This window comes from Tursiops truncatus, chromosome 3 (assembly GCF_011762595.2).
Source record: "Tursiops truncatus isolate mTurTru1 chromosome 3, mTurTru1.mat.Y, whole genome shotgun sequence".
NCBI lineage: Eukaryota > Metazoa > Chordata > Mammalia > Artiodactyla > Delphinidae > Tursiops > Tursiops truncatus.
Window position 1 is genome coordinate 42,938,276 of NC_047036.1, and position 70,316 is coordinate 43,008,591.

Consider the following 70,316-nt stretch of genomic DNA (forward strand, 5'->3'; position numbering starts at 1 on the left):
TTTCTTGTATCTTCATGGTCTGTGCCTCCATTCTTTTTCTGAGATCTTGGATCATCTTTACTATCATTACTCTGAATTTTCTTTCTGGTAGATTGCCTATCACCCCTTCATTTATTTGTTCTTCTGGGGTTTTACCTTGTTTCTTCATCTGGATCATATTTCTCTGCTGTCTCATTTTGTCTATCTTTCTGTGTTTGTGGTCTCTATTCTGCAGGCTGCAGGATCATAGTTCCTCTTGCTTCTGGTGTCTGCCCCCCTGGTGAGTGAGGTTGGTCCTGGAGCTTGTTCAGCTTCTTGGTGGGAGGGACTGGTGCCCATCCACTGGTGGATGGAGCTGGGTCTTGTCCCTCTGGTGTGTTTGGAGTTGTCTGTGCGCTCAGGATCACTTTAGGCAGCCTGTCTTTTGATGGGCGTGGCTGTGTTCCCACCCTGTTGGTTGTTTGGCCTGAAGTGTCCCTGCACTGGAGCCTGCAGGCTGTTGGGTGGGGCCAGGTCTCTGTTCCAAAGTGGTGACCTCTGGTAGAGCTCACGTCAATGACTATTCCCTAGGACCTCCATCACCACTGTCCTTGTTCCCGCAGTGAACCACAGCTGACCCCCACCTCCCCAGGAGACCCTCCAAGATCCGTGGGTAGGTCTGGCCCAGGCTTCTATGGAGTCATTGCTTTGCTCTGGGTCCCAGTGCATAGAACAACTTGTGTGTCCTCCAAGAGCGGAGTCTCTGTTTCCCCCAGTCCTGCACTCAAGCCCCATTGGCCTTCAAAACCAAATGCTCTGGGGGCTCCTCCTTCTGATGCCAGGCCTTCAGGCTGGGGAGTTGGATGTGGGGCTCAGAACTCTCACTCCTGTGAGAGAACCTCTGCAATGTAATTATTTTCCAGTTTGTGGATTGCCCATCTGGTGGGTATGAGATTCGATTATATTGCAAAAGCTCCTCTCCTTCCATCTCATCATGCCTTCTTTGTCTTTGGATGTAGAATATCTTTTTTGGTAGGTTCCAGTCTTTTTGTCGATGGTTGTTCAGCAGTTAGTGGTGATTTTGGTGTTTTTGTGAGAGGAGGGCAAATGTTAACTGTTTTGATACATTATACTAATATACTACTGCTAAGGCTGCCTAGGAGGGTCCAAGTCTGGGTTCTTGTCCTTGCTCCTCTCTTTACCTTGAACTTTTATTCAAATTTAACTCTCTTCTATTTTATTTCATTAAATATATGTTTTAAAAAATTGGGGGGAGATCTGGGTTGGAAATTTTCTCTTTCTGATTAGTTGTGTGTGACCTTGGGCAGGCTGCTCACTCTCTTCTGGTATTTTTTTTCCCCATCTTTTTCTTCTTTTCCTTCATGCTTCGTCTAGTTTCAGTTGCTCACAGGGGACTGCATGCAGAGGCCTTGCACTAGCCCTTCAGACCAGAGTTCCTAGTGCCAAAAGGCTGCCCTGACACTGCAGCTGGGGAACCATGTTCTAGGTTTTTTATTCTTTTTGATGTAATTCTAAATGAAATTGTGTTCTTAATTTCTCTTTCTGATAGTGTTATTACTGCATAGAAACACATCTGATTTTTTGTATATTGATTTTGCATCCTGCAACGTTACAGAATTTGTTGATTAGTTCTAACAGTTTTTCTGTGTGTGGAGTCTTTAGGGCTTTCTCCATATAATACCATGTCATCTGCAAATAGTGACAGTTTTACTTCTTTTCCAACTTGGATGCCTTTTTTTTCTTTTTCTTGCCTAATTGCTCTGGCTAATACTTCCAATATTATGTTGAATAAAAGCTTCAAGAGTGGGCATCCTTGTCTTTTTCCTGATCTTGTAGAAAAAGTTTCAGCTTTCCACTGTTGGATATAATGTTAGCAGTGGACTCGTGATGTATGGCATTTATTATGTTGAGGTACCTTCCCTCTATACCTACTTTGTTGAGAGTTTTTAATCATAAATGGATGTTGAATTTTGTCAAATGCTTTTTCTGCATCTATTGAAATAATCATATGATTTTTTATCCTTCATTTCATTAATGTGGTGTATCACATTGATTTATGTATGTTGAACTATCCTTGCATCCTGTAATGAATCCAACTTGATCATGGTGTATGATCCTTTTTATGTGTTATTGGATTTGGTTTGCTAATATTTTGTTGAGGATTTTTGCATCTATGTTTATCAGGGATATTGGCCTGTAATATTATTTTCTTGTGTCCTTGTCTTATTTTGGTATCAGGCCTTGCAAAATGAGTTTGGAAATATTCCCTTCTCTTCTATTTTTTTGGAAGAGTTTCAGAAGAATTGGTATTAATTCTTCTTTGAATGTTTAATAAAATTCACCAGTGCAGGGCTTCCCTGGTGGCGCAGTGGTTGATAATCCACCTGCCAATGCAGGGGACATGGGTTTGTGCCCTGGTCCAGGAAGTTCCCACATGCTGCAGAGCGGCTGGGCCCGTAAGCCATGGCCGCTGAGCCTGCACGTCTAGAGCCTGTGCTCAACAACGGGAGAGGCCACAACAGTGAGAGGCCCTTGTATGGCAAAAAAAAAAAAAAAAAAAAAAAAATTCACCAGTGCAGCCATCTTGTCCTGGGCTTTTGTTTGTTGGGTGGCTTTTGTTTACTGAGCCAGTAACCTTACTAGTAATCAGTTTGTTCAGATTTTCTGTTTCTTCATGATTTAGCCTTGGTAGGTTGTATGTTTCCAGAAATTTATCAGTTTCTTGTAGGTTGTCCAATTTGTTGGTGTTATGCTTATTGTTATTGTTACAGATGAGGTAAATAACGGTCACAGAAATTGTGCCAGTTTTGTCCGCCCTCAAAGCCCACGCTTTTTCTAATGGGTAACCTTGCATTGTTTGTTCATTTCTCTGTGGGTCTATCTGTGTAATTGGGAAGAGTTGAACTTGGATGGGGTATAAACCTGGCTTTACTGAGAACCTGGAGAGGGTCTGGGGCAGAAGTCTCACATTTTCCTACCCCCTATCAGTGCCATCGTGCTCGATGCTCTTCACAGACAGAACCTCAGATGAGGCCTGAAGTCACAGGGCAGTGTCCTGGGGAGTTTAGGTAGTTGGCACTGGAATATAGGAAGGAGGGATAAAGGCTTCCTTTATTGATTGGGCAGTGGTATTGACTACAATTGTCTTGAAAGTGGAAATGAGGTATTTCTCAGCTCTTTGCCATTAGCAGTTGCCTGGAGACACCCCTGTGACGTTCCCTGTCTAGTCATACCCTGGAAGTCCTCCCTTGCTGTTGGACCCACCCTCCCCAGCTCATAGGTACAGCCAGAGACATGGCGTGAACATGGGCCCCTGAAACCAACAAATTGGCCTCCCCAGGACAGAAATCTGCCAGTCCTAAAGAGGGAGGATGGAACCTGGTGTCTTATGACAAGCACCTAGGACCTCAGGCTTCCCTAAGCGTCTGCAGGATGTCTCTCTTTGGAGACAGCGTCAAAAGTAGGGTAGCTTTTCCTTTGCCTCCTTGGCTCATTTATCCAGATATATCTCCTTTCTCTCTTTCCTGACTGGCTATGTGGCATCTTAAATGTCTTGTGAGCTACTTTTGTCTTCCTGTTTTCCTCCAAGTCTAAGCCCCCTTCAGTTTTCACCAGCATCAGAGAAACTCTTCTTAACAGTTTCTCATTCCAGGCTTTACCCTCTCTTGTCCATTCCTCACTCAAGTGCTAGAATAATCTTCTCAGTCATCCCACTTGCCCAGTTGGAGAACCTGGACAACTTGCAACCTCATATGATGACAGGAAACCTGGCTCCCAGCTGGCTACATGGTCACCAAGCAGGGTGGAGTTCACCCCCAGAGTTGAGCATGTGCACTGAATGTCTTCTTTGGCTCTGTGCCCTGGGCACCTCGCTGGCCTCATCTGAGCATCAGCCCTGTCACCAAGCTCCTGTCTGTCCCACTCACTTTATTTCTTACTATCCGCTCTGTGCTATGGGAGGCCCTGGGGAGGTCTCTGACATCATGGAGTCATGACACTTCATTTTTCATGGGATCAGGAGAGAATCTGACACCTGCAGGACTGTTTGCACAAGCCCTCCTTGTTTGGAAATGGGAATGGCTTGCTTTCCATGATTCTATTGGAGAAGAGAGAAATCTGCTCCATGCTGCCTCAAATTCAGTAAAAATGTGATGATTGGATGTTTCTATTGAACTTTCCTTAATTTAGGTCAGAAATTTTTTTTTAATTAATTATTTACTTTTGGCTGTGTTGGGTCTTCGTTGCTGGGCGCTGGCTTTCTCTAGTTGTGGAGAGTGGGGGCTACTCTTCGTTGTGGTGCGCGGGCTTCTCATTGCAGTGGCTTCTCTTGTTGCAGAGCACGGGCTCTAGGCACATGGGCTTCAGTAGTTGTGGCTCGCGGGCTCTAGAGCACAGGCTCAGTAGTTGTGGCACATGGGCTTAGTTGTTCCACGGCATGTGGGAATCTTCCTGGACCACGGCTCGAACCCATGTCCCCTGCATTGGCAGGTGGATTCTTAACCACTGCGCCACCAGGGAAGCCCCGAGGTCAGAGATTTTTGATTAGATGTCATCTTGGGCATTTCTGTATCTGTCTTGGGATTCCCTCCCCCTAGTACTTGACTGCGGGTTGTAGATCAACCTGACTGTGGCCATGCTGAGAAAAATGGAGATGTGACAACTGGGATCCTTGATTACTTTCGGCCAAGGGCTGGAAGCAGGGCAGGTAATATCTGGATGTTGCTCAGAGAGGTTAACAAAAATTATTTTGCCCAATTCTGCAATTTAAATCATACATCACAAAAAGAATTATAGTTCAATCTGACCCCCAAAACCAAGGCAACATTAATATGAGAACAGTTTGCACACACTAGTCCCTCTCCTTTTCACCAGTTCATGCCCATTACTTGTTCAAAATTCCACAGAAAATTATTTTCTTCCAGGAAGGCATGCCTGATGAATACAGCTTTTTGCCTGAATAGAAAATGAGTGTTTCCCGTAAAATCATTTCCTAGGAAAGGAAGAATCCCCCAGTAGTAAATTTCTTATCAGGTTTCTCATTTTACAGGTTCTCTCTCAATTACTTTGAAAATAAGTTCTGTTTAGGAAAAACCCATTCATCAAAATTCACACTAGTTTGGAAAGCATGTGGAGATCACCAGGAGAATTTCCATAAAAGGAACCAAAGGCAAACGCCAAAGATTTAGCAATAAGTAACTCCTGCAGTAAGATCTCAATTTTTAATGTGTTAGATTTCATTGTAAACAAACTTTTAAAAGACTCCTTTAAAAAACAAAATGATAAGAGGTTACATTAGAGATGATACGTAGGCATTTCTAAGATAATTGGGGGAAACTGTGTTAATATTACACAAGTGGTACTTAGGGCTTGGAATGCTGTTTCCATTGGCAGCTTCATCATGCTGTGTCTCAAACTAGATGGGCTGAGCTCTGGAAAGATGCTGATGATTCAAAAAGGGGAGCTTGTGATGACAAGGAAAGGTCTTGCTGTCCAAGAGCATACAAAGATTTGGATAGAATTATTTCGTAAGGTATGAGTGAAAAAAACAATTGTCTATATTCATATATTCTATATAGTCTGACTTAAAATATGGACTGTAGTTAGACATCTGACTATTTAATCAACATCTCTGAAATTTAAACATTCAAGGTGTCCACATTTTTTTCTTTAGGATCTTCTCATTAGAAATTGGGGTATAACTCTACATTTGGGGCCGTCTCATCGTTTAGTCTGGAGATAACTCAGAGCCTGGTGCATGGCTTGGATTTATTTGACTTTTCTGATGTGTTCTTTTTTTTTTTTTTTTATGGTTCGCGGGCGTCTCACTGTTGTGGCCTCTCCCATTGCGGAGCACAGGCTCCGGACGCGCAGGCTCAGCGGCCATGGCTCACGGGCCTAGCCGCTCTGTGGCATGTGGGATCTTCCCGGACCAGGGCACGAACCCGTGTCCGCTGCATCGGCAGGCAGACTCTCAACCACTGTGCCACCAGGGAAGCCCTGATGTGTTCTTTTTTAAGGATACGCCTGATCCTAAGCCTGTTTATTTCATCTTTTTTTCCAGACAATGACTTCTGAGGGCAGGGCTGTCCTCTTTTTCTATTAGAACCCTCCTGATCGAGTTTTTTCCTCTTGAGGTGTTGGAAAGTTCACTCATTCATCATTTTCCTTGTCTGCAGGATGATAAGATTGAATAAGCTAGTTTGTAAGGATCCATACTGGCTTTAATTTTTTCTTGAAATTAAAAAAAAATAATAATTATTTATTTATTTTTCACTGCGTTGGGTCTTCTTTGCTGCACACAGGCTTTCTCCAGCTGCTGTGAGCAGGAGGGCTACTCTTCGTTGTGGTGCACGCGCTTCTCACTGCAGTGGCTTCTCTTGTTGTGGAGCACGGGCTCTAGGCATGCGGGCTTAAGTAGTTGCATCACACGGGCCCAGTAGTTGTGGCTTGTGGGCTCTAGAGCACAGGCTCAGTAGTTGCAGCACACGGGATTAGTTGCTCTGCGGCATGTGGGATCTTCCCGAACCAGGGCTCAAACCCGTGTCCCCTGCACTGGCAGGAAGATTCTTAACCACTGCGCCACCAGGGAAGTCCTTGAATTTTTGTTTTTTGACTCACCAAGTATATGTGTTGCTTTAAAAAAGTTTTGCCCTTGGTGGGGGTGGAAGTGTGCTGGGGATGGCAATCAGGAGATGCTTTCATGTTGGAGGTGAAGAGAGGGCGGATTCCTAACTTGCCATGGCACTATGCAACTCTGGGTAAAATGAAATCTGAGACACATGCTAAAAATTAAAAAAAGAAAAGTTTCAATAACAAATTAAAAAGTCTGTTCTGTCTCTTCATCCATCCAGCTCTTTCTATAAACAAGATTTATGAAGCACCTGTAAATACCAAACACTGTGCTAGGTGCCAGGGACTCAGAGTTGAATAAGACAGGGACCCTGCCTCCAGGGGGTTCGGCTCCTAAGTCAGAGATAGACAAACACTGGCCATTAGCCTGGTCTCAGGACACAGAAGGCCCTTAACTCTGCAGGGAAGGAAAGAGGAGGAGAATGGAAGGTCTCACCCAGGAGGATCTGTTTGAGGCTACTACTGGTGAGTAGGTAAGAATTTTTCAGCTGAGCTACAGACTGGGGGCAGGAGAACATTTTAGGAGAGGAAATCATATGCATGGGCTGGGAGGTAGGAAGAAACACAGTATATTCCGGAAACGAGGGAGTGTGTACCTGGAGAGGGGGCTATATGAGGCTGGAAAGAGAGGCCCAGCAGGACCAGGAAAGAAGATGGAGCCTGAAAAGCAAATGCTGGCAGTTTGGTCAGAGTAGCAGGACCTCCGCAGGCCCTTCATGCTGCCAATGCTACCCCCTAGTGGAGCAGCAGGAGATGGGCAGGAGCTGCTGGAAACCATGTTAAAGGGAAGGCCCCAGAGGTGGACAGGCTGGAAGTGGGTCCCTGCGGTCGGCAGCAGACCCGGGAAGTCTGTGGCAGAACCACCTGGGACAGGTGATCTGAGCACTCAGGAAAGATGCCCTGCCCCCAGATCCTTTGGTCACCGGCTGCAGTCGCCAGATCCCACCGTTAGAGGTTCCCCCCCATCCCTGCCCCCAAATAATGAGACTGTAGGAGTTGTGTCAGCATGCATTCTGCTCAGGAAAGTGTGACATCTTTACCTCTCTTTTAGGTGTTCCTATAAATGCATGTGCTGTGGGGAGGGAAGGCAGGCTTCAGAGCTAACTCAGATGAGGGCATAAGGGGAGAGATCCTGATTAAGGAACTGTACTCTGGGCTCAAGGCCCAGTTAGGATGCTTTGAAGTGGTCCGTCGGGGAGGGGGTGACCGTGAGGTCCTGGGGTAGGGAGGAAAGGACGAGGAGGGGGACAGAAACTCAGAAAGAAGTTAGCAACGTCTGGGAAACAGAAGTGCATTCCTGTACGAGCTGGCCTTCCAGCATGCCCACCATCCAGGGTTTTGCTAAGAGTGGTTGGGTACAGTTGGTATACATGGCAGAGAATATAGGCTTTGCAGTCAGGCTGGAGTTGGAGCCCCTTCTCCCCTCTGTCAACCATAAGACCCTGAGTGAGTTGTTCAACTTTTCTGAGCCTACGAGTCTAAATGGTTCTGGTATCTACCTCTTAAGAGTTTTTCAAGGATTTAATGACCCCAAGTGAACATTCCATAGATGGTGTCCATTTGTTAACCTGTATACACCCTGCACCAGCATGGCCCCCAGTAGGTGATCAGAAATGTCTTGGGCAAGGAAGGGCCCCTCGCCGCAGCAACGTGAGCAGCCAACAATTTCTAGTCACAGTTCTGAACGTGGAACTTAGATGTTCTCAGAGGTCCTTTCCTGGGCTCTGATGCCTGCTGGTAACTCAGGTGTTTCTAAGTCTAGATTGAACATTGGGCAAAATCCACACTGACTTTGACCTATAGTGAAGAGTGGCTGCCTTTTCATTCCTGTTTTTGGGGCGTTTCTTTCATTTTAATTATTTGGTTGCACCAGGTCTTAGTTGCGGCAAGCGGGCTCCTTAGTTGCAGCACGTGGGCCTTTGTTGTGGCAGGCGGGATCCTTAGTTGCGGGTCCCAGGCTCCTTAGTTGCAGCACTTGGGCTCCTTAGTTGTGGCACGCAAACTCTTAGTTGCGGCATGCATGTGGGATCTGCTTCCCTGACCAGGGAGTGTGGAGTCTTATCCACTGAGCCACCAGGGGAGTCCCTGCTATTTCATTCTTTAAATGTTCCTGCAGAGTTCTTTCTGTGGTCAGAATCTCAGTGCCTTAGAGTACCTTTTTACTTAAATATTCTCTCTCAGGCCATTCATTTAAAACCATGATCCCCTTTCTGGAAGCGTACAGAACCAGTTCCAGAGAAGTTGACATTAATTCATTTAAAAGCTACCACTAGTCAACAGGCTTTTTCTGACTTCAGCCAAAACTGTAGGGAAAACAATTTCCTATAAGGACAGGATCCAGGTGTGTACTTATGAGTTTTATCTTTAACCGTTAAGATTCTTCTAGCAGAGAGAGTGGCACTGACATATATACACTACCAAATGTAAAATAGATAGCTAGTGGGAAGCAGCCGCATAGCACAGGGAGATCAGCTCGGTGCTTTGTGACCACCTAGAGGGGTGGGATAGGGAGGGTGGGAGGGAGACGCAAGGGGGAGGGGATATGGGGATATCTGTATACGTATAGCTGATTTCACTGTTAGGAAGCAGAAACTAACGCAACAATGTAAAGCAATTATACTCCAATAAAGATGCTAAAAAAAAAGATTCTTCTAGCAAAGGAAGCCTGGACTGAGTCAAGGGGTGGGATCTCATTCAGTGTTTGAAGCAGTGCTCTGGGGAATAAATCACTTTTGACCGCTTGGTTAATCTGGCCACTCTATCAAAAGGACCATCCACAGCCCTAGCTGATGAGGTAGCCGGAGCGAGAAATGCTTGATCTGAGTTGTCTTCTTTTTCCCCTTTTATTTTTGTGTGTGAGGATTCCCACTATGTATCTCACCACATTATCCTGGAAGGATTCTAATTTCAACAAATGCATAAATGTATAAATAAAAGCCATTTAATGTTTTTTAAAAAATGTTCAAGAATGAGAAAAGACAATTCTAGTTATACTTTTCTGACATGTAAAACGACAAAACCAGAGTCACAAGGGATAAATGTAAAAGAATTGGGTTTTGAATGTCCAGAGATTTCTAAAACTAAGCTATGCCTTCCCATGTTTGAAACCTTTAGCAATTGGGAAAAAATAACTATAATCTAAAAAATTTTGAACTTTGAATTTAAAGGTAGGTTTTTCTCCCTCAGAGTAGATAGAACTGTTTTAAGCTGTTGAGGAACCAAGTAGCCTTTTGAAGGTCTTTCTAGGTTGGCCAGCAGCCAACCTAAAGGAGCAGCAATGGGGGCATGGGCTGTTGACCTGGGGTCACTCACTACCTGCTTCCCTCTGCTTCTCCACACTTCCTTCTCTTTCCACCTCAGGTCTCTTTTTCTCCTTCTCTTCTGTACTCTATTAAGTAACCAGAGCATGTTTAACTAGACTTAAACATCTATGTAAGAGCACAGTTTGTTGTCCTCTTGTTTATATTTTGAAAGCATGGAAGGAATGTTTTATATTAATTTAAAAAGAAAAAAGTTTAAACCAGAAGTTAAAATTGTTTCTGTGTCTCTGGGCTAGGGAAACTGAATGCCGAGGGAACTCTGTTATCTTTTTGCAGTAGGATGGATTGGATGCATAATATAAATTAGCGTAAGACAAGAGGTACCACAAAGAAGTCAGGCTGAGCCTCTAAGAGCCACAGCCAAAGACTTTAAACAAACACATAGCCCAAAGCCAAGACGCTATTTCTACAACCTTTAGTATATATGTGAAGGGATGAAGTTAACTTGTGTGTTTGTGGATTTTTCATTTACTGCATATTTAAGATAAAAGCACAGTGTGAAGACACAAATCTAGTAGTTCGGATTTCCTTCCAGGTGGAGCTGTTACTTTCATACACTACTACTCAGCAACCTCAGGGGGCAGCAGTGGGATGCTATGGGTCAACCCGCTTCGCGCCTCACTGTGACAAGACTCTAGTAAGCACCTCTGTACTTGGTTGGTCCCCTGGCAACCCAGTTAAAAAATATCCATTGGGAGGTAAGATGCTGGGATTCCAGAAATCATCTCAGTAAATCCAGAAAAATGGTAAATGAATTTGCCACCTCCAAGTCTGTATTTATTAAGGCCGAGACAGGGTATTGATTTTCTTCTAAACCCTATCCATTATGCTAAATGAGCATTTAAAAAGCCACAGAACCCTCAAAAAGCACCTAGTTTACACAAAGGCCCAACACCAGTAATGATAAATCCTGTTACCTTAAACATTATGTTTAATGACATCTGGTAGTGACCACACCCAGAAAAAAACTGAGTTAAGAATTTATTAAATTTACTTAAAGGATGCGAGCTGATATATAAGAGAACATTTAGAGTTATGTCAACATAAAAACAATAGCTGTGGTTACAAGTTGCACATGCAATTCACTGTGCAAAAGTGAAAATACATACAATAGTCTTTCTAGACAAGCCTTCTATATGAAGTTAGATTAGGTCGGGGTAGAAGAGCAAGTGAACTTAAAAGGATTGCACTTACAATTAAATGGGACATAGGGTATAAATAGGAGACATACCTAATGCTACTCACTGTACTGTAGTACTAGCAAATTGCACACTTATTTTTAGAGTATACTATTCAATATATATATATATAGAGAGAGAGAGACTAAGACTAAAGAATTTTCAAATATCCACCTTTAAACTATCCCTTTATTTCTGACACATCACATTTTGATATTCATGTAACAGCATCTGAAGCATGTAGTTATCATTCTCAAAGCTTATGTTTAAGGGATAAAAGGTCTGTAACATCTATCACCGTTGGCCTTAAATTCATTTTCATCATGATCTATCAACTTTAAAGAACTGTGTAATGAAGTTTAACCCGTTTTAAGGAACTGACTACAAAAAGCCTTATTAAAAAATTTAGAAATAGGTAACAGAAGAGCTCATCCAGAGCTGCCTTTTTATTTTTAATGCAATGTATATTAGAATATCGTGGGAATACACATACAAGTAGTATATACAATGAAAAAAAATAGATTAACCCAAAAGATACTACATTTAGCTTTGGAAAGTTTTGTTTTGACATACATCTAAATTCTGTTTATAAATAACCTGAAAAGGAACGGCTACCAAAGACCAGTTTATAGAATTAGGCTGTAAGTTTGCTAGTTTAAAATTTCTTAAACCTAAATATCTTGCCATTTTATGGCTTCATATTCTTTTAATTTACAAAAGTGCAAAGAAATTTTTAAAGTAATCTTACCTGGGCAATAGAATCTAACACGACCTCCAACAGAAAGCTATCCCAATATTTTTAAACAATTGAACTTTAAGTTTTATGTAGCTTATTATTTTGACACTTTACCCATTTCAACAAAAAAACTACTGAAACAGAAATGTATGGTATAGAAATTTGTTCCTAACACCAAAGAGAGGAGGAGGTTGGTGTGGAATATAACGGAATAGACTAGGAAGAGTTCTCCTACTTAATTTATAGTTGGTCAGTACATGCCAGTTAACAGAAATATTTTAGGGAATTCTACTATATAGTTATTCTATTTCTAAATTTATGTCATGATTTTAACTAAACTACGTGAGTAGAAAAAAGACATCTTTTAAATTTGATTTCTATTTATAGTGCTATTTTAGATGTTCCACTTTAAATTTGACTTTTCATAAATATATGTTTTAAAAGTATATTTCCACTTCATTAACCCTTAACTTCACAATAAACTAGGGTCTTGGATGACTTCGTGTGTAAAAAAAAATCTCTTATCAAAGAAAAAGGTTGAAATTAAACAAACAACTAGGCACAGAACAGATGTGAACACAAAACATGTGAATGATTCTGCTTTTTCCCTTGCTTCTGGTCACATGTTGGGTATGTTCCCTAGTGCTGAATGATCCATGTTAAAAAAGAATTAAACTTTTAGATTTTAGTGGGTTTGAAGTCTGATAGTTTTCCAACAGTTATTTAGCCTCATGCCTTTATGAAGGATGAGGGTAGGATACCAAAGACACCAGTAACAATCAAATTACAATAACAACACATGTAACATATGCTTATTATTTTTTTAGTCTTACAAGAGGGCAACTGCATCAAATTTTTGGATACTATATATTTAATGAGTAGTTTATCCACTATCTTAAACATAGTCTAATTTTCACATAAATTAACTGGATTTGTTTCTGGGCCTACCTAAAATATAATTTACATATATCAAGACAGATTATTCTAAGACATGCCTTATGAAAGTAATTTTGTACTTAAGTTTCATGATTGCTTTTCTTTTTGGGGGCAAAGATGTATATTACATAAATATATTTATTTCCTGAATGAATTTTTGCACAGTAACTATATCCATTTAATATGCCTAAAGTGCTTTTGTGGCTGGGGGGGCATTCACTCACTGCACCATGTTCTACACAAGTTTCAACATACAAATTTGCTTATATGATGTCCTTTCTTAAATAACTATTTGTTCTGATTCCCAGAGATCATGAGTTCACATTTTATAACTGCCCACCTCCCATGTACAATCTCCACACTAAAATGTTCTCCACAACACTGCTATTTGTTAGGAGGAAGGTTAGAGCTAAACATGGTTATAACAACATGACTACTTATTTTGAGGAAATGAAAAATGTAATAAATATAAATTTGTTGACATTTAGCAAGATAAATCCTGTCCTGATTTGGACCAGCCTTTGATAACCAACTTAAACGGTGGTAATGCTTATTACCTTGTAGTGTGTAGTGTGTGTGAGTTTGGGGTCTCTCTGTTCCAACCTGACCTGTCTGTGCCTAATTTTCCTCATCTACTACTGATTCTGACATTCTACCAATCTCATGTTGGTTTTGCCTAAAGTAGAACAGGATATATCAGAATAAAGCATCTGCTCTGTCTCGCAAAGACCATATATGAGAAAGAACTCTGAAAAGTATCAGGCAAGAATACAAGGGATAAAGCATAACAGCAAGTCTAATGCGAACAATATTGAGACAGTAATGAGTCGAATTACATCTCAACTGTAAATGTGTACTAATTTTTCTCAGCCTTTTATTCTTCAGTAACCTCTACAAACTATTTTAAGTTGGCTTGGTTTCTGTAAATTAAATATGACAGAAAAACAACACAAACTTACTTGACAGCAGTAGTCAACCACATGACAATTTCTTCTTACTTACTCAGCTCCTAGTTTTTAGCCCCTGCCTCCTCGTCAAACGTGGTGGGTAGGGAATAACATAAATGCGAAAGTGAGTTTAGTGCTAAACTCTGGAAGCCCAACTCACTTTTCCCCTGAAGAACAGAACATGTGGGAAAAGGTTTAAAATATTCCTAAATCATCATGTAGAACTAAGTTCCACCTACCTCAGAACAGGCAGACATTAAAATACTCTCTCTTCATTAAGTGCCTCTACAATAAGGATATTTGCTAACTGCGAGATTTCCTAAGATCAATATGTACATTTTTGGGGTGGTGCTTTGTTTGTTTTGGTGAGTATTGCCCAAGTCTTCTTAACTTATTAGTCTGCTTCAAACACCTACTAGAAAGAAAGAAAAAACTCAGTCTTGGCCTACTTAAAAAACAAAGCATATTAAATCAAAACACATTTTAAGGTGAAGACATACTGTATAAAGTGCCTCATCAACCAAATTCTCTGACGTCATAACAAGAAGGGTCAATAATGTTTATATACATGTACAGAAAAGTGTTAACAATTTAAGCCTTTATAAATGGCAAAGGATTTTTTAAATGTTTAAGATAGTTCGTCACATTCATTCCTAGCTCTTATCTGGACCCTCTGCTGAGTTTGTGAAATGGATCTTCGGAGGTTGTCAATAGTGATAGAAAGCAAATGTTTGAAAATTTACTTAACTGTCTAATATTAAAAAATTAATATTTTTAGTTTGCCAAGTTAAAACTCCAGAATTCCTTTTCTCCAGTAACTGGCAGCATCATTACCAATGGACGAGAACTAATATTTTATATGTTGGTATGATTATAAATGAGCCCAATTTTTTTTTTTTTTTTGTCAGACAACAAAAGCTGGGCTCATATTAGTTGTACCATCTGGACTCTTTTTAAATTACGTTGTCACTTGAAGTAGAGGGTCTAGATCTTGCTCCCCCAATTTTTATGCTAATTCTCCCCAAGATTTGATATTTGATGACTATTCTCGTTAAAATCAGTATAGCTGTGCTCACTAAGTTTACCACTGCTTTTAATTTGAATACCCTCTGTTTTCTAGATAGCAAAACCAAAAGTTTCACTTTATAAATTTCAGACAAGCTTTGTTTTTCTTCAGTGCAAACATCCTGAAACAGCACAAAGTCATTCAGCTATTTGGAGGATGAAGTCAGTTTATGTAGTGCTTTAAGTCAAATCCCAGATATTCTGGAATGGAAACAGCCCACATGGGAGGACAGTACCTTCTTGTCCTTAAGGGCAAATGATCATCTTCAGTGAGTGAAGATCTGAAATCACAGATAAAATACTTTTAGCTTTACTTTACAGGTACTTCCAAAGTTGTAACAGGAGTTAGTCCGTCACTGAGGCATGTAGCCACCTCGTCTTACAGTCTGTGGTAAGTAACTTTTAGGCATTCCTTCATCAATTGTAGCCTCCATCCCAACTGTTTCAAATCTCTCTACTTGTCCTTCGATGCCTGGACCAAAAGCATCTGCTGCAGGAACTTCCTGAAACATTTTCATCTGCCCAGATCCATAGGGCTGTGAAATATGATCTGAAATCTGTTGCTGTTTAAGTCTAACAAAATCTCCTTCATTGACTGATGAAACTTGCTTTGACCTTTCAAAATGCGAAATATCTGGACTGGTTTCATGTTGACTGCAGTTCTGTTTGAAATACTGTTGCCTGGGCAAAATGCTGTCACTGCCATCTACATTATCTACCAGCTGTAGATCTTCTGGCCGTTCTTCAGAATCTAACAAGGGCTGGGTGGACTCGGATCTTGAGAAGACTTGGACCGATGGCACCTGGTGTCTGTAGCCACTATGTACCACAGTGGAATACTGGACAGTACTCGAAGTGTTCTGTGCAGATTCATTTTCATCACTGCTAGAAATGCTTGGCCTAGAAGATGACATGCATGAAGACCCTCCAATACCACTGCTGTGTCCTTCAGTATTAATTTTTTCCTTCTTGAATAGGTCCAATGATTTTAGATCTTCTGGGAAAGGCTTTTTGTCATTTGCTTCTATTTCCACAACACTTACATCAGTGAAATTGCCATCTGGATACATTTGATCTTTTGAATTAAAATGCTAAGAAAGAGAGAAAATGAATTATTACCTATGGTGCATGTTCATTTAGAAACTCTGAAATAATTACATATGACATATTAGTTAAAGCCACAGAGTAATGAATCTCTGAAACTTCTCAGTAGCTTTTAATGGTGCAGAGATAATCTATATCACTAATTAAATCACGTGAATCACGGATATTGTGAAATGATTCTAAAAAGTATGACTCAGAATTCTAAGTCAATATTGTTGGTGTTACATTTTGATAAACTTAAAGGTCTAGAAATAAAATTTCATATTTCATGCCTAGTCTGGGCAGCCTAGGATTAATTGGATAGAAAAATGAGGAAAACATTATTAAATCAAACTCAAATGACTGAAGTTTCATAGGATATACATGTCAATCTGCTAATCTAAAATTAAAGGACTGTCAGAAGATAATAAGTACAAATCATTCCCCCTTTACGGACGTTCAAGGAATTTACTGTAGGTTTCCAGAAGCCATTTAATCATGTTAAAATGGTAGATTTAAAATTTTATTTTAATATATAATCTAAAATGCTTGCCTTACAACAGAGTTATCACACAGCAGCATTAAAACATAGGTTTTCAACTTACAAGTTCAATCAAATATTTTTAATGTATACTAAATAGAATTGGGAATATAAGGACAAATATGCTATGGTGATAATAAACTCCCAGAATACATAAGTATTAAATTTTGACTAAAATTCTCATTTATGTACTATTTTCATCTACTTTTCGATTCAGTCTGATTATCTTTTGCTTGAACTCTACAATATATCCTAATATGCTTGTGTATTACAAGTAAGTCAGAAATATTTTATCTTACCCTTGGAGGTGTGTGAGGTGACCACTGGGCAATATGACTCTTTGAAGGATCTGGAACATTAGGCCAGATGTGTTTTTTAATTCTGGAGAGAAAAGAAATATCGCATATGTAGACCCACATGTAATAAACAATGAATAGTCTCTATTTCTAAACATTATTATCCAAGAATCTTAAGAATCAAACCAATTAAATAAACAAAAAATACCTACTGTATCCCAAAGCTAACAAAAACATTATTTTTCTTGTAACCAATAGAAAAAGAAATACTGTTGAAAATGCATAAGGATCTTTATCCTTAAAGAAAAACTGTTTGTTTATAAGACTAAAGCTGGTAATCAGTATTCAATTTTTAAAAATCTCTGAAATTAAATCCTGCAATAAAAACCACTTAAAGGGCTTCCCTGGTGGTGCAGCGGTTATGAATCTGCCTGCCAATGCAGGGGACACGGGTTCGAGCCCTGGTCTGAGAAGATCCCACATGCTGTGGAACAACTAAGTTGGTGTGCCACAACCACCGAGCCTGTGCTCTAGAGCCCACGAGCCACAACTACTGAGCCCGCGTGCCACAACGACTGAAGTCTGTGCGCCTAGAGCCCATGCTCCACAACAAGAGAAGCCACCACAATGAGAAGTCCATGCATTGCAACGAAGAGTAGCCCCTGCTCGCAACTAGAGAAAGCCTGTGCGCAGCAACGAAGACCCAATGCAGCCAAAAATAAATAAAATAAATAAATTAAAACAAACAAACAACAACAATAACACTTAAAAACTTTAGCCAGGGTCACAAAAAATTGTGGTATACCTTCTCTCCCCAAAACAAAACCCCAAAAATGTTCAATTTTCACATTGGTACAAGATAAATTTGATTTTTCACAAGGAAGAAAAGGCTAACAATAAATTCAGGATATCCCCCATCATAAAAAATCTATTTAAATATGTTTACCATAATACAGTCCCTAGCCCAACATTAGAGGTCCATAGTGTACACAGGTACACAGGAAATGAGTCATCTTGAGAATAAGTTCAAATAAAGATGAGTAATAAGATCCTAACAGACTGTCCTGCAGGAACAACTATGAAATCTGGACATAATATAAAAAGCAATAACGTTAACAACCTAAATGAACTGACCAACCAAAAAGAAAAAATGGATGAATCCCTTGTAAGACACCAATTACCAAAACAGATTGAAAAAGAAAACTTCAATAGCCCTATACTTGTAAGAAATTCAATTTTTAATTAAAAACCTCCCCACAAAGAAAACAGCAGGCCCAGATGGCTTCATTTGTGAATTCTATCAAACATTTAAAGAGGAAATAATACCAACCCTACACACTCTCCCAGAAAATAGAGGTAATATGTCCTGAGGCCATTCATTTTATGAGATAATTAGTATTACCCTGAGTCTAAAACTACACAATGACACCACAAAAAGGACAAACCAATTATCACTCATGAACATAAAAATGCAAAAATTAACACACCGAATCTAGCAAAATCCAAGGGATGCAAGGTATAACACCTGAAAATCAATGAATAAAATTCATATTTATGAAAGGAGAAAAATCATAAGCTCATCTCAACAGATGCAGAAAAAGCATTTGACAAAATTCAATATCCATTCATGACAAAAACTCTTAGCAAAACATAAATATAAGAACTTCCTCAACTTACAGCTAATATAACATGCAATGGTGTAGACTGAACGTTTTTTCGCCTAAGATTGGGAATAATGGAAAGATGTTGGCTCTTACTTCTATTCAACATAGTACTGAAGGTCTTAGCCAGTACAATGATGAAAAGAACTAAAAGTATAAAGACTGGAATCTTTACTTGCAGGCAGCATGACTGTGCATGTTGAAAATCCAAAAAGTGACTAAATTAATTTATGAAGATCTCAGTATACAAGACCAATATATTTACAAGATCAATTGCACTTTTCAATATACTAGCAATGAACAATTAGAAAGTAAAAAATTTGAAATTCTATTTATAATAGCACATAGGAAAAAAAACACTTAGGAAGGAATAAATTTAACATAAGATGTGCAAGGCCTGAAAACTACAAAACATTGCAAAAGGAACCAAGATAAGTGTAGAGATATACCACATTCACGTACTGAAAGATTTATTTGACTAATGAACATGTGAACTCATGTTCAGATTGCCTTTTACCCTAAACTGATGGACAGATTCAATAAAATTCCAATAAAAATTCTAACAGATTTTTAAAGGAAATTTATAAGCTGATATTAAAATTTATATGAAAAGGCAAAGAACCTAGCAAAAATAATTTTGAAAAAAAATATTGGAGGAATTCTACCACCTGGTCTCAAAACTTACTATAGAGCTATAATAAATCAAGACCACGTGTTATCAGGATGAATAGACATATAGAACAATGGAACAGGATTGAGAGTCCACAAACAGATCCAGACTTATATGGATAATTGATTTTGGCAAGATAATTCAATAGGAAAAGATAGCCTTTTCAATAAATGATGCTGGGAATGACTAGATATCTATGGAAAAAAACTTTGACCCTGACTTCACAACATGCACAAAAATTTATTCTAAATAGATCACAGCACAGAGCTAAAATGATTAAACTTCTAGAGGAAAATATAGGAGAACATATTTGTGACACTGGGTTAGGCAAAGATTTCTTAAACAGGACATAAAAAGCAAGAACCATTAAAAAAAAAACCCTGATAAAATGGACTTGATCAAAATTAAACTTTTGCTTTTCTAAAGTCACAGTTAAGAGAATAAAAAGGCAAGCCACAGTTCAGAATTTGCAAAACATATATTTGACAAAAAGTTTGTAACCAGATATATAAAGAACTCTTAAACCTCAATATTTACAAGACAAATCACCCAATTTAAAAATGGGCCAAAGATTTCAAAAGACACACCACAAAAGAAGATGTATAGGTAGCACATGAAAAGATCTATTACTAGTTATCATGGAAACAGAAGTTACAACCACAATGAGATAGCACTACAAACCCATGAGAAAGAATAGCTAAAATTAAAAACCTTGTCAGTACCAAGAATTGAGGATGATATGGAACAAATGGAACGCTCACATTGCTCTTGGGAATACAAGATGGTACAAACACTTTGGAAAACAGTTTGACAGCTTCTTATAAAGTTAAATATGCACTTACTGTATGACCCAGCAATCTCACTACTAAGTATTTACTCAAGATAAATGATAATATATCGTCACACAAAGATCTGTATGTGAATGTTCATAACAACACATACATATTTTAGCTATTCATCACAGCCAAAAATCAAAGAAACAACCTAAACTTTCATAATAGGTGTACAGGTAAACAAATTTTGATATCTCTATACTATAGAATACTATTCAGCAATAAAAAGAAAAATACTAATTTATGCAACATGGATGAATCTCAAAAATATGTCAAGTGAAAGACATCAAACACAAAAAATTACATGTTGTTTGATTCCATATATGTGAAATCCCAGAAAAGGTAAAACTGCAACCAGAGAAAGTAGATCAGTGATTGCTGCGGCCAGGGGCTGAGGGAGAGGACACAGTACAAAGCAGAATGAAGAAACTTTTTAGAGTGATGGAAATGTTCTCTATCTTGAGTGTGGTGGTAGTTATACATCTATATACAGTTACAAAAATTCATTAAACTGTACACTTAAGATGGATGAATTTCACTGCATGTAAATTATAGATCAATAAAAGTGGGGGAAAAGGCAAAATTATGAATATGGGTACTTACAGGTCTCGCTTATTAAAGCAGAATAATACTCCCAAAAGGGTTGTCAATAGGAATGCTAAGCAAACAGGTACAACAATAGCTTCAATTTCTCCTTGAGCTAAAGAAAAAGAAAGGGGAAAGAAAGAAAATAACTGTTGACACATATGCTAAAGAGAAATTATGCAACTTCCCAACCAGATTACTGTTGAAAAGATGAAATGCCATCCTAATATTTTTTTACAACCTTTTCAAACTTAAAGGTGTTTCTCTCCCCCCTCCCTTCCCCCTTGGTAAATCATATCCTAGCTACTTACACCTTACACAGTAACCTGACCACATAGTATGCATAAAATATATGTTGGCTGGGGGAATAAATTGATTAGTTCAGTTTATTGGATAGATAATCTATCTACCTGGTAAGAGCTTTCAAACCTATTTATTTTATTTCGGTCTGCACTCAGCAGAATCTTAGCAAAAGCTTATCTCTGAGTTCTAGAACTAATGGGTAGAATTGGAAAAGTTTTTTCTTTTTTAAAATTAATTAATTTTTGGCTGCGATGGGTCTTTGTTGTTGCGTGCTGGCTTTCTCTAGCTGCTGTGAGCGGGGGCTGCTCTTTGTTGTGGTGCGCAGGCTTCTCATTGTGGTGCCTTCTCCTGTTGCAGAGCACGGGCTCTAGGCATGCAGGCTTCAGTAGTTGTGGCACACAGGCTCTAGAGCGCAGGCTCAGTAGTTGTGGCGCACGGGCTTCGCTGCTCCGCGGCATGTGGGATCTTCCTGGACCAGGGATCGAACCTGTGTCCCCTGCATTGGCAGGTGGATTCTTAACCACTGCGCCACCAGGGAAGTCCCTGGAAAAGCTTTAAACAATCTCAATAATTGCACTATAAATGTAATCTTCTATAAGGAATAAAAATGTGAAATTCAGGCAAAATTTTTAATAGTTATTTACTATTTTCAAAAAGATGATAAATCTAACATAGGGCTAAGAATTTTAGGAGAATCTTAACAGGCACAAGGAGTGGCAGAAGTAGGAATAATATCTAAAACGCAGCAAGCCTGAGATTCCTAAATACCACATGAATCCCTATCTGCAATCAAAACTACAATAAGGGGTCACCTCACGCCGGTCAGAATGGCCATTATCAAAAATCTAGAAACAGTAAATGCTGGACAGGGTGTGGTGAAAAGGGAACCCTCCTGAACTGTTGGTGGGAATGTAAATTGATACAACCAATATGGAAAACAGTATGGGGGTTCCTTAAAAAACTAAAAATAGAACTACCATATGACCCAGCAATCCCACTACTGGACATATACCCTGAGAAAACTGTAATTGAAAAAGAGACATGTACCACAATGTTCACTGCAGCACTATTTACAATAGCCAGGACATGGAACCAACCTAAATGTCCACTGACAGATGAATGGATAAAGAAGATGTGGCACATATATACAATGGAATATTACTCAGCCATAAAAAGAAATGAAACTGAGTTATTTGTAGTGAGGTGGATGGACCTAGAGGCTGTCATACAGAGTGAAATAAGTCAGAAAGAGAAAAACAAATACTGTATGCCAATGCATATATATGGATTCTTAAAAAAAAAAATGGTACTGATAAACCTAGTTGCACAGCAGGAATAAAGAGGTAGACATAGAAAGTGGATTTGAGGACATGGGGTGGGAGGGCGAAGCTGGGGTGAAGTGAGAGTAGCATCGACATATATACACTACTGAACGTAAAATAGTTGGCTGGTGGGAAGCAGCCGCATAGCACAGGGAGATCAGCTCAGTGCTCTGCAATGACCTAGAGGGGTGGGATAGGGAGGAGGGGAGGGAGGCTCAAGAGGGAGGGGATATGGGGACAAGTATATGCATGTGGCTGATTCGTTTTGTTGTGCAACAGAAACTAACACAGTATTGTGAAGCAATTATACTGCAATAAAGATGTATAAAAAAATAAAAGAGGACTTATTAATCAAATGAATCACTAATTGGGACAATTTATATTAGAGATTTTTTTTTTTTTTTTTTTGCGGTATGCGGGCCTCTCCCGTTGCGGAGCACAGGCTCCGGACGCGCAGGCTCAGCGGCCATGGCTCACGGGCCCAGCCGCTCCGCGGCATATGGGATCCTCCCGGACCGGGGCGCAAACCCGCGTCCCCTGCATCGGCAGGCGGACTCCCAACCACTGCGCCACCAGGGAAGCCCTAGAGATTTTTTTAATGATTTACCTATGGTTGTTTCTGGTTAACTCCTCCAGCCCCCTGTAACTAGTCTTTTACAGGAAAAAGTAGTATGAAAGTAGTACTACAGTAATACAGTATTCACTTAGTCTTATCTTTCCACCACACGCATCCCTTTGTAAGTAACTTTACCTCCTACAAAGCATGATAGGAACCAAGAAATCAGATAAAGTCTCAGGAATAAACTATAGGTTGGAAAATATTAATTCCTGAATGCTAAGGTTCTCATACATATGCCAAATCAAATTCAGGAAGATCCTCTCCTTTATTGGTGCTGAACTTCTGCTTACTATGTTTTCATGCCTTGGGCCTTTGCTCATGCTGAACTAAGATGCCTTCTTCTTCCTATCTGTCCACATCTTAACTTCAAGGCTCAAGTATTGTCTTCCCCACAAAATCTTCAAAGGTAAAACTCCCCACTTCAGATATCTTTAAATTTCTGCTCTATTTACTATCTACATGGCTCAAATGTCTCTCTGTTTTGTTTACTTGTACCATATTTCTTCAACTAAGCTATATGGTCCTTGGGAGCAAATTCCATGCCATGTGAAGTAGCCATAATGAATCCATACAACAATAGATAGGCCAGAGGAAAAAGCAGATGATGAAGTAATAAGTATGATTTCGTTTTTGGAAAAAAATGTATGCACAGAAAAGACTAGAAGGATATATAAATATGTTGAGATTATTTTGGATGAGGGATCAGGAGTGATTTTTCTTCCTCTTTGTATTTTACTGTATAGTCTAAATTCCTTATAATGAACACTATTTTTATAATCAGGATAATATTTTTAAAGTTTATTATTACTATTTTTTAAAGATCATGGCACAAAGTTTTATTTCAAATATTACAGGTATCCCCCCACTTTTGGAAAGTTCACATTATGCCACTTCACTTTCAGGAAAGACCTACATGAGTATAGTACAAGCTTTTTTCATAAATTACATTAATGTCTGTTTTTGCTAACAGAAATAAATTTATGAAAAAAGCTTGTTAGCGTACTAACATAGGTCTTTTGTGAAAGTGAAGTGGCATAATGTGAACTTTCCAAAAGTGGGGAATACTCTTTGCTCTATACCACTTTGGCTTATGAGAGGTTTCATAGGAATGCTCTACTTTTGGATGGTGGGGGAAACCTGTATTTGTTACATATATATTCTACAAAACATGTCACCACAAATCTTATCCCATAGCCTATATTTATTATTGGCCATCACAGCAAAGCTCAGGATCTTTTAATATCCATCTTATGTAGTCACTTATCTACTTATTTGCTCTCTCAGCAATCATTCAACCAATGAGGAATATGGTTGAATGATTTATTTATTTATATGATAAACAGCTTATTATTTATCACTCACAGATCTTGGTGCTTGGGTGTGGGTGTTACAAATACAATTACAATAAAATAAGGTAATTTCTATAATGATTCAAAATGTAGTAGATACAGGAAAGAATGCAGTTTAAGTCTGCTTTAGGGAGGCTACAGGAATAGCCAAAACAAGAAAAGGTATAGGGCCACATACTGGGAAAAGACAAAAAGGTGGGGAAAATGACAAGAAGTTTAGGGTCAAAGAAAGAGATTATGAAAGCACATGCACAAGCAGTAATTAGAAGGCATGATCTACTGGACCTGATACTTGGTTTATGTAAGTGAAAAAGATATGAAGAAACTTACTACAATTGCACCTAAATTTCTGGCTTTGGCAAAGGGTTGTGGCATGGAACAAAGAAGGAAAAATGTATTTGAGAAGGGAAGAGAGGATGGCTGAAGTCATAGGCAGGGAATTTGAATAGGCAAATCAGAAAACAGTGCCAAGAACAGTGCTCTGGAGAATATAGAGCATTTAAAAGAGACCAAGAAGAAAGTACCAGACAGGGAGGAGACTCAGGAGAGTGCTGTTAGAAAAACAAACGAAGGGAAGAGACAGTTTCAAGGATGAACAGGCCAACAGGGTCAAATGCTGGGAAGCGTAGGAAAAAAAAGATGACTAAAAAGCATGCATTGGATAGGACAAGTAAGGGGTCTTCTGTGAGTGACACTAGAGAGGTTTCAGTGGAGTGGTGGGTTGGAAGCCTGGTTTGAGCAGGTTAAAGACTGAGCTGGAGGTATGGAAATGAGACTTCAAGGGTGGACTAGTCTTTACAGCAACCTGCCCGTAAGAGGAAGAACAAGTGAAGAAAGAGACCACATCCAAGCTTTGCCAGTGAAAAAGTAAACTCATTTAGAAAGATACACGATTCTTTTGGGATTTACAGAGTACAAGTGAAATCAGTCAGAGACAATTAAAGAAACAACAAAAAAGTAAGGAAAAAATTTTCTGTAAAGAAATAACCAAAACCAGATAAACAACAATATAAAAATCATAATTTATGAACACTTCATTTATATGAATCCAAAGATGCACTTTAAACAAAATTTTAGCATATAAACTAAGCCCATTTTTAGTCTGATTAAATTTTAAAAAGAAAAAAGAAAAGAAGAAAGATCAAACATCATTATTTCTTACCAAACTTTGGTGTAGTAAAAGTGAATTCTGGACCATCCTTTCCACCTTCGTCTGTATATGCTGCCATTCGTACCATATACAAAGTGTCACTAGTCAAAGAGGACAGCGTATATTCTGTGTGTGAAGAATCCACATTCACAGCTGGAAGAAATCAATAAGTGTGCTTTATTCAACTACTCTTGCTTGGTTTGGCCTATATTTGACATTGTGAGTGTCTTAAAACATATTTTACTAGAAAACAATGTTTCTTTAATAGGACCATGAAAGCAACCATAAAGCATATTCTCAGGTATCTCTTTTCTGAGGATAATATGCTATACTAAGATGTATAACACAAGAAGGTGAGACAAATTAGTATTTAAAAGCTTAAGAAAAAACACCTGATTCTTAATAGCTGATATAGTTTTATTACCAGTTTCATTTCCAATGATGGTTCTATAAAATATAGTATAATTTCTGATAAATCCATTCTGAACATCAACAGGAAGTTGGTCCCACTCTAAGACAGCTTCATTTTTCCCCACTTTTTTTGTCCGGACAGTAGGTCCTTTGGAAGGTGCTGAAACAGAATAGGGTATTTACCAAATGAAAATCATTAGAATTTAGTAAATCATTAAGACTTCGTAAAATTTCATTATCATGAAATTATTTGAACATAGTAAGACATATCCTTATTTAAAAGGGATAAAATGTCTTTGTTAGTTAAAAAACAACATTTTTCAAAGAAAATAGGTCTGGACTTACGAGCTTGTTTAAGGTATGCCTTTATAGACTCGGGGAGTCCTGGTCCATCAGCATACACTGGAGTGACTGTTATCAAATAACATTTGCTCTCTGCTAGGTTTCCTAAAGTAAGAATAGTGGATTAAGCATTTTTTTCCCTATAGTGAAAAAAACCTAATTAATTCCATTACTTACTTTTACATTATAATTTCATGACCACTGAACTTTATTTTTATTCATTTTTAAAAATTGAAATATAGTTGATGAACAACATATTTCAGGTATACTAAATAATGATTTGACGTTTGCATACATTATGAAATTATTACCACTGAACTTTCCTTTTTTTAAAACTGCAACTTTTAAAGTAAGCATTGCCTTTTGTTTACTGGATTCAAGCTTAACAGAATAAAACTGTTTGAAAATAAAAGGTTACTTTTATTGCCAATACAGTGAATAAAAAATATTTATACTGTCAATAAAAGTAATGATTGCATTTATATTCAGGATTTATAAAACACTGATCTCAAATTATCCTGGGTCTTCCTTAGAGTTTGGCAATTTTTGTACATTTTACCTACTTCTCTGAGAACTGCCTAAGTGCAAGATGTCACTAATCAGAGCTAGGGAAAGCGCTAATGGCTGTGGTTTGTCAGGTGACTGGGAAAAAAAGAATTAGTGTTACTTCTCCCAGAAAGTAACATAATTTTAAAAGAAAAAATTATCTTAAATGTTTCCTTTATTTATAATCTCTCCAGATTAACAAAGCAATCTATCTATCCCTTCAGCACGCAACAGCAAAAAGTTTCTTTTTGTTATACTGAAGTTTATACTTTCAATAAGAATTACATTTCCTTAACTATTATGCATGAAGTGACATACGCTTTTTCGATTTCTTAAAGAGTAATTTTCTTGATGATTCAATACTATCAAGAAGACAGTATTTTTATATTCTGCTGTAATACAGTGATGTTTTATCAGGCCTACTGAGCTATGTGGGGATACCTGCAAAACCTGAAGGTCTCCAGAGCCTATGCTATGCTATAGTACAAGTTCCTATTGTCCAGTTATTATCAATCTATCTCCTCTCTAGCTCCACCTTGCTTTTATTTGGATAAGGTTGATAAACTAGACAACCAGGATTAGTAAAACTATATATTAAATAATAGGTTAATGAGGGCCAAACAGCCTATATTATGAATAAAGCTCATTAAGTTTATGGCTATATATAAAGATATATGGTATATCTTTGTTAACATGTTTTCTCTGATTAATCATATTATTTGAAGCTGTATTCTAATGGTTTTCCTTCTTTACACATATACAAACTGAATGCTTTGTTTTCTCTTTAAAGTTGTTGTATCACTTGATAAGTAGAATCTTACAAAATGAGAGCAACCCATTTTGGAGCTCTATAATACATTACTTTCTGTCCTTCATTAGTACTTGCAGTTTAAAAGACAAGGAAATCTAAGTTCTAGTTCTGCTTCGCTTCTTCAACAGCTATAAGAAGTTAATAAGCCATCTAGATGCTCAGGGAAAATATTTTCTCATTAAAGGATGAGGGAATTTAATAAGGTACAGAGATACTATTAGCAACAGAGGTTGAATTATCTTGTATTTATCTTACTTTAGTTTTGTGAACATTCCTTTGATGATCAAAACAACAGTGGAATATTACAAGAAGATAGTATTAACCCCACTTAGTCCATAAACAGGCTGAAGTTTAGAGAGGTTAAGTGTGGCTTGCTGAAAGTCACAAATCTAGTACACAAGACGTAACTAGCAACTATGATAAACTGGGTATCTTTTCAATGGACCACAAAGCAGAAAAGAATATGTAAAAGAAAAATCTGTCTGAAGAGCTAGAAAAAGGACAGCAACTTAAATGTTTGTAGCCAGGTATACCTCTTAAATAGGTGCGATGTACAGTACCATCTTCTTGTTGCCAGTCTGGGATACAGGGCGATTTATCTGATAACACACACCACTCAAGTATATATCTGTTTACAGATTCATCTGGAGCAGTCCATTCTACCCAAAGCACATTGTCTTTGGGAAATGCTTTAAGATCCGTTATGGGGTGAGTAGCTTTAAAACAAAGTTTGAATACTGATATGATAAATGAACATTTAAAAATTTGATATTCCAATATTTTACATTCTTTTCCATAACCATGTGATCTTGCTATCACGTTTTTGTAGCATATAATATTAACATGTATTTACATGAATAAAAGCACTTTATTATAATTTACATGTAAAGTAAATAGTCGATTTATTTTGGAACTTAAATTCTTCCTTTCCCAAAGTTCTTCAAGTGTTTTGTGTACGTAAGTTGTAATTTTTTTTCTTTGAAAGCTACAGATAAAGCTATAGAAAAACAATATATTTAAGTCATATACATATAAAGTTCCTAAAACATTAAAAATATATTTTAAAAAAGATAATCAGAAAATGCTTAAATGAATTAAGTAGCTTACTGCAAAGTTTAAGTGAGCCACAAAATGATCGACCAGGTTTGGCTGCTGACTGACTTCTAAAAATATGATCACTGTTGATACTGAAGAGACAGTCTTAGAATACTTACAATTTTTTTACAGGAGCCCTGTCCATACCTAACTACCCTTTCCCATTCATAAGTCAGGCTCCATCTAAGGGACACAAACCTTGAAAGCCCCAGGCAGGGATAGTTAAAACAGATGCATCTGATTTGCCAACCAGATTTCTTGCTGTCAGAGTTGCTATGTAGCGATCATTTGTGAGGTTTACTGTCAGTTTTGTGTCGTTAACTGTGTACTTTTGTAAACGTGATTTCCATCTTGTGAGAGTCACTTCATAATCCAAGATTTTTCCATTGGCTTCAAAAGGAGGCAATGTCTGTAATAAAATAATTTATTTTAAAAATGTGTTTCATAAATCTTGAATAAAGTTAATCAGTTTTTCTTCATGTTCACAAATTCTGCTATTATGTCAAATCTCTAAATATTTAATTGGAAGGGACTGGCAACCTTACTTTGAACTCGCTACTGAAGTAAAACTACTATACACTGAATGAAGACTGACTTCAAAAAGCATGACGGGGGTTCCCTGGTGGCGCAGTGGTTGGGAGTCCGCCTGCCGATGCAGGGGACGCGGGTTCGTGCCCCGGTCTGGGAGGATCCCACGTGCCGCAGAGTGGCTGGGCCCCTGAGCCATGGCTGCGGAGCCTGTGCTCCGCAACAGGAGAGGCCACAACAGTGAGAGGCCCGCATAACGCAAAAGAAAAAAAAAAAAAAGCATGACGTCAACTACGAGGGAAAGCACCATTCTCTTAGCCTTTTGTTCTCTACACAATTCTGCACTGTGGCTATGTTGGCCTAAATTATTTTATGTCTTGAGTATTTTTCTTTCTACCTTACTTTAGTATGATCCACTCATGAACATTTATGGAGTGCACAACAACTTTATTTCCTATTACCAGCATACACTTTGATTACCCAAAACATTGATTAATTATTTTCTATGAGGCACTGAGAAAAGTTTGGTAAAATCAAGGCCGCTAGGACTTCCCTGGTGGTGCAGTGGTTAAGAATCCGCCTGCCAATGCAGGGGACACGGGTTCGAGCCCTTATCCAGGAAAGATCCCACATGTTGCGGAGCAACTAAGCCCATGAGCTACAACTACTGAGCCCACGTGCCACAACTACTGAAGCCCGCGCACCTGGAGCCTGTGTCCTGCAACAAGAGAAGCCACCGCAATGAAAAGCCCACGCACCACAACAAAGAGCAGCCCCCGCTCACCACAACTAGAGAAAAGCCTGTGCACAGCAACGAAGACCCAACGCAACCAAAAATAAATAAATTTATAAAAAAACAACAACAAGGCCCCTCTTCTCACATAACTTTCACGGAACTACACTGAAATATATATGAGGTATCACCTGTAGTTTAGGAACCTGACTTTTTAATAGTATATATAAAGCTTTGTGTTTCTATTTATTATAGTTATCAAATAGATATCAAAAATTAAGCTCCACTCATAACACCATATAAAATATATTATATGAAATAGAAGAATATAAATAGGCAATTTTTTTTTACCTTCCATATGAGTTGTACAGATCTACAGCCATGAGTATGAGATGGCTCTATCTTATACCAGAAGCTTGGTGCCTTGGATGGTCCTAAAGAAATGACATAAACTTTTTATTATAACAGTAAAATAAAGTCCTAGAAATTATTCTCTTACTTTGTTTTTAATATTCTTGCCCTCCAATCATATGGTGTCTCTAACTCTTTCTTTATACCAGCCTTTTCCCATCCCAGCATGATATGCCTGGGTCTTCCTTTAGTCAGGGTGATAGCTTGATGATTTAGAGTACATTGAAACTCTTTTGTAATCTTAAAATTTTAAAGGTACAAATATATCCTAAGCAATAACCAAAGATGTATCACTATTTCTTATTGCTAAAAATCAAACTGAAAAATCATATTTAAATACATGCTTAAAACCCCTAAATGCATACATTTAAGAACAGAAGACAAATTAAAATAAATGGAGTTAAATGTAGTATAAGTTTACTACCTTATGTTGGGATGAGTCAATGTAATGGGATATTATAAAAATGAATTCACAGGATTGTTGTAATAATCACCAACCATGTGAAAAAGCACTTTACAAAACATCAAATGCTGATAATTAGGTTTTAAAAATTCAAAATTTTTATAAATATAATTGCAAAATATGGTATTCAACAGAATAAAAAAGGATCTGAATAAAATCTAAGCCGTGATGTGCTGATCATGAAGAGATAACTACAGGTGACAAAACAGAGAAAAGAGGAAAGGCAGACCAGGAAGGCTGGGGAAAAAGCTGCTGGTACAGGGAGTTCAAATAGATATATACATGAGTACAGTGCAGAGCCCCAAAAGAATAAAGAACATTAAGTTATAAAGGAAATTTTATGGGCTGGAAATGGTTCCTAACATAAAGAGGACCTAGGAGCTTCTTTCACTAATTTGAAGAAAAGCATAATCCAATGGTTCATAACTTTTTGGACACCAAATATCTCTTTGATTTGACAAGGTTATGTACCATCGCTCCAGAAAATTCACACAAGTACTAACCACAATATTTTGTCAACATTTTGAAGTAGTTCAAGAACTCCCCCAAACTGACCCAAGTACTTTTAAAGGCCCCAAGAATATCAGCTTAAGAATTCCTGACTGCGGCTTCCCTGGTGGTGCAGTGGTTGAGAATCTGCCTGCTAATGCAGGGGACACGGGTTTGATCCCTGGTCTGGGAAGATCCCACATGCCGCGGGGCAGCTGGGCCCGTGAACCACAATTACTGAGCCTGCGAGTCCAGAGCCTGTGTTCCGCAACAAAAGAGGCCGCGACACTGAGAGGCCGGCGCACTGCGATGAAGAGTGGCCCCCGCTTGCCACAACTAGAGAAAGCCCTCGCACAGAAACGAAGACCCAACACAGCCCAAAATAAATAAATTAATTAATTAATTTAAAAAAAAAGAAAAGAATTTCTGACCAAGACAAAGGGATCTGATCGAGGATTCCCAAACAAGCAATAGTAGGATTACTTTCTTTCCTGGCATTTATCAAAATGAGAGAAAATTCTTGGTGGAGAAGGGGTACTTTACTTTTCTGCCTTTGACATTCTCAATTCATGTAACTCTCATGAAACCTCTGGAAGAGCTCCATGGAAGTGAAGGGATACAGGTGGTAGGGAAGGTTTTAAAGCCATGGCTGCTGCCACTGACACCTAAAGAGGGTGACCATGATAGGAAAATGTTCCAAAAAAACCCCCAAAAAACAAAAAAAAATACTATGCCATAGGATTATTTCTTGATGGCTACAGAAGAAATTATTAACATTAGCTGCTTTGGGGAAGGAATTTGATTTTACATTGTGTATCTTTTTATGCCTTTTGGATTCTATAATAATATACACTGTATTATCATGAGAAAAAAAGGGAAAATGAAAATAAATCAACCAACCAAAATGCCAGGATGCTTTTCCAGAGGCTTATTAAGTACTGATAAAAAAAGAAAAAATAAATAAAAACAATAGTACAAATATCTTTTTGATAGTGAGGGTCTAAAACACATTTTGCTAGATGGTGATTTTAATGATTCAGGATATGATTCTCTAGTTAGAGATATTTCTGGACTACTCTCCTTTAATAAAATGTTCTGGATTTACAAACCGTTAATGGTTTTCTCGTGGTATCTAAGACACTATTCCATAATTTTCTTTAATTAGGTATCAAAAAGATTTGTACTATCAATAATGCATATTAGATTTTATACTTGATATCCTTTAAGAAGTGTAAAATATCAGTTTGAATAAAATGATCACAAAATAAGAAGCAATGAGATCTGTATTATTAAAACCAGACATAATTTATAGTCAGAATTCCAATGCTTTTTTCTTCATATACTTATTTACTTACTATCTTCATATGTGATCCCACTCGCTTCTTCACTCCAGTCACTCCAAAACCCTTTACCATCTTCCTTCATACAACGAATCCTAAACACATACTCTGTAAAAGGTTTAAGGTCCTGGACAGTGAATGAAGATCGGGTAGATGCTGTATCTTCAGGAGGAATCTGAAAACAAAGCAAATTGACCAAAAAAAAACCCCAAAGGTATTTATTATAGGTCTTCTAAACTGCCTAAGATTTTAAAAGCTAATTAATGAAATAAGACTAATAACTAATGAAAGAAGACTAATTTGACTCAAGCTCTGGAGAGAAATAAATGCAAGTGAATAAGCAGTCAAAATCAGTAAAGTTAATAGGTTTGGGAAATACAGAAACATCTATTACTAATCCTTTCATCCTTTCTTTTCTTTCTCTCTTTCTTCTATGCTCTTATAACACTCAGGGTCTCAGCAGGAAAAAGATGGAAATTCCAATTAGAATTTAATTCAAGGAGGGTTTACTATAGGAAGTATGGGCAGAGTGTAGGGAAACCTTAGATAGTATAGGCAGTACTCTGGGGCTTCTAGGTGCTACCACCTTTAGACCCAAAGGGATGAGGGGTGGTACCAGAACCTGGAAGAACAGGGTCACAAAGGGTTAACTTGAGAGGAGCAGTGACCTCAGGTTGAGACAGGAAAGCTCCAGGGAGGAAGCAGGGAAAATAAATATGCTGATCTCACTTCTCTCTCTCCTCTCTCTTGCCAGGACCCCTCCTCCCATTAGCTAGGAACTCACTAGGAAACTAGAGAGAACCAACAGATAAAGTCCATACAGGTCAGCATCTCAAGACAAAGAGTAGGGTGGAGAAGGGTACAGTGTAGATCTAGATAGGCAAAAGGAAGATATCCAGCCCAATTAAGAAAAACAAAAGCTATCTTTGTAGATAAACTTGGTTTTCAGGAAATAAAGACAGATAAGTAACAGGTTCTTTCTACCACTCTGCTCTGAGATTTCAAAACTGAATACCAAATAGGTGTCGAGTCTTTTTTGTACCAATGAATTAAGATTCTATGATATTAAAAAATATTTTGAAGAACTTCTGGTATGTATCCTCTCTGTACAATCCTCATGTACAACATGAAGCATTAATCCATTTTGGTTTGTTGCTTTTTCTGATTGTATTCTGAGCCCTTTAGATAAGTGGAATGGAGGACAGCAGTAGGAAGGTCATGGGCTCAATTCCCTTCTAAGCTCATTACTGCAACCAGAGAAACAAAGCAAAAGCATTTTGTTAGTGATAAATGGAGTTACAACAAAGAATAGTATGGGGAGCTCAATGCTATGATGATAGCCTTTTGAAAAGTTCCAAGTACTTCTTTTGCTGATATCATCATCTTTGGGTACACTGTCCTTTTCCTTTTCAGTCTTACAATCCCTTCCTCATGGGCTGGCAAACTTTCTATAAAGGGCTAGATTGTAAACATTTTAGGCTGTGGGCCAGATGGTCTCTGTTGCAACTACTCAACTCTTTCTATGTAGCACAAAAACTGTCAGAGACAATATGTAAACAAACGTGTGTGGCTGTGTTCCAAGAAAACTTTATTTACAAAAACAGATGACAGGCTGAATTTGGCCTGCAGATGTCATTTGCTAACTCCTGCTCTACCTTATCTGCATAATCTCTTCATTTTTACTCCTCTACTTAATCTACTTCCTGTTATTTGTGGTCCTTTCACCTCTTGTCAAAAATGCTATTCCCTATCATCCTGCATCACTTCCATATTTCACTTAAAAGCTACTGTACTGAGCAAAATTGTATTTTCTATCTGGATGTCTTCCTGTTGGTCCTTGCTTGAGATACAGATCTAGAAGAAGTGTCAAGCAAAATACTTCACATAACCAGAAACTTAAGACATTCAGAAAATGATTGGGATTTTTAGGTTAGTGGGTTGCAAGAAAGACTATTTGAATAAACAGTAACTTTCAATTTACCTGGTTCCAAGTTGAGGCATCTCTGGTCCTATATTGAATGTTATATTTCAGTCTTATAAAACTCTTAATACTTGAGTTGATCCATGTCAATTTTAAAATACTAGACAGTTCCTCTGAGTTGCTGACTGATAAATTATGTGGTGGATTGGGCTTCACTAAAAAATTAAAATAGATCCAATAGATTATAACTTCTTATACAAAGGCAAATATACTCTTTAGATTTTATTTCACAGTATTCTTTTATTCTCACCAAATGAAATAATTTCTCTAAAAGCAATGCTATGCCATACTATATTAATGGAAAGGAAAGGCTCCTAAAGAAACTCTAGTTTTTTTCCTTGTCAGTTTATTACGTGTGTTAATCTTTTCAGGTTCAGATATTAAAAGACAGTTAAGTATTTATGATATATGAAATTTTAAAAAAGAATAAAAATAGAACATGTATATTATGATTACAATGCTATAAAATGTTTGATAGTTGGACAAATACCAGAAGATAACAGTCAAAGTGAAAACAGCTGTGAGTGTGGTTGGATTATGGATATTTTTCTTTTTCCAAATTTTTTTTAATGCTGTTGATAAAGTGAATTTGTAAAAGTCACTAAGATAATAAAATAAATGCTTGTTTCTACATTAATTAAACTTAAAACTAATTTATAAACCACTGTATATTCTAATAAATTCTCAAATTTAGGTTTATAACTACCTTTATCTACAGGATCAAAATTGATATGATCTGAGGTAACCTTCCCAAGAGCATTCTCTGCTTCTACCCAGACTTCAATGTTGACAAAATACACAGGAGAATAATCAACAGTACATGAGGTGCGGGTGTCACGTTTTGCTTTACAATCATCAAACTTCTCTGTTGCCCTAAATACAAAAATGGTAGAATCAGTCATTAAAAATAGATTTGAAAAAATTAGAGTGAAAAAGGTTACTTGAAAAGAGTTTGATGAGACCCAGATTATTATAGCTTAGAATAAAAAAGTTAATTATTATAGCTTAGAATAAAAAAGTTAATTCCAATAAGTTTAGAATAAACTGTTGAACACTAAAATCAAAATTTGTTAAAAGTTCACCTGTTTTTCTTTAAAACTGAGTTTGACCTGTATCTTAAAACACAAAATTATTTTCAAAATTTTACTCCAAGAATATCACATTGAGAATGTTATGCTCTATCCCCACTGACCTTTCTCTAAAAATTATTCATTTCCTGTGATATTAGTACTGTTTCTTTCCTTTCCTGAAACAAAATCTTTATTGTACCAGCAATGTCTTTCTTTAAGCACAGTATGCTTTTTCAGAGCACAGTATGCTAGGAGGTGATAGGGTAGGGATAAGAATTTCTATCACCCCAGAAAATTCCTTCAATCCCTTTCCAGTCAAACTCTGGAAACCACTTTCTGATTTCTATCACCATAGAAAATTTCAAGTGATGTGGCTATATTTATTCACATGTTTAAATTATGTATCAATTAAGAATATTTATATATATACTTGCTATATTTTAAAACAGAAGGATAAATCAAAACTAAACCAAAACAGGCAACTTCTAGAACAGTGGTCCCCAACCTTTTTGGCACCAGGGACCAGTTTCGCGGAAGGCAATTTTTCCACAAACCGGGGGTGGTGGGGTGGTGGTTTCAGGATGACTCAAGCACATTACATTTATTGTGCACTTTATTTCTATTATTATTACAATAATATATAATGAAATAATTATACAACTGGAGCCCTGAGCTTGTTTTCACTTGCCACTCACTGATAGGGTTTTGATGTGAATCTGCAAGCAGTTGATTTATTATGGTCTCTGTGCAGTCAAACCTCTCTGCTGATGATAATCTGTGTTTGCAGCCGCTCCCCAGCGCTAGCATCACTGCCTCAGCTCCACCTCAGATCATCAGGCGTTAGATTCTCATAAGGAGCTCGCAACCTAGATCCCTCACATGTGCAGTTCATAGTAGGATTTGCGCTCCTATGAGAATCTAATTCTGCTGCTCATCTGACAGGAGGCAGAGCTCAGGCGGTAATGCGAGGGGAGGGGAGCAGCTGTAAATACACATGAAGATTCGCTCGCTTGCCTGCGGCTCACCTCCTGCTGTGCAGCCCGGCTCCTAACAGGCCACAGACCTGGTCCGTGGCCTGGGGGTTGGGGACCCCTGCTCTAGAGGGAGGGAAGAAATAAGGTAAAGGACACAGGGAACAGAGACCTCTGTGAACATATCTTGTCTTAGAAGTTTGTGTGGGTTAATTTATTATTTTACACAATGAAGAAAATTCTTAAAAACGGAAAGCAAAATGAAACATATGAATTCTTGTATTGAGTTGGTGGTGTAACACACAGAAAGGAACTATTTCAAGTAACTCTAAAAGAGTAACTTAATTATGTCCTTAGTGAGAGAAAAACAACTTTAAAATTCTTTTTAGTAATCACATTGTTGGTGCTAATACTGGAATTGTTACTCTGTAGCTGTTTTGTTTACTGTGGAATAAAGCAAATGAATAATTATGTTGGTGTTGCTGGGAACTAAGGTTTTCAGCATAGAAGAAAGGCGATATAGATGTTAGATAGATGAATTAAGTAAAAACCTATAGTCTGGATTTTAAATTGGAAATACCAGTATGAATTCATGATGTATTTTATCTTAAAAACATTCTTAGTTCTTTCCACTGAGAAACCCTAGAAACAACAACCCAGTAGCAATGAGATTCCCAACACCCAGACTGTAATCTCTAAATAGTACTTCACACTAACTGGAACCATGACTACTTAGGAAATGGTTGATATTAAGATGAACCTGGAACATCATGTCACTTCAGAAATCAGGAAGCTATCAAAGACTAATGAAGCTGTGTCAAAAGGATGAGCCAATGTGAAAAGTTCCCACTAACCAAAGATGGGGCGATTTAAGTTTAAGAAGAATAATAACTGTAATGGATTAAAACACATCAAATATGTTTAAATATGAATCCATAATGAGGAGAAAAACCCCTTACATCTACCTTTGGAGGATGGTAGGGAACTAACTTATAAAACTGGTTAATAAAGGGAAAATATTAACACCATTTTGCTTCTCTTATATGAACTGTACGTCAGGGTAACCAATAGTTGATGGAGAAAAGCTTTCTTTAAGTATTTCGAGTGAAAAAAAAAAAGAAGAAAAGGATAAAATACCATTATTTTGTACCTCATATATAAATAATGATCACTGATGAATGCTCAAACCTTTAAGTGAAAAACTAATGTGAAACAACATGGTTAAATTCCAAAACCATTCTGCTGAGTCATTAATCCTTTCACAAAAAGAGCACATACTTTATGATTCCATTTATATGACATTCTGGAACAGGCAAAAGTCTATAGGGAAGAAATGAGACAAGTAGTCGCCTTGTGGAATGTGGTGAAATAGGGTGGTGGTTGGGATTGACCGGGAAGGGGCATGAGGGTGTAATAGTACAGCAGTGTTCTATATCTTGACAGGGGTTTAAGTTACACAGATGTATATGCACTAGTCAAAACTCACTGAATAATACACTTAAGATATGTAAGTATATCTTGAGAGAAAAATAAATTTTCTTCTTTTCTTTTTTGGCCACACCATGCAGCTTGCAGGATCTTAGTTCCCTGACCAGGGATCGAACCTGCGCCCCCTGCAGTGGAAGCGGGAGTCTAACCACTGGACTGCCAGCGAAGTCCCAAGAGATACTGATACATAAATTTTACCTAAAAACAAAAACGTTCCTGTTTTTGTAAACATCTAGTTAATTAATCTAATTAATGGTGTAAATGCTGAAGTGATTAAGGGTGAAGTATATAAACGTCTGTAACTCACTTTGAAATGCATTAAAAAAAGATTGGTAGATGGAGACAAAGATGCACAGATAAATAGGTATGTGATAAAGCAAATATAGTAAAATGTTAATTGTAGAATCTAGGTAATGAGTATGTATAAACGTTCACTGTAAAATTCTTTCAACTTTTCTTTATGTTTGAAAAAAAACTAATGGGGAATTTTAAAATACCTGAAACCATTGCTCAAACTTAGCATAAGAAAATCAATCAAACATTATGTGGCTGTTCCTAATGGAAGTACACATACTCCTATGAATTATTTTTGAAAAGAAAAAGAAAATCTGATTAAGATTCTAGATCTAATGGCAAGTTTTAGGAAAAAAAGGGACAGAGGAATGTATTAAATAATGTGTAACCATTATTTTAATAACTGAATTGCACAGAGAAAGAAGAGAGAGAAAGGTGGAAACTACGGTTAAGAGAGACAAAACATATGAATTGGCAATATATGGTGACTATTTACATCTTGAACAAATGTAAAAATACATACATATATCTATGAGACAAGCGGGAAAATCTGAACACTGATTAAAAATGTGACAATATGAAAGTATTTTCAATTTCATTTAGGTATGTCATCATGTTTTTTTAAAAAGTGTCCTTATCTTTTAGATAGATGTACTAAAATATTTATGGATATGACAATATGGTGTCTAGATTTTCTTTAAAACAATCTGGGGTGGGGTATATATAAAATAAGACTGGTCATGAGCGGATCATTATTGAAGGTGGATGATGAGCACATGAGGATTTCTTACACAATTCTTTCTACTTTCATGTTTCAGATATTCTAAAATAAAAAGTTAAATAAAATGTTTAAAACTTTGCATTTAGTATTACTACTTCACAAAATAAAAATTCTAGCACCAAAGGCTAACTTAATAAATGCAATGCATAACAAATTTAAAATAACTTGCCATTCAGATTTTAAAGTGTAGTTTGTTTCCAGGTGCGTTTCCCTTCCAGGATCCCACTGACACATCATTTTCTTTCCTTCGTTCACAATGCAACTCAAATTTTTAGGTTTTTCTGGAGGCACTAAAAGGGAGAAATTAGAAATTTTCAAAAAGCTTTATATTCACAAATAACATGCAATTTATATACTACTCTAGACATTTAAAACAACCTAAATTAGATAGAATAAAACAAACCCAAGAAAAAAGGACATAATGAAAGACTGGTGATTAAAAAATTAATTTCTTTTCTATTTAAATTCAAATCTTTTAGATAGTAACATACATTTTCTATCATAATTATCATCAATAGGTATGTTTCAAATTAATTTTCTACACAAAATCAACTTTCATTTATAGCTGGACATTATCAACTGACTTCTCCATTAGTATTTTAAAATAATATTTGAATGTTAGGAAGAGGCAATTAAATAGAAGCAAAAATGATTCATTTATATTTCTCTCCCTATTGCCTTCCCAAACTCTGCTGCAGGAAAAGCAAATGCCAAAATTATAGTTTTAGGTGATCCACAAATTTGGTAATCCATTCTTGGATCATACTAAGTTTACTTATTTGCCTCAACATGGAAGAAGGACTCTCTCCAGTATTTATTCACCTTCTTCAGGTAGTTGCTTTACACTGCACTTTCTCAGCAACTAAGGGAAATTGAAACTTACTATGAATACAGTCACAGATTTCAATTCAACATTTTTTGGGGGTGTCTAATGTCAAAATAATTTTCCAGAAAACTGACAGATACTTGGCTTTCAGGAAAAATATAAAACTTGTGTTACTCTTTAGGTTTTTTGTATATTTGTAATGCAAATGCAGTTCTACTTCTAAGCTCATTAAAAAAAGTCCAAAACTCACTGAGCTGACAGTTTCTGCATTTCATAAAGACCAATAGACAACAGACATTAAAGTTGTAATTCAACAGTCATGACAAAGTCTGAAATGAGAAAAAAGTAAAACACTTACGGCCTGAAATTATCCTGATTCCATAAACATTCTGATCAATTTGTCCAAATGTACGAATGTTGCAAGTGAGTTGAATATTTAATAAAGATATATGTGTAAATGTGACACTAGATGCTGTTCTGTTTATGACAGTATATTGTTCAAAAGGAACAATAACATGGTTTGTTTTCCAGAAAATGTAATTAGCATTCACATGAAAATAATCCATACATTTTTCCTTTAGCACACAAACTGCTGTGAAATTAGAACCAAGTTGTACAACTGAAGATTCAGGGTGGATATGACCACATGGATCTAGAAGTTCTCCTGAAAAGGAACAATAACAGAAAATATAAAAATGGACTGAACTTTTCTGGTACAAAATGATATTCTGTATCAATGCAGTTCCTCAATCTTCATTAAAATATCTCTAAAGACACAAAAAAAGAAGAAACACTGTGAAATTTAATATGATCAGAACTTAATGTCTAAATTTGTAAAGAAATATACAAATTATATGGCAGATGGAGCTGGATTTAAAAAAAAAAACCTATGCAATCTTCAGCCCTTTTTATAATATTTTAACTTTGTTTAGGAAACAGTTTGCCTGCAGCATGATTCATATTTGCTCTGCCCCCAATCCTGTTTCTAGATTCAGACCCAGTGTCTAAATTAGACTCTCCAGAAGACAGGCAGTGGTCTCTGCTCTTCACCAGTCCTGAATTCCTTTGGAGGTGCGAATGGGGGCATGGAAAGATAGTCTACATTGTTCATGTATCAAAATCAGACAAAAAGGAAAGAGCAAGGGAGCAGTAAGAAACAGAAAGACTAGAATAAGATGGCCAAATACATTGGTTTTCACAATAAGTATATGGGATAAAATCTCATATTAAAAAACAAAAAATTAAATTGTATAAAAAAATAAAATACAACCATATGCTTCATCTATCACCTACTCCATGTTGATGACATCTAAACCCCTGTCTCTGGCTCTAACTTCCTAAGTTTTCAATGGCTTATAAGACATCCACCTGAGATATTCTGTAAGTACTTTAAAATGAACATGTCTAAAGCTATATGCATCACAGTCCCTTCCAAATTTATTCTTTCTTATTCTTATTTCTCTACCTCTGCTAACAACACCACTCCCATCCAGCCATCTAGGCCGGATAACCTTTAGTCCCCTCTCTCTAATTAGCCTCCTCCCCTGAGTCTTCTGTATTCTTAGTATGTATATCAACCTCTTCTCATCAACCCTATTTTGGCTTCTGGTGCTTAGGCCATCATATTATACCACAGTCTGATCTCCTTCTAGTTTATCTTACATACAGCTGCCAGAGTTACTGTTCAAAAATGAATATGCCATTTCCCTATTTTAAATTATTTAATGGCTATCTAGTACGATCAAAATAAAATTCTAAAATATTTGGCATGATTCTATTCTCTTTCTCTGTTCTCACTGTCTAGAAACTTAAGGCAGCTTTCTCTGGTGAATGCCATTTACCAATGGGATTTGAAGTTCTATCTGAGCTTCAATTTCTTCACTTGGAAAATGAAGTTAATAATGCTATCTTTTTTTTAAAATTTATTTTTATTTATTTATTTTTAACATCTTTATTGGAGTAAATTGCTTTACAATGGCGTGTTAGTTTCTGCTTTATAACGAAGTGAATCAGTTATACATACACATATGTTCTCATATCTCTTCCCTCTTGCGTCTTCCTCCCCCCCACCCTCCCTAATAATGGCTATCTTGAAAAGATTTTTGAGATTAGAAATTAGTTATGTAAAGAACCTACTACAATGCCTGGTATTCAACAGGCCTCCAATAAATGGTAGCCTATCATCATTACTACTACTCTCCAGACACAAGTAATCTAGTCACATTGATGGGGTCTGGAAGGGTCTCTTAGAGGTGACTGGTTCTAGCGGTTAAGGTAGAAGACATACAGAATCAGAGAATTACGAAACTGAGAAAAACCTTGGAGATCATTTACTTCAACCCTTTATTTTATAAAGAACACTGAGATACTTTTACCGAGTCAACCTCAAGTACCAGGCAGATTCTTTCAATTCCCAACTTGGTCCCAAGTTAGACTGCACAAAGGATAAAACTACTTTAAAAAGCTAAACAATTATCTTCTTATTCCATATCTCTCATAAAACCCATAAGGCCCAGAGTCAGAATGTTTATTTCTTTGTTTCAAAACCTGTGATGTGGCCTATTTACATGACCTTGCCATTATTTATACATGTCTATGGCAAGTCCCAGTGCACAAACTACTCTAAATTTCTATCTGTGGCATACTAATAAGTTAACTTGTGATACTGAGCCAGTCCTTAAAACTCCCTTGACCTTACTTTATTCCTTGGTAAAATCATTCCTGTTTTAATTTCTCTATAATATTTAGAGGGAACAGTACCTATGAAATATATACTTCAGAGTACTAAAGAACGTTAAGACATAACCAGAGACTAAATAACAATTTTTAATCACATGGAATAAGAGAAATACTAGAAATGGGCAAATGTTCCAGTTTTCAAAGTGAAACACAGGCTCACTAAAACCACCCCATACCAAACTAAACTCATTTTTATAGGACTACTAGGCTACTTGAGATCAAATTTTAAAAAGAGTATTTTAATTTAAATAAAGGTATTTAATAAAGTTAGTTGGGATATTCATGTAGACAAGATGAAGAACTGTGGATTAGAATATACTATAACAGATATTAGGGGCTTTCCTGGTGGTGCAGTGGTTAAGAATCTGCCTGCCACTGCAAGGGACACGGGTTCGAGCCCTAGTCCGGGAAGATCCCACATGTCGTGGAGCAACTAAGCCCATGTGCCACAACTACTAAGCCTGCGCTCTAGAGCCCATGCGCCACAACTACTGAAGCCCGTGCACCTTAGAGCCCGTGCTCCACAACAAGAGAAGCCACCACAATGAGAAGCCCATGCACCGCAATGAAGAGTAGCCCCCACTCGCTGCAACTAGAGAAAGCCCGCGCGCAGCAATGAAGACCCAATGAGGTCAAAAATAAAATAAATTTATAAAAAAAACAAAAACAAAACAGATATTAGAATGAACATTATGAAACGGCTGATATTTAGCTATTCTTGATCTACAAAACAGAAATTTCATAGCTTCAAACTAATAGATTTTTAATTGGTTAATTACTCATACATAAAAAAATCACTGACTAAAAATGTCAATGAGAGGGAGACTTAAGTAGTAAGCTGAAGTGCCTGCCCTCAGTCCTTGGGGCAGACTGTATTTTTCAACGAAGGTCATACCTATATATGTATCCCATTGAACATGCTCAGCTTACAAAGTGACTGATACTCCTTCTACAAAGAATGGGGTCTGTATTCCCCTCCTGTCCTCAGATCTGTAAGGGTGCTTATGCCTGCTCCAGCCAACAGAGTGTGCTAAGTGACTTCCAAGGCTAGATCATCAAAAAAATACAACTTCTGACTAGCTCTCTTTTCCTCTTGGGACATTTGCCCTTGGAACCCAGCCACATGCAAGGAAGCCAAGGGCACGTGGAGACCACGTGTGGTGTTCTGGCCAAGCGCCCCAGCAAAGCCCTCAGTCTACAGCCAGCATCAATATCAGACATATAAGTAAATGAGCCTTCAGATGATTCCAGCCCCCAATCTTTGAATATTTTAGCTGAGGCCCCAGATATCAGAGCAAAGAATCAGTCTGACTGTGCCCGTCTGTATTCCTGACCCACATAAACCATGAGAAATAATAAGTAATGTCATTTTAAGGCATGAAGTTTTAGAGTAATCTGTGTGGCAGTAATAGATAATGTAGTCCTGTTATTTTCAACATTTTTATCAACAACTTGGGGAAAAACAGAGAGAGAGACAGAGAGAGAGACACACACACATATTTATCAAATCAGCAAGGGACAAGACTATAGTGGATTGCCAACAATTTGGATGATAACATTAGGATTCAAAATTATGTTGAAAGATTAGACTGATAGGCTAATGGATTTTGCAAGAGAGAAAATTATCTCCTAATTAGGTTGATAAGAAATAAATATATGAGGAAGAAATGGCTTAAAAGGTAACTCATGTGAAAATGATCTGAGAGGGCTTCCCTGATGGTGCAGTGGTTAAGAATCCGCCTGCCAACGCAGGGGACACGGGTTCGAGCCCTGGTCCGGGAAGATCCCACATGCTGTGGAGCAACTAAGCCCGTGCACCACAACTACTGAGCCTGTGCTCTAGAGCCTGTGAGCCACAGCTACTGAGCCTGTGTGCCACAGCTACTGAAGCCTGTGTGCCTAGAGCCCGTGCTCCGCAACAAGAGAAGCCACCGCAATGAGAAGCCCACGCACCGCAACGAAGAGTAGCCCCCGCTTGCTGCAACTAGAGAAAGCCCGCGTGCAGCGACAAACACACAATGCAGCCAAAAATAAATCAAGTTAAAAAAAAAAAGATGTGAGAATTTTCACTGACTGGTAGGTAGCTTAACATGAAACTATGGTGTATCTTAGTGGGCAAAAAACTATGTTGCTTTAATAAAAATGATGTTCAGATCAAAGTAAGTAATAAAATCACTATATTCAGACCATGTCTAATTCTGATACATTTATTTTTTTCTTAAGTGCATTTTATTCAATAATAATAATAAAATAATAAATATATAAAATAATAATACATTATTACTATCCTTTTTATAATTCTTACTGTGGGCCAGGCACTGCTCAAATGCCTTCTGTGTATTAATTAACTCATTTAATTCTCACAATAACCCTAGGAATTAGGGACCATTATTATCCCCATCTTACAGATCAGGAAACTGAGACACAGATTAAGTGAATGGCTAAAGTTTCATAGTTGGTAAGTAGGAGAGGTGGGATGGTATTATATTTTAAATGTGATATGGGAAACTAAGAGAAGAGTCAGGAGGGTAATCAGCACATATAGATTGGAAGCCAAGTCCTATAGAAGAATAATTAGGTAAATTTAGTTTGGGGAAGAGAGGGGTTACAGACACAGGAAAGCAGTCCTTCAATACTTGAAGAGTTGAACATGGGAAAGGAATGTGGGCCTACTATAGAAGGATTTCTAGGATTAATGAGAAAAAGTTACAAGGAAGAAAATTTGGGTTCAAGACTAAGGAAAGACTTAAATAAGGAAAAATTTCAACATAAGGTTTGTATCATTTCAACTGTTTAAAAAGAGGCTGCATTCTTGAACTTGAAGAGGGTTTGACTTAGAGCAGTGCTTCTCAAACTATCTGTGGTGAAGGATCAGTTTAGGTTTTCTTCTCCCAATCTTTCACAAACTTATACTTTTGTTTTATATTAATGTTCAATGGGACAAGTCCACTGATCACATGCTTGGATGTCACGGCTATGTCAAATTGTTAAAAGAGTTTCTAAACATTTATTCTTAATTTCTGTACTCATCTCATTGTGGACCAAAAACAACCAGTTCTCAGACAGGCTGTGGTCTAGTATGAGCAGTATTGCTCTAGGTGACCTCTTTTTTCTGTTATCACAATCACACTGCTGCTCAGTGACACCTTTGGAGTGAAGTGCTAAAAGTTAACAAATTTCCTATTTCTTTATTTATAGAAACAAACAAAATAAACCCTTTTTTTCCTTCTCTACATTAAAGTTACTGTTAGTATAGCTAAACAGGATTTAAGATTACTGAGTAATTGAGTGTTTCAACTCAAATTATAATTTATCAAGAGTATTTTTTACTTCTTAAATTCATTTTTAAGACAACATCATTCTCTCAATAATGATCCTAGAAAGAATAAATATATAAGCATAATTAATTATTCAACATGAGCTTAGTTATGTAATTATACAAAAATACACAAACCTAATTTGTGGGGTTGGGAGGTAGGATATTTCATGAACCTTACCTACAGATTCAGTGGTGAGGAAAATAAACAAGGCTTGCACTATCCAAGTTTGCAATGTCAACATCTTGCATAGATATTTCTGTAAAAGACACATGTAATATTATTTTAAATATTTTTACTCTTACTACACATAATAAATTCAGACACAATTTCTAAAGCTCTTTTGTTTCCACTGTATAGCTGTTTTCTAAAAGGTGGTAAAATTCTTATGAGAATGCAGAAAACAAGTTGAAGTCTTCAGAATATTTTTCTTTATTCCCACTAAAGTTATGGCTACATAAAATATTACTGGGAAACAATTTATACTTTAAGGTTAATTAAAAGAGCAATTCTGTTTCCGTATTATGAAGTCTTGCACTATTAGTAAATACTCTGTGAGACTGAGAGCTTCAGAGAGACAAAATTCTACATGGCAAAACCCAGCATTAGCAACTTCAAAAGATAATCGACAAAATGGGGGAAAGAGTTTTTGTAATTCATAGCCTGACCAAAAATATCTCCTGACATATGAAGAATGCCTACAAATCACTAAAAAAATTCCAACACCTCATCTTGCCTTTTTAGAAGAAAACAGGCAAGATGAGCTGAACAGGCAGTTTATAGAGAAGGAAATACAAGTAACTCAAACATATGAAATGATACTTTCAACCTCACTCATAGTGAGATACAAATTAAAACAACCCAGATAGGAATGCAAGATGATACACTTTGGAAAACAATGTGGCAGTTCTTTACCAAGTTAAAAGCACATGATAAGCCTCAGCATTGACACTGACAATTATATGAAGTTCAAAAACAGGCTAACTTAATCTATGGGGATAGGTCAGAACAGTGGTTCTCTTTTGGAGGGAAGGTGGTGGGAGGACAGAAGGGAGCATTCTGGGATACTGAACATGAGCCGTACACTTATGATTTGTGAACTTTATTGTATGTAAGTCGTAGTTAGTAAAAATAATAAAACAAACAAAACTACTGCAATATCATTCTCACCTTGAATACTGGCAAAAATATAAAAACTAAAAAGTTACCAACAGTGTTATGAGAATATGACATAAAGGCATTCTCATACACTGCCAGTTATAAACTGGCATAACCTTCCCATCAAATTGTACACCTAAAACTATGAATTTTATTGTTTGTAAATGAGACCTCAATTAAAAACAAAAACCCTACCCAGACAAGGTGTATGGCCAATTTTGCACTATCAGTCAAAATTAAAGTACATGTACGTTTGAATCTAATGATTCTACTTCTAGTATGTTATCCTATGAATATGAGCAAAACAACACATGTACAAGGTTATTCACTACAGCATTCTTTTTTTTTTTTTTCTTTTGCGGTATGTGGGCCTCTCACTGTTGTGGCCTCTCCCGTTGCGGAGCACAGGCTCCGGACGCGCAGGCTCAGCGGCCATGGCTCACGGGCCCAGCCGCTCCGCGGCATGTGGGATCTTCCCGGACCGGGGCACGAACCCGTGTCCCCTGCATCGGCAGGCGGACTCTCAACCACTGCGCCACCAGGGAAGCCCTGCAGCATTCTTTTTAATAGTAAAAGGCTGAAGCAACCTAAATGTTCATGAATAAGGGACTAGGTAAATTATGGCATATCCAAACACAGTATACACGTAGTCATTAAAAAAATGTACAGATATAGAATCATATCTAAAATACATTGCTACGGTACACAACAGTGTATTTGTTACTTATGGGCAAAAACACAACAAAAAAGGCAAAACATATACTCATTTCCTTATATGTGCATAAAACATCTCTAGAAGGATAAAAATTCAAATACTGGCTGTTTGAGACACTAGAGTGGGAGGGAGATTCTACAGTGTGCTCTTTATACCTTTTCCAATGTTGTACCCTGTGGCTTCAGTACTTAGAAAATAGAAAATAAATATAATTTAAATAAAAAGTACTTAATGTGTATCTCTCCAAGATAAAACTACTAACTTCTTGATGAGGGCTTCATAGTACTACACTTGAAACATAGTATTATTTTACAAAATATAAATACTTTTATACTCCCTAACCAGGTAACAGTCACTCTATAACAAAATAATTTGATAATGAATTGCTTAGACTGTCTCAGGTAAAGCTATAAAAGAACTAAGGTGCAGGATGCATTTTCCTCCACCTATTTTATTCCTTACTTCCCAACTTTAAATAGTCCCAGAGTCGAAAAATCTACCACATCATTCAACTGTTCATCAAAACAACAGAACAGAGAAATATCTGAGCATGTTGGTAGAGTGGTATGTGGTCATGTCATCCTGACCACCTACCTTACCAAGTACCTCGTTCACACTGTAGAGAGGTTTCTTTATAGTTCTGAAAACTGGCAATCTTTCTATTTATGTACTATAGTCTTATAACAAAACTCTGAAACAAGAAGTCCCATGAAAGTATTTATGATTACTTCAAAGCAATTAGATTTATGTGAGCAGTGCCATGAAACACAAGTAAAAGGAAAACAGGCAAAGGTAGGTTTCGCATTTTAAGTTAGAAAGTAATGTTTCCTAATTTTTAAAGGATTGTCATTGAAATGTGATAAAGGAACATCTATTAAGGAACTTGATATCATAGTCCAAACCTAAGAGATGGAGACACAATAGTATTGATACTATCTAAAATATTATATGCAATACAGTCCACTTCATTTGGGGGCTTATCTTGTTTTAAAATTGATTGAATTGATAGTACTCTGCTTATTTTTCCCCTTTCATTCTGTTGACAGCAAATAATCAATTTAAAATTCTATTATTAGCACTATCCTTTCTCCTCATCTCTTGCAGAATATTCTATGCATATATTATAAGCACATACTGTATATATTGATTTTCCTTGAAATTTGCATGTTATTTTGGAAGGTTCTATGAAGCCAAAACATGACCACTAACCACAGATACAGGAAAGGATTTTTTCAAGAACTGAGCAGTTGTTCTACAATAGCAATTCCTCAACTATGGTGGTTTCAATATGGTAATGTGTTGAAAGGAGGCATAAGGTGCATCATAAATAATTCACTACTATTAATGTTAAAGTAACAAAGTTTATGGATGATTTAGCTAAAAAATTAGAACAATCCAAAGCTATCCTTATAGCTGTTCATTCTTACTTTAATTTCCATGGATGTTTTAAGTGGGAGAAAAAGTAGTGGAGTTTAATTGATAAATATTTAATAGTTTAACCCTTTATAAATTATTTTTATTCCTATGGATTGTGATTTTTGAGTTTTTTCCCTTTTAATTTGATAAAAAATTAGGATAGAATGAAAAAGAATAATAAATTTAGATTTACACTGCATGTGAGGAAGACTGTCAGTATAAACTTTATTACTATAGAAACAGTACTACTATAACTATAGAATAGTAGATGAATTACGACTGCCAAATAGAAGGCAAAGTAATATTTGTTGAATAAATAAGCTGAGCAGGGATCAGGATGGGGAAATTTCAATATGGTACCTTTTACATCATGTCATACACAGTAGTGTTATTATGGATAAATTCGCAAAAAGTCAGTCATGCCTACATTAACTGATTATCAAATTAATTATTTAAAAAGTTATCCAACTCTGTTCTATTCCATTAGTACTAATCATGACTTCATAATAACTAATACTTGTATACTATTTCACATTACACAAACTGCTTTCATGTAAATTATTTCACTTGATTCTCCTAATATCCTAGAGAAGCAGGTGGATAGGGTAGGGATCATTATTTTATTATTTTTTTAAAGGTTTTTTTTTTTTTTTTTTACAGTAGTTTTAAGTTTACAACAAAATTGAAAGGAAGGTAAGGAGATTTCCCACAGACCCTCTGTCCCCACACATATATAGCCTCTTGCATTATTAACATCACTTCTCACCAGAATGGTACATTTCACCAAGGATGAACCTACATTGACACACTATAGTCACCTAAAATCTCTAGCTTACTTTAGGGTTCACTCTTGGAATTGTACATTCTTGGGTTTGGAAAGGCAGGGATTAATTATTGGAACTTTACAAAAGAAAAAACAAAAATTCAGACAGGGTAAGGTACTTACCCAAATCACAAAATTAGTAAGTGAAAGAGCAGGGATCTGAAACTAGAGCAGGGATTTGAAACTAAGTCTTCTGCTTCTAAATATCATACTCTTACTCTTTTCATTGGGTCTCACTGTAGAGAGGAGAGTCTTGTTTAGAAAGACGGTTTTGACAATATATTTTATATGTGTACTTAAATTCCTGCCACCTACTGGTCTTTCAGGTTTTGAGAAAGCATCTCATTTTAGATATCTTCTGAGTTTCAGTATAAAGCACTCCCATAAACACTTGTATAAGAGTATTCAAGTATCCTAGTGTAGTTTTGCTACGTGCTTGGAAACATTATTGGCTCCCTCATGCTTAATCCAAACCTCCTTGATATCCATGTATGTCACAGACATGTGAAAGGAACATTTTGTTGAATCTGACAAAAGCAGTTAAAGCAAATCTTACACAAAATCATACCTTTTGTCTTACACTAGCAGTAAGTTAAGGCTACTGACTCCTCAACTGCCAAATTATTATATGCACACAGACGTAAAAATTCACTTTAAAATCTGCTCAGTATTAGGTTAAATTCTAGCATAAGGAGAGGTCATTCCTCTTTGAAATGTAACAAGATAACTTCAAACTCAGATAAGGAATTGAATCCCCCACTATTGTTTCACACACGTTAAACCTTTGATATAATTTAATAACATATAAGAAATTTAATCTATAACAAGGATATTTTTAAATGCAAAGAAAATACGTAATTATTTTAAAACTTTCAAATGAACAGGAATTGACAATATGTCACGTGAAAATCCCCTATAATCCCATCAAGGTAACTGTGAACAATTTGGTGTATAATCTTACAAAAGTTTCTATGTGTATAACTTTATATTGTATAAATATATACTTTATCAGTCTACAAAAATGGGATCACAAAAATGTTCTGTAACTTTTTTTCCCTTAACACTACGTATTGGACATCTTTCTAAGTCAGTACATAAAGATAAATTCCTTGTAGTCTTTGCTCAAATTCACCTTCTCATACAAGTCTTTTCTGACTAGCCTATATTGCATATCCTCCCTTTCCTGTTTTTTCTCACTAGCACTTAACCTTCTAAAATAGGCTGGCAAACATTTCTTGTAAAGGGCCAGATAATAAATATTTTAGGCTTTGTGGGCCTTCAGGTCTCTGTGGCAACTAACTAGTAAACTCTGTTTTTGGAGTGCAAAAGCAGTCAGTGACAGTATGTAAACAAACTGGCATGGCTGAGTTCCAATAAAACTTTATTTATAAAAAGGGAATGCATGCTGGATTTAGTCTGCAGACCATTGTTTGCCAATCCCTGTTCTAAAATACTATTTAATTAACTTATTTTACTTATAGTCTGTTATGGGTTGAGTTGTGTCCCCGCAAAAGATATGTTGAAGTCCTAACCCCCAGTACCTCAAAATGTGACCCTGTTTGGAAATAAATCTGTTACAGATGTAATCAGATGTTAAGATGTCATACTGGGGGGCTTCCCTGGTGGCACAGTGGTTAAGAATCCACCTATCAATGCAGGGGACACGGGTTTGAGCCCTGGTCTGGGAAGATCCCACATGCCGTGGAGCAACTAAGGCTGTGTGCCACAACTGCTGAGCCTGCGCTCCACAACTACTGAGCCCACAAGCCACAACTACTGAAGCCCGCGTGTAGAGCCCATGCTCCACAACAAGAAAAGCCACCCCAATGAGAAGCCCGTGCACCACAACGAAGAGTACCCCTGCTCACAACAACTAGAGAAAGCCCGCGCACAGCAACAAAGACCCAATGCAGCCAAAAATAAATAAATAAATAAATTTATTAAAAAAAAAAAAGAAAAAGATGTCATACTGGAGTAGGGTGGGGCCCTACTACTATATGACTGGTGTCTGCTATGAGACAGAAATACACAGGAAGAATGCCATGTGACAACAGAGGCAGAGATTAGAATGATGCAGCTGTAAGCCGAGGTATGTCAAGGACTATCAGCTACTACCAGAAGTTATGAAGAGGCAAAGGATTCTATCCAGAGTCTCAGAAGGACTTTTGGTCTCCAGAAACTTAAAAGAATAAATTTGTTTTAAGTTTGTGGTACTCTGTTATAGCAGCCCTAGGAAACTAATACACTGTTGGTGTCCCCAAAATAGAATGTGAGCAGATGAAGTAGGAAATTTTGTATGTTTTGCTCCTTGCTATATTTCTAGTATCTAAAATCATACCTAGCACAGTTTAATTTGGGTCTTTTTCATATCTTCCATAACTCTACTTTTTGAACATATAGAACACAGTTATGGCAACTGCTTTAGTGTCTTTGATAATTATAATATGTGTCAGCTTTCGGTTAGTTTTGATTAACTGAATTTTCTCTAATACATATATTTTCATGCTTCTTTGCATACCTGGTAATTTTTGATTAAATGTCAGACACTGTGAATTTTACCTTGTTGCGTGTTGGATACTTCTGTATTCCTATTAAAGATTCTTGAACACAGAATCCTGTCCTGTTCCAGGACAAAGTTAACTTACTTGAAAACAATCTGATCCTTTCAGGTCTTGCTTTTAAAGATAAGTTGGGTGGGATTGGAGCAGTGCTTATTCTGGGACTAATTATTCCCTACTACTGACACAAGACCCTTCTGTGTACTCTATCCAATGTCTCATGAATCAAGATGGTTTCCAATCTGGCTGGTGAGGACAGGCACAATTCCTAACTAACCCTGTGGAATCATTAAGCACTGTTACCTCTAATCCTTTCATGAGCTTCTTTCTCAGCAGTTTCTTTTTTGTTGTTGTTTTTTTGTTTGCTTTGTTTTGGCTGCGCCTCATAGCATGTGGGATCTTAGTTCCCTGAACAGGGATCGAACCCACACCTGATGCAGTGGAAGTGTGGAGTCTCAATCACTAGACTGCCAGGGAAGTCTCGGTAGTTTCTTTATATGCATGCACTCAGCTAAATAACTGAAGGGGACTCTGAAGCTTTCAAGAATTCTGTTGTTTCAAGAGTTTCAAGATTCTCTAGTATTCTCTCCAGTATTCTCCAGTACTCTTCAAAGAGTATCCACTGAGCTTAGCCTAGATTTCCCCAACCTCTGACATGGTTTGGAAACTCTCTCAAGGTAGTACGCTAGTTCAATCATAGGATCTACCTCATTTGTTTCCCATCTCACAAGATCATTGCCTTTCATCATCCAGTGTCCAGTGCTTGATTATCACTGTTTTATGTATTTTTTCTGTTTTATGGTTGTTTCAGACATGAGGGTAAACCTTATCCTTGTTTCCCTGTTTCGGCCAGAAGTTGCAGAGTCATTTGGATAACAAATCAAACAAGGATTACACAAGAAAACTATTGTCAAACTATTATGAATTGGTGTGAAAAAACCTAAATAAAGCATTTGCAAATTTGTTCTAGCAATGTATTTAAAAGAAAAAAAAAGCCATAAATACTAACAAGTATTTTGCCTAAAAATACAAGTATGGTTCAACATGAGAAAAGATACCAATGTTATCCACTATATTTTCTAATAGATTAAAGACAAAAATAACACAATCATTCCACTAGATGCTTGAAAAGCATCTGATAATATTCAACAACTGTTCAGCTACAATTTTTAAATAACAACAAAGTATTAGAAAACTAGACTGAAAGAGACCATCTTTATATTCATGAAGTAGATAAGAGGATGGACTCTGTAATCAGACTGCCTGTATTCAATCCCAGCTCCTCTATTTTTTGTAAAACATCTTAGGCAAGTTATTTAATATCCCTAATTTTCATTTTCCTTATCTGTAAAATAAGGATAACCCCACGACCTACTTTCGTAGGACTTCTGTCAAGATTAAATAAGGCAGAGGGGGGCTTCCCTGGTGGCGCAGTGGTTGAGAGTCCGCCTGCCGATGCACGGGACACGGGTTCGAGCCCCAGTCTGGGAAGATCCCACATGCCGCGGAGTGGCTGGGCCCGTGAGCCATGGCCACTGAGCCTGCACATCTGGAGCCTGTGCTCCGCCACGGGAGAGGCCACAACAGTGAGAAGCCCGCGCACCGCAAAAAAAAAAAAGTCAGGGGAGGGGAGAGGGTAAGCTGGGACAAAGCGAGAGAGTGGCATGGACATATATACACTACCAAATGTAAAACAGATAGCTAGTGGGAAGCAGCCACATAGCATAGGGAGATCAGCTCGGTGCTTTGTGACCACCTAGAGGGGTGGGATAGGGAGGGTGGGAGGGAGACACAAGAGGGAGGAGATATGGGGATATATGTATATGTATAGCTGATTCACTTTGTTATAAAGCAGAAACTAACACACCATTGTAAAGCAATTATACTCCAACAAAGATGTTAAAAAAAAAAGATTAAATAAGTCAGTATACACCTAGTGCAGTGTAGTATACATCTGCTGCATACTACATACTCAGTAAATGCTAACAGCTGTTATCAGTGCAGCTCTTGGTGTTGCTGCCACAGTACTTTATCAGAAACCTATAGTAAACATCATATTTAAAGATAAAAATTAGAGGCATTCCTATTAAGGTCAGGATTCAAACAAGATGCTTGATGTCATCACTTATTCAACATTGTTCTAGAAGGCTTAAACAAAAATATAATAAACAAAAAACAAGATACAAAAATGGAAAAAGAAAAACTTGTAGATGATATGAAAACAAAAAGAATCAAATAACAAACTATTAGAACCACTGAGAGTTTAACATAACAGCTGAACAAAAGATCACCAAAAAACCCCTCTCTCAGCAATAACCAGTTAGAAAATGTAATAGAAAAAAATCTTATTGACAATAGCATCAAAAACTAAACTATATCTAGGAAAAACAATTAAATCAGAACAATGCAAATAGTTTATGGAGAAAACTATAAAACTTTACTAAAAAGTTCATTAGTAAGACTTAAATATCATGGAACAAATATATATAGAGAGAGAGAGAGAGAGAGAGAGAGAGAGAGAGAGAGAGGGAGAGATATCAGTTCTTCACAAATTTATATATCAATGCAATACAATTTTAATCTAAATTGCAAAGTGGTTTACTTTACAAACCAATTTAAAATTTCACATAAAATATTAGAAAATGGCCCAAAGCCAATTTTCAAAAAGAAAAAACAGAATACTTGATGTACCATCTATTAAGATATACTATCAAGTTATAGTAATTAAAACATGGCATTGGCATAGGAATAGAAAATTAAATCAAGTACAAAACAAAAAGTACAGAAACAGACCCAAGTATATATAAGAATTTAATATCTTATGGAAAAAAAAGCTACTGGTATCACTGGGGAAATAAAGGACTATTTAATAAATAGTATTGCGACAACTGTCTTCACAAGCAAAAAAATAAAGAGCCCTACTTCATCACAGATACATACACTCCAGACTGATTAAGGACATAAATGTAAAAGTACAATTGTAGGACTACTAGAAGAAAATACAGAGTATGCTTATGACCTTATAGTTAGAGCAGGTCTTTTACAAATTATCTTTGACTGTCTGAGATCTATGAAAAGGTTTAAAGAGTACTTGGATGACCATCCATGTTCTCACCATAGCTTAAGAAATAAAACATTACAAATAAAGTTTAAGCCAAATAAACAGTTCTTGCCCTTAAGAAGTTCAGTTTAGAGAGGTGGAATATGTACAGGGTGCTACAGGAGTAAAAAGAATACCCAATTCAGACAGGGTCCAGGACAGCCCATCATGAAATAAGAGTAAAGGTTTTCTGGACAGAGAGAGTAGCATACACGTGAACTATACACCATCTTTGACTCTATAACTGTAGATTACCAATGGCAAAATCTCAGAGCATGCCAGTCTACAAACCAGAGCTGTGCTGTCTGAAACACTTTGTGTTAGGGGGAGTGCGTAGGGGAACACATACAACAGAACATCCAAACAAAAACAGATTGTGCAGAAGACCAGTATGAAATGCATTATTCAGAAGTAATGATAAAACTAATCTACCTTAGAGCAAAGGGTGAAACTGATTAATTTGGATCAAGAGCAAATGAAAATTTGGAGGCTGAATATTCAAATTTTAACAGGGCAACAGATTTATTGTGCTGAAAGGAATGAAGCTCTTGCTATGGATACGTATACATTCAGCTTTAAAACAATAATCTATACTATAGCCACGTTTCAAGAGATGTAGCTTTCTTACTCATGTCAATTGGCTAACACTTCTCATTAAATCTCACTAAGATATACTAGATAGAATAAAAAAGAGATTGTAGCCATTGTGACAATATCACAAGCATTTCTGAAGCATTTCACATTGTTGACCACCTCTGCTTTCTGAATTTCTCATATCTCTTGGTTTCTATGTAACCATATCATGTGGTTATATTCTTTCCTTTATTTACTTTACTGAATTCTCTGCTAGGTTTTATCTTCTGGCTATGAATGTACCCAAAAGTATTTGGCGTCTACTATTCTTTTAAAATACCAACTTCTTCAAAAATGTATGACTTCAACTATTACCTTCACACAAAATAATTTCAAATATTCTGACTGAGATCTTTCTTCTAATTTCAGTTATGTATCATCATCTTGGATATTCTGTCTCTGACTCAAATAAGTTTAACAGGTCTAAAAACAACGTACACATATACATACACATACTCATGCCCACATAAATACATAAATGCATGCACTTAAAAAAAAAAAATCACAGTGCTTTTTTTCCCCCCATCTAAAAACAGTCACCCTTCTTGAATTTCCTACCACGATGGGGTCCATCATTGTCTCTTGCCTATCCATTACATTCTAGCTTTTCTCAGTTACAAATCTTATTCAGTCTTCCTTCATGATCCTTCCCACTTGTTTTTTCTTTTCTACCCTCCACCATGACCAACCTAATTTAGGCACTGCTCACCTCAATACTTATAACTGCTTCTAGTCTCTTTTTTCCCTCCAAATCATTCTGAACATTATTATTGATGGATGAAATCTCTCTAAGCATACTTTAAACTTGTCACTCTTTTCCTCAAAAGCTTTTTAAAAAGGGTGAATAATAATGCCAAATATTTCAGCTATTTAAGAACCTAAAAATTTGGTTTCAGTGTGCCTGCCCAATCTATCTTCTTCAATATTTAAGTCTATTCTAAAAAAAACCAAAACCCTCTACTCAGATTTTGCCCTCAAGCTCTAGAGAAAACAGCGGGCAATCTGGTTTCTACTCAGATCATGCTGAAATTATTTTTGTAGTTTCCCAAATGCAAAGCAAATATTTAAGCTCTTCATTTTACTTGACTTCACCATGCCATACACAATTTGGTCTTACCTTTTATCATGCCCTACCAGCTACCCCTACAGACTTTAAGCTCAAGTCACAGCAAACCACTAGACTTTCTCTAACACACTTTACTATTTCAGAGTTTGGGCTTCTACAAATGCTATTCCTTGGCTCTAGAATGTCTTTCTCCAAACTGTTCTGCACTGTCTATATCTCAGATGAAACATCATCTCTTCTGTGGAATTCCCCCCAACTCCCACAAACATCTTTGCTCCCAATGCACTTGTATACAGTTCCCTAACAGGATTCATAACACTGTATTGTAATTTTTGTTTATATGTTTTGATATCCTGAGAATCTAACATACTCTGAAGCACATAGTGGACAATTAAGAGTGGGTTTTAAAAGACTTTCTGGAATGGCCATATTATTCTAGTTAACTGTCACTCAAGTATACTATATGAAGAGGTAGTATATTTACCATCCTTAGGAGCTCAGATTCTGAAGCCAGGCTGTCTAGGTATAAATTCTGGATCTACCACTTAATAGCCGTGTGGCACTGGGAGAGTTAATTAAGCTCTCTATGCCTGGGTTTCCTTCTTTATAAAAGGAGAATAGTAAGATCTACTTCATAAGGTTATGAAGATTAAATGAATTAATATAAGCAGAGTGTTCAAAACAGTGACTGACAGAAAATAAGCATTATACATATATTGACTATTATAATTACTATACCTTGATTATTTATGACCCTTTCCACATATACCTCTATTGGAATGGGCTCCTTTCATTTTTCCCTTTATCCAAATCTTACCCAGGTTTCAAGGCTGACCTCTGTTAAATCCTTTCATCCTTTCAACTCTTAAATGGTTACTCCCTAATTTAAATACCTATAGCATCTTCTGTATCACTCTGCATATAATGAAAACTGCCTTGCATCCTTGTCATTTTTCACAAAATGTCTACCCAATTTCTGTAAACTCTTTGAAGGTCCTAAGGACGACTCATGCATCTTTGTCCGTTCCTACAGCAAGTACTAAGTGCTTAGTATTTGTTATGTAAAATAGTAAAGCTCAGTAGAAACTTCAACTCTGATCAAAATGTCTCTGCAATCAAAGAAATGGAGAAGACTGTGAGAACATTCCATGCTTCTCTAAGAGCCAAGCTGCAAATGTATTAGCGCCAGGGAATTCTGACTCCCATTAAAATAAGCTGTTCTGAAATAGCTTCTGGGAGAAAAAAACCCTCCCTACAGAAGAGTTTTGGGGAGTTCTTAAGTTCCCAAACCAAATTGTAGCAGTGGATCCTCTATGAGAAATGTGTTAACATGACACAGTGACTGATTGAGAGCACAGGATTTGCAATTACATAGATCTAGGTTTCACAGGGACCCTGAGCTTCAATTTCCTTCTCTATAAAGTGGGTATTGTAACACCTACAGGTATATGATAATCGACATCCACCCTAACGTTTAACTGAAATGCAAATTCCCTTGAAAAAATTTTAAATAAACTGAAAACACGGCAATTCGTAAATAACTGAACACATTTTTCATTACCTAAGAAAATGTATTAAATTAGCTGTGTATTTATAATATTCTAAATTACCTATGAGAAAATTAAACAGGTGTTGTCAATAATATGGAATTGGGATGAAAGAAAAGTTGTACTACAAAATTCATCCTCCCTTTCTGACACTTTCTCCATCCTGTAAATTTTTCTTCCACTTGTGATTAAAAACAAAATTGTCCCCAAAGAGAAATATTTGGAAAGCACTATTTAACTTAATAGCAAGTTGGTTCTAACATTGCAGTATTCCAGCTTACAGTTAAAAAATACTTCCAAATAGGAATTAACATGAATTTAAGAAATTATGATAATGGCGAATAGCTCATACGATGATCTGAGTAATTTCAAATTAAGAGTTGTTCCAACTTGAAGCTGGCAGTCACACAGTCTAAAGGGTTTGTTTACAGCACTGACTAAACCAAACACTACAATCTTTTAGAATATTCATCCTGGCATTCTAACAAATAATTATTTTAAAGCAGTATAATCGCTGAAATGCCCAATACTACACAAATTAAACCGAAATGGGTTTCCTTCTGAAGAAAAAAAGAAAAGAACAAAAGTGGCAGGTCTTATTTTTAAGCTGTGATATTTTTTTCAGTTTGAAAAAATACTGAAAAACAGAACCTTGCTACTTGGAATCATCTTTAAACTTGGGGGAGCGGGTGAGAGAATTTAAAAAGACAGAATTCGGCGCCTTTACGATACAGTGGTATGCGGGGTTTATTAGGGCCAAGCCATGTAAGCGATCAAAAGAAGAAAAGAGACATTAGCTTGGAAATTATATAAGTATGGTGTAACTTTCAGCAACGTTGAAACGTTACCATTTAAGTATGAAAAGATGGCTTTGGGGAAAGAAAATTCACCTCCGAGTTGAAAATGAAGGGTCAAGTGCGGGACTAGTGGAATTTAAGGGGAGATGGAAAGAGGACTGGGGAAAAAGTGGGGATTTGGTAACCAAAAAGGGGTATGGTTCAGAAGGGCGTGTGTGTGTGTGTGTGTGTGTGTGTGTGTGTGTGTGTGTGTGTGTGTGTGTGTGTGTGTGTGTGTGTGTGTGTGTGTGTGTGTGTGTGTGTGTGTGTGGTGTTGGAAGTGAGGCTTGTACTTAAATCTCCGTGATAAAGTTGTGGAGATCAAATTCGGAGGTGTGGGAACAGGGAGAGGAAGGAATGTGGGGATTTCCAGGCTGGGATAACAAGAAGTTTGGGGCGCGCGCTGTCGGGGCGCCCCTCTCCCGGAGAAGGGTGGCCCCCTCGAGTGCCAGGTCCCCTGGCCGCCCCGACGCAGCCCTCCCCCTCCCGCTACACGGCCCTTCAACTCGACCACGGCCCCTCCTCACCTAAAGGCCGCGGTGACTCGCTTCTCCGCGTGTCCACAGTGCACGTCCCCCTCGGCGCCAGGCTGGGCCGGGCCCTTCGGCCGGCAGCCGCGGGCCCCAGCTCAGCTGCGTCCGTGCGTTCCCAACGGGGCTCCGCGGGCCCGTAGGCTCCTCGCCCCGTCCTCGGGTCACTCCCGGCTCCTTCCCGCAAACGCGGCACGCGGCCCTCCTCCCGCGGCGGGGCGACGCGCCCCCTGACCCCGCCCCGCGGCGCTCCGTAACGCCCCGCCCCCGGACTTGGGATCTGTAAGCTGATTGGCGCCCGCGAGACCCGACGCGCGCCGGCATTGGCTCAGCGGCTGCCCGAAGGCGACGGGGAGGCCCTCCGAGCGGCTGCGATTCCCGTAACGCGGTTCCCGGCGTCCCGGATTCGGGTTGCTGCGTCCGCGTTGTCTCTCCCAGATGAGATCGAAGGATTCTCCCCACCTCCCCTCTGCTGGCGGAAGGAGCAGAATGTTCCATTTTTCCGTGGAATAACGGGGTCGTGAACTGAAGTCCGGGTGCTGCCCGCGCCTGCCGTCCTCCCTTCTTAACGTGGCCTCTTCGGCCTCCCTTCGAGGCCTTCCCCAGGGTACTCAGAGCCGCGAGGGACAGCCGGGTGTCCTTGGGGACCGGGGAGGCGTGGGAGCTCCTGAGGGAAAGTGAAGGGCTCGGTGGCCATGACTCCACACGAGATTACCGCAGATTGTGGCGGCTTCGGTCCAAGTTTTATGTAAACGAACCTTGCCACGATATATATATTTAAGTTAGTAAATGAGTTTGGGTGTGATTGATCAATGAACCCCAGAGTTGGTGACATGCCAAGAAACTAGTTTTTCTTGCGGTTTGTACCTCCCAATCTGTGACAAAAATACGGAGTAAAAACCAATTTCGTTAAAACCCCTTCTTCCCCGCTCGTGGTCCGGAAAATGGACCTTCAGGCTCACTTTGATTCAGTTTTTTTCCGAAGCAAGATGAGAAGCTTAGAAGATAAGCGTGTGTGTGTGTGTGTGTGTGTGTAGAAGCACGCCCAAGGCCAGAACCTTTTGTGGAAGAATGGCAGACTATAGAAGGGCAATAATGGTTTAATGGACCTGAACAAATTATAGCCATAAGTTAACAATTATAAGGTTCTTCATTATATTTGGGATTCAGATAGAGTAAAGCACAGACCAAATTATCATCTCTTAGTTGATCAGATAATTTTTAAAAGGCACAGAAAAGTGGGCCTGCTACGTGCCTAGTGCTAAGGGAGTCCCAGGCAAACTTGGGGTTGGCGCTGCAGGAGAGACAAAGCTCCACTGTGTTCCACTCTTGCTGCTCCCTGTCATCCTGTTATCTAACCTGTAGAGAGTGACTGGATTGTATTGTAGCTCTGCCATTTATGGAGGTGTTTAAAACAAACTTATAAAATGTTAAATTGGGGCTTCCCTTGTGGCCCCTTGTGGTTGAGAGTCCCTTGTGGTTGAGAGTCCTCCTGCCGATGCAGGGGACACGGGTTCGTGCCCCGGTCCGGGAAGATCCCACATGCCGCGGAGCGGCTGGGCCCGTGAGCCATGGCCGCTGAGCCTGCGCGTCCGGAGCCTGTGCTCCGCAACGGGAGAGGCCCGCGTACCGCAAAAAAAAAAACAAGTTAAATTGGGGAGGAGATAAATTAGGAGTTTGGGATTAACATATACACACTACTACCTGTATATACAATAGATAACCAACAAAGACATACTGTATAGCACAGGGAACTATACTCAGTATTTTGTAATAACCTATAAATGAAAATATCTGAAATACATATAGCTGAATCACTTTGCTGTACACCTGAAACTAACACAATATTGTAAATCAACTATACTTTGAAAAATAAAAATAAAGTTGTTAAATTAAAAGTTTTATTTAGATCTATTGGACATTTATTTAGGGACAATGTGTAGAAGTTAAATGTACCTTCTGTTTCCAAAGTGCCTGGGTTTGAATCCTGGTACTGCTACTTTCCATGTCTATGATCTTGGGCAGGTCTTCTCAGATTTTTCATCAACCAAATGAGAATAATGGTACCAACCTAAAAGGATTGCTTCGAGGGTTAAATGAATTAAAATACATGAAGTGCTTGGCACATAGTAGGTGCTCAATAAATGTCAGCTGTTACCATTATTGAATGTGCTTTCTCGACCTTTTCGTATTGCAGTGTATATTGAAAATGATGATTCTTCTCTGGCATAGGGAGAAGATAGAGGGGAACAATATCACACAGCACACTAGCCTGCCTTATGCACTGGTCAGGAAAGCAAAGGACTGAGTTAGTTCTTTTGTGGATATCTTTGCATTGGCTAACACTAACCCATAAGAAACTCACATTTTGTGGAGAATGGTTAAAGTCCTAGGTTAAAACAAAGAAACAAGGGCTTCGCTGGTGGTGCAGTGGTTAAGAATCTGCCTGCCAGTGCAGGGGACATGAGTTCGAGCCCTGGTCCGGGAAGATCCCACATGCCGTGGAACAACAAAGCCTGTGCGCCACAACTACTGAGCCTGTGCTCTAGAGCCTACAAGCCACAACTACTGAGCATACCTGCCACAACTACTGAAGCCTGCGCACCTAGAGCCTGTGCTCTGCAACAAGAGAAGCCACCCAGTGAGAAGTCCGCGCACCACAATGAAGAGTAGCCCCTGCTCACTGCAACTAGAGAAAGGCTGCACGCAGCAACGAAGACCCAACGCAGCCAAAAATAAATAAAAAAACCAATGAATCAATATTGGAGAAAGATTTTTCAGGATAGCAAGAGCCCATCTCTCCTTGGCTGGAATTAGATGACTCTCCAGATACCTCTGTAGGATACTGGTCCTGAAACAACCACTTTCAGGATAAGGATTTGTCATTAGCACGCCCTATCAAAATGCAAAGATAAGTGGGGAAAAGTGACATATCAATTGAGAACTTTCCATTTGTGCTTTGGGACTTATTTGGGATTTTAGATGTGTCAGCAGCAGAGGGGGAACCTGTACAGTGAGAGGGCAAAAAGAGGACACTGAGGTTACTCAAGTGTAAATGAACAAAGCTAGGGGAAAATGCTATAGAACAAAGGTGATAAATGTTGAAGACAAACTCTGCCTGCCTTGCTATTTGCATAAATCTGACCCTGACCAGGATGGCCATTGACTTCCTTGCCTGTGCTCAGTTGTGTTTCTGAAACTCTGTGTCAGCCTTGAATTATCCTCCTGTCCTGCATTAACCTAATGATTTCAGCATCCATGATAACAACTCAGCACGCTGACCTCGCAATTTCTCATCCTTCTCTTTTTCAGTCAGCTTCAGCTTCACTCATATCAGGAACCCACAGATGTAGCCACACCTTGAAGCCAGTCATCAGATGAAATTACTCCATCTGCAAAATTTTGGCTTGTGAGTTTCCCTCTCTACGCACAGCCACCTACCCTCTACCTCTCTTACTTACTCCCACTGAGTCTGTAGTTTGTCCTCAGTGTGACCTCCAATCTTTGTTCTCCTAGTTTATCAGTTTTTTCCCACACCTTCTTTTATCTTCCTAAACTCTGAGAACCCTTTTATCAACCATTTTAGCTGCACTCTCACTAGTGTCTTTAATTCCCTTGACCTTCAGCCATGTTTACCTTCTCAATGTTATTTCCTAACTATTTCCCTTTTTCTTGAACTAGCAACTCTATCCCAACATTTATTCTTAGTGCAGAACCTTGTTTCATTATTCCCTGGAAAAACCAAGACCATCATTTGTGAGTATCTTCTTTTCCTCTAAGAGGAAGAACAATCTTATTCTTTTAAAAGATTTCCTCCTAAGTTCTTGGTCCTGCCTTTACCAGGTTCAGTCCCCTAGTTTTATATTTTTCATTATTAGCATAAAATACCTTAGAAAATTTAAAGAATTAAATATTAACTCAAAGAGTTGGGGACAGCTTTTCTGTGTGTTAAAATCTTTGTAACCTAATAACATCTAATTCACTGAACAGAATTAAAAGTAATTAATTCAATATATGTTTCAAAAAAATGAAGCAGCTTAAGGCACATTATAAACCACTTAATAAGTTTGGGGGCTTCCCTGGTGGCGCAGTGGTTGGGAGTCCGCCTGCCGATGCAGGGGACACGGGTTCGTGCCCCGGTCCGGGAAGATCCCACATGCCGCGGAGCGGCTGGGCCCGTGAGCTGTGGCCACTGAGCCTGCGCATCCGGAGCCGGTGGTCCACAACGGGAGAGGCCACAACAGTGAGAGGCCCGTGTACCGCAAAAAATAAATAAATAAATAAAAAGTTTGGAATGAAATATGAACTTAAATCAAGTTGTAACCAAATTTCCAAGCTAGAAAACAGGAAAAATTCATTTCATAGCAACAAAACTTAGCAACATTATGACTCCATTTCGAAAATACTACTGAATACAAAACTACAGTAATCAAAAACATTGTGGTATTGGCACAAAAACAGACATGGATAACTGGAACAGAATAGCCCAGAAATATATCCACACACCTATGGTCAATTAATCTTCCACAAAGGAAGCAAAAATATACAATGGAGTAAAGTTTCTGCTAACTTCTCAATTTTAAAATGATAGTCATAAAACTATGATATTGTAAGTCTGAATAATGGTCACCAATAACTATAAGTGGCCTTCCAATAACTAGAAGGGAGGAGGAGGGGCTTTTTGAGATTCTGGTCGTGTTCTGGTTCTTGATCTAGATGCAAGTTATATGGCTGTGTTCAGCTTGTGAAAAATTTTCAAGTTGTACTCTTTTAGTATACTCATTTTTCTGAATATATATTATTCTTCAGTAATATTTTTATTTAAGTCTTTAAGCCATTTTGAGTTTATTTTTGTGTATGGTGTAAGGCTGTGTTCTGACTTCATTGCTTTACATGCGGCTGTCCAACTTTCCCAACACCACTTGTGGAAAAGACTGTCTTTACTCCAAAGCAGGGAATCCAGTCAAGCTGTACTCAGAATCCTGACCCACAGAAACTGAGATAAATGTGTGTTGTTTTAAGATGCTAAGTTATGCAGCACAGAAGACTAATACAGCAGGCAAAAGTTCAAAGCTATCCATGTAAATGTTCATAATGAATGTTATTTTTACATATTCAAATCAAGCAGTTCTTAAGTCAATAAGAAGATCTGTATCTGGTGAAGGAAATTATATCAAACAGGAGGCTGCTCTGGTGTCCTGAAGACCCAGGAATTAAGAGGATCTCAACCATTCCAATTTATTCAGTTAATTTTTTTTCCATAAACATTTATTGAGTATCAGCTATCTGCCAGACACTGAGATTTGGATCTAAACAAGACTCATGTGTTGTTCTTCCCTCAAAGTCTAATGAGAGAAAGAGAGAGAGAAATAAACCAGCAATTATAGTAAAGTCATAGAGCATTCTATGTAAGAGCATTCTGGGAGTGCTCCTGCATGAATACTTCAGAAACTGGGGATTGTAAGAACTCTGTGCTTATCTCTACCTCCAATCTTACATCCTCGGACCTTGTGGTGGATTAAAGATGGCCACAGGGCTTCCCTGGTAGCGCAGTGGTTGAGAGTCCGCCTGCCGATGCAGGGGACACGGGTTCGTGCCCCGGTCCGGGAAGATCCCACATGCCGTGGAGCGGCTGGGCCTGTGAGCCATGGCTGCTGAGCCTGCGCGTCCGGAGTCTGTGCTCCGCAACGGGAGAGGCCACAACAGTGAGAGGCCCACGTACCGAAAAAAAAATAATAATAATAAAGATGGCCACAAATTCTTTAATACTCCTCTGTGGAAGATGAGTTCTATTTCCCCTACTCTTTAACTTGGGTAGGCTTGAGTGCTGCACTGATTATTAAATAGAGTACAGAAAAAGTGACACTATGCCAGTTGGGGGGGCTAGCCCTTAAGAGGAGCTTTTGCCTTGGTCTCTAGAAGCCCTGAGCTATCGTGTAAGAAGTCCTACTACCTTGATAGACCATGTGAGAGGGCTGAGGTGACATGGAGAGGGACAGTGGCCCAGCTGTCCCGGCACCAGGCATGTAAATAAAGCCATCTTAAAACTTCCAGACTGTATCAGTTGCCAGGTGAATACTACTGTGATGCCAATCAGGGCTACAGAGAGCAGAAGAATTTCCTTGCTGAGCCCTGCTCAAATTCCTGACCCACGATATTGTGAGATATAGTAAAATGTTTGTTGTTTTAAGTCACTAAGTTTTGTTAAGGAGCAATAAATAACCAGAATGAAACCCTCAAATCCGTCATGCACAATGCTGGAAATCTGACCATCTTATTCTTTGAAGGTCTGTCAATGCCTTCCTATCACCTTAGCCCATTTTGTATGTCATAAAAATCCTCCTTCACCTGACCTCTACTCACTTCTCCAGCCTTATCTCTACTATAACCTCTAACTCCTGGCTGTCACATTACCAATTTGCTAATGGTTCCTGGGCCAGTCTCCAGTATACTGTTTCCTGCTTCCATGCCAAAGAAAGAGCTTATGCTGTTCCCTTGGCCTATCATCACCTTCTTCATTTTCTTCATTTAACTTGATCACCTTTCTTCAGTGTCTTAGAGGTTATGTCCTCCTTCCAGAAGTCTTTTCTGACTTCTCGCTGCTCTAGGCCCTGAGAAACTCACAGCAAAAGAATGCAAATGAGGGACTTTCCTGGCGGTGCAGTGGTTAAGAATCCACCTGCCAATGCACAGGACACGAGTTCGAGCCCTGGCCTGGGAAGATCCCACATGCCACGGAGCAACTAAGCCCGTGCGCCACAACTACTGAGCCTGCACTCTAGAGCCCATGAGCCACAGCTACTGAGCCTGCGTGCTGCAACTACTGAAGCCCACGTGCCTAGAGCCCATGCTCCGCAACAGGAGAAGCCACTGTAATGAAGAGCCCGCAAACCTCAACGCAGAGTAGCTCCCTCTCGCTGCAAGTAGAGAAAGCCCATGTGCAGCAACAAAGACCCAGTGCAGCCAAAAATAAATAAATTAATTTTAAAAAATGAATGCAAATGATTCCAGGTGATCTCCTCTACTTCCTTTTTTCCAAAGTGAGCTAACTTCTGGGTCATTAGGAGAGGGCTTCTGTCCTCTGTCTTGACATGCCCTGGTGTCTGTTGAGATGAACAATAGCCTTATGTGGCTCTTAGGTGTCATCACTGCCACATTAGGCACCTATGGAGATGTCTTTGGCCCACTTGGACTCGATATATATTCCATTCCACTTCCCACTTTCACGACTCATTGTCTTGACTATGTAGCCTCTTGCTCTTCTCTTTGCCTATGCCTCTCTGGGGCTACTAGAGATTCAGAGGAGCTGCCTCAGGCTTTCCTTACCTATGGCACTCTATGTGGCCATCTTTAACTTACTACTGTCACGATATTGTGGGCTAAGAAACATCTGCTAGGCTGCTGCCTCCCAGGATTTCATATGGTAACAGATCCCCAACATCATCATGAGCCTTCATCATCTTTCCCCACCTTAGATCTAACCTCAAGGTAAGGGGCATGGTGGAGGACCTTTTCTTACAGCTTCAGTACCTCAAGTTCTCTTGCTTACCCTCATTTATCCCCTTTTGTGCTCCTCAACTTGGAAAGTCTCTATCTAATCTGCAGGTGGGGGTGGGTGGGAGGTTGATGTTAGCAGAAGGGACAATTAAAACTGGTCAGCAAACACTCTTCCCAAATCTCTGTCGTATACCTGGACCAAGGCTTCTGAACTTGGAAGAATTTGACACCTTTATTCTCTGCTAATGATGTGATAATTTTTCTAAAGCAATAGGGGAAAGTTAGTAAGTAGGGGAATGCAGAGAGAAAAAGCATAATTTGGAGTGAATACTAAAATATCTTGATATACCATAATAAAGTTTTTGTGCTTCCAAATCTATGCTCCCTCTTCTCAGATTGGCCAAGACAGTCATAGGTAAGAAACCCCAAACTGGAATGAAGAGTGTCTACTTCTTTAGTCGGATTTCTGCCATGTGGGTAGTGAGAAGGGAGAGATCAACTAGATGAAAACTTGCTTTCAAGTACCTGGGGCCAGAGCTTAGAACTGGATATTTTCCCAGGGGTTGATTGACTTGGGGGCTGAGCCTCATAGGTCATGTAGAAAATTTCCCAGTGACATTCAAGGTAGCCCACACTTTCTATTGTGGTAAATAAAGGGAAAAACTAAAAAAGCTACCTGGCACTGAACTTCTTTTGGTGGCTAGCTCAGTTCTGCGTTGTGTAGCTGTGGGAGGGAAGGTCACCGCTACATGTCTCTCCCGCTTTGGCTATTTCTTCATGCCTTCCTTTCTCCGACACCCTCTTACCTCTTAACATCATTATCGTGGATGTTTTTCCATATACAGCCTTTTTCTGCATGCATAAACGCATGAACGCAGAACAAGAAATGAAAGAATGAGCAATAGCTCCCGTGTGTTTACCTGTAATGGTAGGAGGTGGGAAGGAAGCTGAGTATGTCTTTAAATCTCTCTAGCGTCTAGCTGTAGATGGGCTAAAGAACCCAACCTCAAATGCAGAAAACTATTCAAAACCATTTACTCTGTGATTTTGATTTAAAAAAAAAAAAGATAAAATGATGTTTTTTCTAGGTAGGAATACATTGTGCTGCTTCCTCTAACTGCTCAGAGACAAATTTTTGATGCCTGAATAACAAGGGTAGTCATAACAGCAACCATTTTCTTGAGTGTAGCTTTGTGACAGGAACTCACTGTATTAGGTATTTTATATCCCAATTAATCCTTGCAATGTGGAAAGTGTTGTCATTCCCATTTTATATATGGGGAAGCAAAAGCTCTGAGGGTTTAAACAACTGGCTGAGGTCACACAGCTAGAAATCTGTTCATGGGGACTGAAACCTAAGTCTTTATTGCTGAAAGTCATATTCTTTAATGATGCTACATTGTCACCTCACCACATGTCTCATAAATGCCTCTAATGATTTTCATTATTTTGTGCTTATCAAAATGTAATGAAAGAGGCTTTGGAGAAAATTCTTTTCTACCCACAAAGCTTTGTCATGTTGTTCCCTCTAAATCAGGGCTGTCATGGTGGTAACTTCTATGAGTAAGGATTACTGTGTGTGAAAAATCTGGGACTTGAATCCTGAGACTATGCTCTTAAACACTCTGAAAACAGCTATTTATAAATTATAGTGTATAAAGTTATTTTTATAATTTAAAATATGTACAGTCAGTCTCAATTTCTGTATCAGCTAGGGCTCCTTATGCTAAGTGACAGAATAACCCAATACTACTTCTGAGAAGTCCAGAGGCTCCAGGAAAACTTTGATCCAATAACTCAAATGATGCCACTAAGGATGTGTCTTCTCTCTGTCTCTCTACTGTGTTTCCACAGTATGGCTGGAGCCTTGGGCTCTACTCAGTGGTCACCTGGGTCATTACCATGTTTCCATTCCGTGGTGACAAAATACCTGCAGAAGTTTGAAACTTAACATTACCACACCATTTTAATAGGGGAAAAGTGGAAGCTTGCCTTTCCCCAAAGCTCTAGCAAACATTTCTTCATGTCTCATTGGCTCTAATTAGATTACATGTCCACACACAAACCATGGCAAAGGGAATGAGCTAAGCTGATTAGCTTCAGTCCATTGGGTCCCACTTCTGTGGTTCACACCAGACACATGTCTGAGAATGAGAGGGTGGTTCCCTAAAGCAAATACAGGGAATTATTTCATGGAGGGAGAATGTACACTGGGCAGGAAATGGCAGGTGTCCATGGCACCCATGCTCCTACGGTCTAGAAGTATTCATATTTTCTAAGAATATTTTTTACTTGCATATACTTTTTGTTTTGTTTCTTCATCTACCATTATGGTGTAAGCAATTTCCCATGTTGTTAAAAGCTCATTTTACTAACTACACTCATCATGCTTTTATTAGCTCAATGAAATCTTCAAATAGAGTCCATCGATATAGATATTGACAGTAGACGTAGCTGGAGGGTATGGTAACTTCAAATTAGCCAGGGTATCGTCTCAGAAGGAGGCAGCTGCCTGACTGCTCCCAACTACTCTTGCTTCTTCTACAGCTAAGCCTCAAGCCCCTCTCTGCATGGCTTTTGGGGTTTGGTTTGTGAGGG

General features: G+C 38.1%; 1 protein-coding gene across 3 annotated transcripts; it reads right to left on the reverse strand.

Moving 5' to 3' along the window:
* Positions 1-10,897: 10,897 nt before the first annotated feature.
* On the reverse strand, positions 10,898-60,428 carry IL6ST (interleukin 6 cytokine family signal transducer). 3 transcript variants are annotated; one of them, XM_019930034.3, is made up of 16 exons: positions 60,219-60,426; positions 46,020-46,098; positions 40,142-40,447; positions 39,127-39,247; positions 35,060-35,226; positions 34,354-34,508; positions 32,388-32,547; positions 30,021-30,103; positions 28,607-28,817; positions 27,847-28,029; positions 25,960-26,061; positions 25,628-25,774; positions 25,216-25,356; positions 20,479-20,575; positions 16,715-16,796; positions 10,898-15,882 (listed from the first exon to the last, which is right to left on the reverse strand). In XM_019930034.3, exons 2-16 carry the CDS (start codon positions 46,081-46,083, stop codon positions 15,145-15,147), a joined length of 2,757 nt encoding a protein of 918 aa, XP_019785593.1. In that variant the 5' UTR covers positions 46,084-46,098; positions 60,219-60,426; the 3' UTR covers positions 10,898-15,144. The 3 variants fall into 3 exon arrangements, with proteins under 3 accessions (XP_019785593.1, XP_033708764.1, XP_073658227.1); XM_033852873.2 differs by lacking the exon at positions 46,020-46,098 and having other exon boundaries at positions 60,219-60,424; XM_073802126.1 differs by lacking the exon at positions 20,479-20,575 and having other exon boundaries at positions 15,800-15,882; positions 60,219-60,428.
* Between the last annotated feature and the right edge of the window lie 9,888 nt (positions 60,429-70,316).

Coding starts and splice junctions, on each gene's coding strand:
- IL6ST (XM_019930034.3), bottom strand. CDS start 46,083: ATGTTGACATTGCAAACTTGGATAGTGCAAGCCTTGTTTATTTTCCTC. Junction 30,104..32,387: donor TGGGATCACATATGAAGATA/GTAAGTAAATAA, acceptor TCATTTCTTTAG/GACCATCCAAGGCACCAAGC. Junction 25,775..25,959: donor GGCATACCTTAAACAAGCTC/GTAAGTCCAGAC, acceptor ATTCTGTTTCAG/CACCTTCCAAAGGACCTACT.